Raw genomic sequence first — 69,945 nt, forward strand, 5'->3', positions numbered from 1 at the left:
TATGTAATTTATATGTACGTCTTGAATAGTTTCCTTTTCCCACTTTAGTTCTGCTTCTGATGCTCTGCAGACTTTCAGTTTTCTATTCTTAGAAATGTCATCAAGGTCAGAATAACACTTTGTACATCACCTTCCTGGTATTGCTTATTTAAAATCAAGTTCCAGGGAATGCCTTTTTTAAAAGGGACACTGTCAAAATTGAGACCCCAAAAATGCCTCCCTCCTTCCCCAACCCACATATTGACCTTCTCAGATCTCACAAGCAAAGCAAGGTCATATTGGGAAGACACTTGGCTGGCACCCTTCCTAGAATAGTGAGGTGTGCTTTACAAAGCAATGCTGCTGATGTGGTAGTTGGCACTCTTCTGTCTGAATCGACACTGAACCATTCTCCCAGCACAGTGGATGGCATTTGTTAAAGCGATGTAAAACCAACTGTGATCATTAGTCGCAATTGGATATGGTGTTCTTCTTCAGCTCCTCCCCTAACAGTTTTGTGGTGTTGATGTGTGCTTTTAAACAGCTGCTGTATATCAGATCAGAGGTGGCTGCATTTTAGTGATGGATAGCTGGATCTTCCTATGCTTGTAAAGTGTCTTTGAGATCCTTTAGGATAAAAGACATTGTATATATGTAGATATAGACCCATTGAGCTAAATTGTGAGTAGCCATGTGCAAGTTTACTGGGGGCAGGGAGAGAGGAGATAGTGCTTCCCTTCTTATGCACATGCCCAGGAGGCTCTTCTGAACCCCCCTCGCCCACATGTGCCTGATCATGTCAGGAGATACATGCCTGAAACTCCCATTGACCTCCTAGGATGATTGGGCAACAGGATTGCCTTCTATGATGAGATAACTGGCTCTGTGGATATGGGGAAAGCGGTGGACGTAATATACCTTGACTTTAGCAAAGCTTTTGATACGGTCTCCCACAGTACTCTTGCCAGCAAGTTAAAGAAGTATGGATTGGATGAATGGACTATAAGGTGGATAGAAAGCTGGCTCACCTGCTCACCCCCTGCTCACTCCATCCCCCCTCCCTCCGTCGCTCGCTCTCCCCCACCCTCACTCACTTTCACCAGGCTGGGGCAGGGGGTTGCAGTGCAGGAGGGGGTGTGGGGTGCAGGCTCTGGGAGGAAGTTTGGGTGCGGGAGGGGGTGCAGGGTCGGACTCTGGGAGGGAGTTTGGGTGTGGGATGGGGTGAGGGGTGCAGGCTCTGGGAGGGAGTTTGGATTCAGGAGGGGGTGTGGGATCTGGTATGGTGTTTGGGTGCGGGCTGTAGGCTGGGTCAGGGGGTCGGCACTTACCTGGGGCGGCTCCCGAAAGTGACCGGCACACCCCTCTGGCAGTGGCTCCTAGGCAGAGGGTCCAGGGAGTCTCTGCGCACCGCTGCCCGCAAGACCCGGCCCCGCAGCTCCCATTGGCCACAGTTCCCAGCCAATGGGAGCTGTGGAGTCAGCGCTGGGGGCGGGGGCAGTGTGCGGAGACCCCCTCCCCAGGGGCCGCAGGGACTTGCCGGCCGCTTCCAGGAGCAGTGCGGAGCGAAGGCAGGCAGGAAGTCTGCCTTAGCCCCGCTGCACTGCCAGCGGCAGCGGCGGCCAGGGGCCCCAAGGCCCTTTTAAATCGCCCGGGCCCCGGGCAATTGCCCTTTCCCCCTCCCCCCATTGGTGGGCCTGCCTCCTGAGGTCTCTTCCAACCCTAATCTTCTATGAGTCTATGATTTCAAGGACTGCCAAAGGCTAGAACCAACAGCAGTGTTCAGTGTGTAAGGGGACTGTTGCCCCCTTACTAACATTCAGTGGGGGTGTTTTGATTGGCTTGCTCCCAGTACTAAAAGGGGAAGGGTCGATGGCAGATCAGGAACCTGAGACTGACAGTCCCCAGGAACAATGGGGAGAGGCCAATGCTCCAGATCAGCCTGATTGACAGGGCGGGCAGGCTAATCAGAGGGTCAGGAGGCGAGGGAGGTCCCGTCCTCCATGTGAGCTGGAATTGCCTGGGTCAGACTGAGTGGGGCCGAGCTAAGGAGAAAGCAGGGGCCCAAGCTGAGCTGGAGAGCAGAACCGTGCCAGATCCAGAGGGGCCAGAGGCGCAGCCACAGAGCCAGAGACAAAGCCCAGGGAGAGCAGATCCTGAGCTGGGAGCAGAGCTGCAGCCCCAAGGCCAGAGCACAGCCAGGACAGAGAGGGGCCTGAGCTAAGTTGCTGGGAGCAGAGCTGCAGCCCCAAAGCCAGAGCACAGCCAGGAGAGAGCAGGGGCCTGAGCTAAGTTGCTGGGAGCAGAGCTGCAGCCCCAAAGCCAGAGTTACAGAAGCAGCCTGCAGAGCAGACCTGCCCTGGGAGCAGAGCTGCAGCAACCAGAGCCAGAGAGGCCAGAGAAGCAGCCCAGGGAGCTGGAGGCAGAGCAGCAGCAGCAGCCGTGCTGAGGCAGAGTGGAGCTGGAGCTGGGGCTGGAGCAGTCCGGAGCCGGGTGCGGTGAGCAGCTGGGGAGAGTGAGGGGGACCCTGGCAGTGGGCCCAGCGCAGGGAGATACCTCAGCCAAGAGGCCTTGCAGGCCAGACTTGGAGGGGGATCGTAACCCTGACAGGGCGGGGGCGACGCTGGGAAGAAGGGTCCTGCCACCTAGAGCCTGAGAGCGTGTGGCCACCGCCAGAGCAAGTGTCCAACCCACAGCGTCCCTGCAGCACAGCCAGGGCCTGAGAAGGAGGCCCGGGACCTACAAGGAACAGACTGTGAACTGCCCTGACGTTCCAGAGACACTGCTTGTGATATTCCCTGCCTCAGAGCAGGGTGATGTGTTTCCTTTAACCTTTTCCATTTTTCCTTATTCTTTTTTAAAAGTAATTGTTAATTAAATAACTTGTATTTGCTTTAAATTGTATAAAATGATCAGTGGGTCAGGGAGGTGCCCAGTGCAGAGAGAGTACCCCGGAGTGGGGACACCCTAGCCCCTGTCCTGGGTGACCACAGCAGGGTTGGGGGTCAAGCCCCCCAGGAATCCTGGGCCCAGCCTTGTTGGGGTTTACGAGGACTCTGCCAGACAGGAGAGTGGAAGGGGAGTCCTCAAGGGCAGGGAGGCCTCTGGGTAAAGGAAGTGGGAGCGAGGACTCGGATCCTTTCGCTAGCCCACTTCACCGGGGTAGTGCAGAAGCCAGGAAAGTTCCCCACAATAGCGGGACCATTCCCCCGCTTACAAGTGGCTAGCAGAGCTAAGAGAGCATAGTAGGGAGGACACACTGCATCCTTTTAGCTGAAAAAGGGGCAGCCTCTCTCAGCAGGGAAGTGTCGTGTGCACTAGAAATTCAGGGCCGGATTCTCCTCCCACATACACCCAGCGTAGCTCTACCAATTGTAATGGTGTTATTCCCAGTTTACATTGGTGTAAGTCAGAGGCACTCAGATTTTAAACGTAAGGTTGCTGTTACTTTAAGGGATGGAGGTTATATTTGGAGTCCTTCAGCCTTAACAAATTCCCTTTAGAAAACAAAACATGTCTTGGGCAGCCACTGAATTATTTGAATGAGAAAATTCTGCTTGTGAGGCAGAATCAATTCCAGGGCCTCGCTCCCTCAGAGTTATGATTGTTTGGCCTTCCACTCTAGGCAGTTCAGGAGGAAAAAAATATGCCTTGTCAAGCTGAAGTGCAGATTCCATCCCATTGCCTCTCAAGCCCACCACCTCCACAGCAATACGTTTCTGTAGCCTGGCAGGCAGTGACAATTACCTCCATTTGTTTGTGTGTAAAAATCACAATGGACGACAGGGCAGCCATGTGGGACATTCAATTCCTGTGTTTTCAAACTCTCCCCGATGCGCTCATTGTCTGATATTGGCAAAACTGCACAGCAATTTGTCAGCCCCGGCACCAGGAGACAAGAGGGCCCAAGCCTTTCACAGACATCCACAAATGGGATGTGCGTTCCTTTTCGTCCAGATGTTTTCTTATTTTTAGCATCATTTTGAATGGGGATATTTCATTATCAATCTTAAAAAAGAATCATTGGGAGACATCTGGCTCCCCCCCCACCCCCCACTTACCCAGTACTTTTCTTTTGTTTGTTGTCTGGAAAACACTGAATCCTTGCAAAACCAGCTTTACCACACATATCAGTGACCTATCCTGTAACACCAGATAATAGGTCCAAATTCAAGGAAGCACTTAAGCACATACTTTGAGCACGGGTGTTTTCCTGATAGGGATGCTTTCCAGTTGGATCCATAGTGAGTGACTATCTTTAAGTCTTAAGCCCTTCCCTCTTCCAACCTAAAAGTTTATATAAACTCTCTGACAAAATTTTTATGTCTCACATTAATATTTAAGAATTCTATACATTCTCAGCCATACAAGGACAGGCATTGGCAGCCAGCAGGCCTACAGCACAGCAATATCTGACATACCAAAGCAGGCATGTAAGAACAGGGAAGTGCTTATAAAACTTCCCTTATTCTATGTGAAAGCAACTTCATCATGGATTTTGCATCTCCATATACTCTCATGATTTCACAATTACAAAATATCAAGGACCTTTTAAATAGCATCTGCAAGACATGCCCAAAGCAACTGATGTTTGAAAGCCAATTATAGTGGCACTTTTTTCTATTCCCCCAGTATTTTATTTTATGTACCTATATATAAAACTCCCCTACATTACAAGAAAGTGATTAAGGTTGCAGTCAAACATTCCAAAGTTAGGAAATGACAGATTTAAGATTGCCTGTGCAACCTTAATTTGACCCCCCTTGTGCATATGCATCATGGTAAAGGCTTTAGTTACATAGCTTCACTCAGAGCACAGAATGGACAGTGCTCACTTAGGGTACATCTACACTGCAAAAAATACCCAATAGCCATGAGTGGTCAGAGCCCAGGCAAACTGACTCAGGTTCGTGGGGCTCACATTATGGGGCCCGGGTTCTGAAACCAGCAAAGGGGTCTCAGAACCTGGGATCCAGCCCAAGCAGGAATGACTACACTGCTATTTTTAGACCTGTAGCGCCAGCCCTGCGAGCCGGAGTCAGTTGACCCAGGCTCTGAGACTCGCTTCCATTGGCGGGGGAGAAAGAGTATTGCAAAGTAGTATTCAACTTTTTGTTTTCTTCTCATGTTCATGGTGTGGCCCCATGTCCTATTTACTGCACACTACTCAAACCCTGTTCAAAAGACAGAATTACTCATTTCTTCATGGCCTTTTCAATGGCACTCATCACTACAGTATCCAAGTGCTTCCCAAATAGTAATGGATTTATTTTCACAACACCCCTGTGAGATTAGGAGGTATTAGTATCCCCATTTTACAGGGAAACTGAGGCACAGAGAGATTAAGGTCAAAAATAGCCACTGATTTTGGGTTCCCAATCTGAGACACATATAACCTGATTTTTCAGCGCACTTTGAGTTATTTGCCACTTCATATGTCAAAGCTCAGCCTCCACTGACTTCAGTTGCAGCTGTGAGTGGTCAGTACTGCAGATCAGGCCCCAGGGTCTCAAGTCAGACACTCAAAAATGAGGAACACACCATTAGTGATCACCTTTGAAAAGTTTAGTTCAGGGGTTGGCAACCTTTCAGAAGTGATGTGCTGAGTCTTCATTTATTCATTCTAATTTAAGGTTTCGTGTGCCAGTAATACATTTTAACATTTTTAGAAGGTCTCTTTCTAGAAGTCTATAATATATAACTAAACTATTGTTGTATGTAAAGTAAATAAGGTTTTTACAATGTTTAAGAAGCTTCATTTAAAATTAAATTAAAATGCAGAGTCCCTGGACCAGTGGCCAGGACCCGGGCAGTGTGAGTGCCACTGAAAATCAGCTCGCGTGCCACCTTTGGCACGCGTGCCATAGGTTGCCTACCCCTGGTTTAGTTCAAGTGACTTGCCCGGCATCACACTGTGCACTTAATGAGGCAGGGGCCCGGTAGAGAAGAGAGTATGTGACCATGTAATTAAAGATTGTGTCATAATGCATACGCACAAGGGAGCCCAAATAAGGTTTTCACTATTCAGGCTTCTCAGCACTGTCCCAGTCTCCCCCAGCAGTTCCATTCTCTTCCTGCACATGTTCCCAATCTCCCAGCCAAATGATTATCAGTTCCCTTATTCCAACCCAGATCCTTGTCCCTGGTCCCCTTATACAGCCAGTCCCAGTCCCTGCCTTCCTGGCTCCTCCTCCTCCCATCTGTATCTCTCCTGCTCCCAGCTTTGGGTAAGCTAGTCCATGCACAACTTTTGCTGTGTAGACATACTCTTATTGACAATGAGGGTCTCATCCTTTGCCTTGTAGAACTCCCATTTGCTTCAGTCGGTGTTGGATCAAGTCCTAAATCACAAACATGTCCTAGCTAGTACATTGGATTACTACAATATCCTTCCTCCTGGAAGCCTGCATTCAAATACTGCTTGGGACCCATGGAGTTTGATTGCCTGTGTTATATGTGTAAACATAACAAGATCAGAACCGTGCTGCAGTCTATTTGTAGTATCAACATATAGGACAGTCTCAAGCTAGTCCCTTGAGGATATGTGTCCTTGTCACCAGCACACCATGCAAAGTGAAACAATACATCTTTTTTAGCAGATTCAATTCAGTAGAGTCCCACAGGTATTACAGGTCAGGTTCAAGGTACACTGACAGATCTGTATGCTTATGCCTTCATGGTGCAAATCCACCTCACTCTGCAGTCTTTTGGAACTATTATTTCTTACTGTCTTAACTTCAATAAGGCCATCAATTCTCCCTACATTTTGTAATTAAAAAAAAAAAAAACCAAACAGACAGAGCTAGTTGAAAAATGTTCCACAAAACATTTTTCTGTCAGAAAATGCAGTTTCATTAAAATGGAAACATTTTGTGGGAACTTGTCAATTTTGACAAAATCTTCAACAGGAAAAAGGCGAAACAATTTGTTTAGACATTTTCATTTTGTTTTCTGTTGTTTAAACATAATATATTAACTATAATTATCATAACATATTAATTATAATGATGTTATATTATTATCAAAAATGAAGCACTTCAATATTATCCAAAGGAAATATTTTGATGTTTCAGAATTTTTCAGAATTTTCATTCCACGGTAAATTCTGAAATTTTGAATTTTGACAAAACAAATTTTGAAATGTCAGAATTTCCTGCAGAATGTACATTCCAATTTCCCCCACTTTATTCACGAATAATATTGTGCCATTCTCTAATGACCCCTTTCAGATAGGGGATTATTATCACCCCTTCTTACAGATCTAGAAATTGAGGCACAGAGGGTATGTCCATACTGCAGTGTAAGACCAGCGTTCAAACTCAGGCTGAAGCCTAACCCTCCTTCCATCTACTCACAAATTGCGCTAACCTAGAGTTAGGACCCACCGGATGGAGAGTCTAAGCCTGAGGATACACCTATATGGGAAAAAAAACTTGCAGTTAAGGGTTCCAAAGCTCAGGCTCCAGCCTGAGCCCGAATCTACACAGCAATTTTTAGCCCTCACAGCCCAAGCCCCACGAGCCCAAGTCAACTAAGCCGGTCCAGCTGCAGCTGTGCCACAGGTATTTTATCCCTTTGTAGACATACCCTTAGTCAAGCCCTATTCCTTTGCAGTGTAGATGCAGTCCCACTCGACTCGTGCTCTGAGAGTCCACCAAAAGTATCCCAGAATCAGGGCCGGCTCCAGGCACCAGCGAAGGAAGCAGGTGCCTGGGGCAGCCAATAGAAAGGGGCAGCACTCCGTCCGTTATTGGGGCGGCACGTCCGGGTTTTTGGCAGCAATTCGGCGGCGGATCCTTCAGTCGCTCTCTTCTTCTTTGGCGGCACTTTGGCAGCAGATCAATCAGGTTTTTCCTTTTTTTTTTTTTTTTTTTTCTTCGCTGCTTGGGGCGGTAAAAAAGCTGGAGCCAGCCCTGCCCAGAATCCCACGGGCCAACTTTCTTTGTCCTCTGGACAGTCAAGTTTGGTGGACAGTCAAGTTTTCCCTCATTGCACCATGAAGAAAGGACTAGGGCAGACACATTTGGGGAGAGCTCTAGGAAGTATGGGATATGGGCAGTTGGACTCAGGCCCACATAATGCAGTGTAGATACTAGAGCCCCAGGTTGGGACCCAGGGTTCAACAATTCCTAACCAGAGGTTACAAATTAGTGTGGATGCTCAAGCCATAGGTTAACAAACCCAGAGTCTGCTCACTCAAGTTCTATTAACCCTGGGCTTACATTGCAGTGTAGACATACCGAGAGAGGTTGAACGTCTGACCAAAGGTCACACAGAATACGACTGGCAAAGTCAAGAACAGAATCAATATCACCTGATTCCTGTGATGTGCTTTAAGCCTACAAAGTTATCCATCCCTCAGTCCTCCCCACAACATAGGGTATAACAAGTGAGGCAAAGAACAAGTATGACAGCAGCTACAAGTAATGAATCCAAAGCTCCAGGGATAGTCATGTAATTTGAAATATCACAAGGGAGAGATACTGTAGGCCCAAACTGACCTCTAACTAATTTCCTGCCTACCGAATGTTCTTATTTCTCTTTCCAATGTCCTTGTAATACAGTATTTTTCATATTTGCTTTTTTTCCCCTCCAAAACAGCTACTTCTGCTGGGTTTTTTTCCCCTCTTTAAATAAAGTGTTGAATGCCAGCAGCTAACTCTCATTGATGACCTTTTAATAAACAATCCAGTCGGAACGTGCAAGAGTAGAGAAAGAATTTTGATAAAGAAACCGTTCTTTTCAGTCCTCTACGGGATGGTTATGAACAGCAGTAAGGAAATAAGGATTTTTTTTTTTTTTTAGATTGAAAGGAACACCCTTTCCATTGTACTGTAGCCATGTCAAGCACCGCTGAGAATTTTGCCAGTTGCTGCTCATTTAGCAATAATTTCCTTTTTTTAGGCACATCTGACATGTTCTAAGCTGGCCTGTGAGAGAGATCATTTCCTTGTTATTGGTAGATTGCAGCTTCGTTTTGACTGCAAACTGCTCATAATGACAGGCTAATTGCCATTCTGGCCTGTCGGACGAGGAAAAAAGGATGCCACAAAGGCAGCTTGGCAGGCTGCTATTTCACGCCCCAAATTATTCCTGTTCCACCATCCAGACTACTTTATGGAGACGACTTGGTGGGGAATAGAATGAATCAGATTTCTTTGGTTAGTGACTATTAGTGCAAGGCCATATGCTTTTACTTTGTTTGTGTAAAGCAAAAGGGGTTTCTGAGACTGGGGAGACAGCTGAGCTGCATGTAGCCAGGTTATTTCAGTGGCCCAATTACCAATGTTAATTTTGACGCAGCATCTCTGAAGAAACGGGGCCTTGAAATATTATTTTAAGAAGGGAATTTTATATGCTGCAAATACAGGAAAGTATTTCACTCTCAGATACGTATGGTGGGGCTTAGCCCATGGGATGTGTGCAGCGCTCCTATGGATAGCAATAGGACAGCTAAGCTTGTAGGGTGAGCATAATATCACGGGCAAGCCCAAGATGTTCTGAGTGAAGCACTTTACCCATGCTAATTTAGGCCCCAATCCTGCAAAGATTTCTGTGCATGTTTAACTTTACACAGTGTGAATAGTCCCATTACTCACCATTGGAGCTGTTTCAAAAATGGAATTTCCGTCCCAGGGCTTTGATTCGGAGTACCATGATGCATTGCCTTTCTGGAAGACTTGCTTTAGTCACATGCAAGTTATTGGGCTCCATACAGGAGTAATGGGATGACAGTCTATGACCTGTATTATGCAGGAGGTCAGACTAGATGATCTAATGGTCCCTTCTGGTCTTAAAACCTATGAACCAGTGGTATGTATCAGGGCCGCCCAGAGGATTCAGGGGGCCTGGGGCAAAGCAATTTCGGGGGCCCATTCCATAAAAAAACAGTTGCAATACTATAGAATACTATATTCTCGTGGGGGCCCCTGCAGGGCCCGTGGCCTGGGGCAAATTGCCCCATTTGCCCCCCCCCCCCCGGATGGCCCTGGAATGGAAATGCTGACAGATGAACTGTAGAGGGATTTAGGGCTCCACTACAAGAAAAGGTGCTAACAGAGGGCCTTGGATTAAACCGTGTGGTACACTTTGGGGTACATTAAAGCACTGTAGGATAGGCTCATCTGTGGCTATACACTGAGTTCGGCTGAACAGGTAGTCAAGATGATGTCTGAGCTGGTTAATACAAAGTGGTGACCTTACTGAAAACATGAATGAGATCAATGAAAAGAGCAGCACAGACAGGTCAGTCAGGAATTATGAGCTAATGTGATTTAACAAGTGCTTTAAGTCTTCATTTCAGTCTCCATCCCTGCATGGGATGAATTGATGCCTGACAAGAAGTTACCTACAATTTTGTCAAAGTCCAGCTAGTGAGCAACGGAGAGACAAATGTTTCAAGATTTTTGACAAAGGAAGCGTTGGACTGGCCTGTGATTCAGACCTGTCCTATCACATTTTCTTGTAATTGGGTTTGGACAAAGCTTGACTCTTTCTTATTCTTAATCTCATTGACATAGATTGAAAGGTGAACACCATCACAGAGTCCTCTACCTAGCATTATACTATCACACATGGGCTCTCATTCTTTGGGACAACAGGATGCAAATTTCTCTAAACTGGGTTCTGAATTTGCACTCATTGATTTCATTGGCAGTTTTACCTGAGTAAATACTGAGCGAAGACCTAGGATTTGTCCCACTCATAATATTGTACACCTAAGTCAATGAGACCATTCGCAGGCAGTCAGTCCAAAACACCAGGCCTTTATTGGGAACATAAAGCTTTATGTCAAAGAATCTCAAAGTACTTTGTTATGTTAATTATTTAAGCCTCACAACTAGACCTGGGCAGGAAATGTTTTTCTCGCCCTGTGGATATTTTCAAGAGTATGAAGCTTTTTCCGATCTTGAATAGGGATGGAAAGGCAAAATCTCAAAAATATTCACGAATCAAATTTTTTTCCATTTCAGGTCAGTCGAAACATTTCATTTCAATCATTTCAGAATGTTTCATTTTGATTTTAACCTTTATTCTTTTTTAACCTTTTCCCCCTGTCTAATTAGCTTAAATTTTGAAATGAAAAGTTATTCTGAACTGGAAAACCTGAATTTTTCACTTAGAAAATGTCAAAATGAAATATTTTTGACCTTTTTGAAATTTTTTCGAGTTGGGAAATTCATCAAACCCAGCTCAGACTTGCAAACGGTTTCAGTTTTGACGAATTCGCATTTTTGATGAAAAAATTACTTGTTGAAAAATTCCCAACCAGCTCTATTCACAATGCCCTTGTGAGACAGGTTAATATTATTTATTATTATTATTATTATTATTATTATACCCCTTCTACTGATAGGGAAAGTGAGGCATAGAATTAAGTGAACTTTCCAAGATCATACAGTAAAACACTGAGTGGAAGGGATGGGAAAAGAACACAGGAGTCATTTATCACAATCCCTGATCTAACCACAAGACCACATTGCCTCTCTTCAGAACTGCCTTTGATCTGGAGAGGTCAGTTTTAACCTGGCTCATGTTACTGTAAATTTTCTTAAGTGCTACTGCAGACAGACAGTCTAGCCACAAGGTTATCTGCAATATGTATTCAATAGATATTCTTAACTACTTTTATAGATTAGACTATAGCACAACTCAACACCCTAAATCTGTCTCTGCATTAATAAAACAGTGACAGTGAAATTCACCAGGGTATCAAAATGTTTGTATCAGAAATGCTGCTACTTCTCTTTTACAGGCACCGGTAGTTTATTTGTTTATTCTGGACTTCTAGCAGAGCATGTGACTATCACAGATTATGTATTCAAGATCCCTGAAAACTGTCTCTAGGGTGATTAAGACAAGAAAAGGCAACAGGTCGTCACTGAACGCTAAGAATTTTGTGCAGTTCAAGTGCTAAACTGCGTGTCTGCATGCCCCAAATATCCATGTCTCCAGGGATATTTCAGTTATTCTCCAAAGAGAATATCAACCAATATCATTATCAACCAAACTGTTTCCACCACCAGTAGGCATGCCAGCTAAATCAAATTCAGAGAAAGGCTGTAAAGTGGACAGAATGTGGCTGCTTGCTTCCCAGTGCGTTGTTACCTTTGCTAATAAAATAAATACTATTTTATAGCAAGTATTCTGAATGTTATTCTACTGCAGTACTTCTGGAGTTTGAAATCCCAGTTACCGCTTATTATAATCATCTGTTTGCAGGGCCGCCCAGAGGATTCAGGGGGCCTGGGGTCTTTGGCGGCAGGGGTCCTTCCGCTCCGGGTCTTCGGGGCACTTCAGCGGCAGGTCCCGGAGTGAGTGAAGGACCCGCCGCCGAATTGCTGCCGACGATCCGGAACGAAAGAAGCCCCCGCCACCGAATTGCCGCTGAAGACCCGGAGCGGAAGAAGCTCCAGGTCTTCAGCAGCGGGTCCTTCACTCGCTCCGGGGGTGTTCGGCAGCACTGAAGGACCTGCCGCCGAAGACCCGCCGAAAACTCTCGTGGTGCCCCCTGAAAAATCTCGTGGGGGCCCCTGCGGGGCCCGGGCCTGGGGCAAATTGCCCCACTTGCCCTCCCCCTCTGGGCAGCCCTGTCTGTTTGTAGGGAAAGGGGTGTTTTTAAGTATGTTTTGGTTTTAAGGGTAATGCACATTTAAATTTGCATTTGCAATAGATCAGGGCTGTGAGAGGATTTTAAATGATTTTTCTGAGCCAGAGACAATCTTGGAGACTTTATAGTCATTCTTTCTTTGTGTTTTCCAGTTGTAAAGTAAAAGACTCCTCTCTGTGAATGCCCACAGACCACTGGCTCAGCAGAGCGGCAGCTGGAGGCCACAACAGATTTTAAAAGATGAAGATAAGCAGAAGCATGTTGGAGTCTAAGGCTCTGGCTACACTGGAGAGCTTACAGCGGCGCAGCTGTACCAATGCAGCTGCACTGTTGTAAGCTCTCTAATGTAGCCGCTCTAAGCCAACAGGAGAAAGCTCTCCCATTGACGTAATTAATCCACCCCAACGAGCGGCAGTAGCTATGTCGGCGGGAGAAGCTCTGTCCACACCAGAGCTTAGGTCGGTGTAATTTATGTTGCTCAAGTAGGCGCCTCACTCACACCCCTGAAAGACATAAGTTATACCAACATAAGTGGTAGATGAGCCTAAGATGAAAGGTCTTGGAGAGGCCAGCAACACAATGGGATTCTCTGCAGGAGGTCTGGAAGGAGCTCGCAGCATGTTGGAAGGGTCTGGGGCCTGTTACATGTTGAGGGAAGATCATGGGAGTATAATGGAGCTGGACACCTGAGGGAAGAGAGATAGATCTTTATAGCTGGGTCTCCATGTGGCATGTGAAGTTGCAGGTGCAAAACTCCAGGCACTCTTACATGTGCTTACAATTGCAGTTTGTTGTAGATACTTCACCTGATTTGTGGGAGCAGAACAAACAATCCCAGAGCACTTTTTATGACCAGTAGTAGAGTTAAAATAAAAAGTTATCAGATTCTGAATACAGTTGAAGAAATTGTGATCTGCTAATGAGTATGGTGTGCCCACACTGACAGGTTAAACCCATCCAACACATTGTTTTGAATTATATGCTCATCTCGATTTTTAAAGATATAACATCCGTCCATCTCAGGATAACAGTCTTTGGAGAGATGATAAAACAGCACATGCAAAATACCTCAGGACTGTAATAATTCACTGAATATGTCCATTGTGCTGCTAAGAGTTAACACTGAATCCCAAGATGAAATGACATATCCTTTTTATAACCTTCCTTTTGATAGTCATGTACCTTTCAATCTCTGAAGATCCATATTTTCCCATTCCAGAGAGAAAGTTATTAGTGTGAAAGATGTCAAAAATAAGCAGTACTTTGCCATCTGGTCATTATTTATTAAGTGTACTGAATCTAGTAAGGATGTTACTAAACCAGCTAGCGTAATGCCCATTAAGTCTATTGATTGTTAAGAATCCATAACATGCTACTGATCTTATTAGTGATTACAGTCTTGGGACACAATACTCCACACACTTACTTCACGGCTCAGTGCTTACTGAGACCCATTGACTTCAGTTGGGATTTCCCACAGTAAGCACTACACAAAATAGTCAGTTTGTGAAGGATTCAGCCCCAAAATACAAATTCAAAGTTACTCCGTGAAGTAACCCTTAGCAGAATTTGGCCGTAGGAATTGCAATTAGTTAACGTGCTTGTAATTTTTGTATTAATGCTGATTATATGAGTGTATTGTATTACTGCCATACTGGGTTTATATTCACTGTCATTGCTTGGGTCTTGTATATCCAGTTCCTAATCCATTATGAAACAATCTTATAGACCCATACTAGCAAGTAAACTCAGCCCTGTGGCTGGTAATAATGCTAAGACAGCATTTTAAGATTTGTAAGCAAAGTAAGTGGCCCAGCCCAGTGCATTAGCTAAAGCTTCTGTTATCTCAGCAGTTCAGTGTGTCATAGCAGTCTCTGTAAATTGCTTGCTAACCAGATGCAAAACCCATGTTTTTATCTGCATAAAAAAGATATAATGCATATTTGATAAACCAATAGGGAGTAAATTACCCCTTTGGAGGAGACTAGGAATGTATTTTGTCATGCCTCATTTTAGAGCCTCGCTTTACTTTCACATTTCTAACCTCAAGTGGTGCTCCTGTTGCAGTTTAACATGATTTTCCTTGCTGTGATTCCAGCCTGCTCTATCTTCATACACAACAGCTATCTGGGTAACCCTGAGACATTCCATCTGTGTAGCAATGATATGTTTAATCATCATGCTTTATGCTTTCAAGCATAAGTATCCAAAGTATCTCATTCCTGAACTAAAAGCATCCATCTTTTACGTACTGCTGCCTTTCTATGACCTTAACGTAGCTCAGCACACCACAGGGCTACTACTGCAGGACTGTAGTCGGTGATGCATGCCAGCTGCAGTATTATTAGTGTTTGAGTCATGAGATCACTTTCAGCTAATCAGAACTGATGTGGGCTCAGAGCCTCTCGTACCCTCTGCTGATTGGGGTTCTGTAGTAGTACAGCCAGTGAAAGTACTTCCTACTGTAACTGTAGTTCAGGTCTTTAAAACAATCACTTCCCTATAGGGAAGCGCCGCCTGTGAATTTTTAATCTATTTTCTTTCCTGCTTAGCTCATACACTGTTTTCTTTCTCCAGCTCAATCCCTTACATGGTTAATCTTGAGAAAGTTCAGCCTTTGTTTAAACCCAAGCATGTCTTAAAGCATTAGCATTCATATGTCATAGGCAGTCAGATTTTCACATTCTTAACCATTCCTATCTCCTTCGCCTCATTTTCTGAGCTTGAGCTGGACATTATAATGTCATCCCTGCTGTGCTGCATTACAACACAGATGACAAGAATGGGCCAGTTATACTATACCGCTTCCAGAGTAGATTTTCTTTCACAATATTCACCCATTCCTATAACAAGCATGAGTCTCAATTTACTGTAATCTTTGGGCTCCACTCTGATCTCAGTCACACCATTGCAACTCCACTGGAAACAATGCATTGGTGTAACTGAGAGCAAGATTAGACCTTCTGTCTTCTGTTTTGCATGGGGATTGTGGAGGAAATACTGTCCACATTCTGATCTTGGTTACAATAATGTAAATCTAAAGTAACTCTATTGATTTCAAAGGAGTTACAACAGCATAACTGGGAGCAGTATATGGAAGCTGAGTTAAATGGAATTAGAGGATGACATTTTCAGGATACATTTCATAATATACAAGTGGAAATAAAAATTAATTCAAGGTAACAAGAAAGAATGCTAGTTTTTTCACTGCATGACAAAATTACTAATGTGGATTGGGTTATTTCCCCCAAAAGGTGTCAATCACCCTTTGAAATCATACTCTTTGTCTCTGATTCATCTAGAGAAGTGGCAGTGGGACTACCTGTTCTCCAGTACCTACGGGGAAAGTTAACCCTGGTCCTTGCACAGGTGACCAGGAGAAAGGATACACGGGGGGGGGGGGGGGAGGGATGAGAAACACAGCCAGTGCACACTCTGCTATGCTAGTCCTGGACTTCTCCAGATCACCAACCATGTCAAAGTGTATGTTGGTTGTGTGCTGTGAACAATTGTCGCGTAGGACTTGGAGATGCTAGGGACTTAATGGCCATGGATCTGGCACTACCAACATGCCTATGAAGGTAGCCATCCCAGGTCAGGATTGAGACACTGATTGATAAGGCAATGTGGAGGAAGCTTGTTCCACTGCTGCCAATGCTGTGCTTATTCTGCACAGTCCTCTTTATCCAAGGCTTTGAATCAGTGGCAACCACCAGAACTAAAATTATTTTTAAAAATCGCTCTCTTTGCTCAGCTACAAAAACCCTTATGAAACAAACTGGCTCCTACTTCTTTGCGGAATGCCCCCTGGAGAAAACAAGAGGGAGGACACAGCTTTGCAAGCTGTCAGGCATGCCAAGCTCACACATAGCGATTTGATTGTGCTAAAATCCCCTTTGCACGTCTCTGGACAGAGGTCACAGTGTTTGGAAAAATGAACTATTGTCTTAATGTTTTGTAACCATATGAACCCTTGTGATGCCACTGACCCACTGACAAATAACAGTGTGTCTTATTTCTCGCAGGGCTTCCAAAGCGGCTGAGGACAGGACCTTAAGGAATGTCACACAGTAGGTGCTGAGACAACTTGCACTGAACAGAACAAACCAAGATGGCAGTCCCTATTTGAAAGGAATTAAACGCATAGACTCTCATTAGGAAAAAACAATGTCAAAAAAAGGACGTAGCAAGGGCGAGAAGCCTGAGGCACTGATTGTTGCCCTGCAGGCTGCCAATGAAGAGCTCAGGACCAAGCTAACAGACATTCAAATCGAGCTGCATCAGGAGAAATCGAAGGTGAGTGAAGAGTCAGTATTAAATGACAGTATCTGCAAAGGAGAAAAAGATCTGGAAAAACAGTATAACAGAAAATCAAGGCGGGCACACATTTTTTTAACCAGAAGACAGGGCCTGATTCTTCTGTACTTACACCATGTTTATCCCGACTTCAACGGAATTACGCTCTATTTACATGGGGGTAAGTTAAAGGAGGCTCAGGCCTACAAAGAAGAACTTTGTTGACCTCAAGATCCTGGCTGCATTCCAAGTAGTTAGATTTATCCTGCCACCCTTAAATTCGGGGTTAGTTCTGTGACTACCATGTTTTTCATTTGTTATCTCTGCCTACTGTGTAGTGTTGCTGTGCATTCTCAAAGGACTTCTTTCGGCCACTCCAACGAGGGTTGCATTTCACTAGTGAGTGAAGTGCTCCATAAATATATAATGAGTGATTCTGTGCAGTGTAGGTGCACTGCATTGTAAACCCAGGTCTATGGGACCCAGGCTTGCGGACTTGGTGTTTCCTAGCCCACACCTGAACTTCCCCTCTGCATTAAAATAGCTAGACCCAGGTCTCATAATCATGCTAACGCATCCATGCAGCACTTCAGAGTCAGACCTTCTGACTGTGGTCTGCAGCTTGAGCTGCATGCACCCTGCAAACTGTCAGCGATTGAACCCAAGTCACAGTGGGACTCTGCCTCTGAGCCATCCCCGAGCAGGGTCCTAAGACCCAAGTCCTAAATGCTTGTTTACCCGAGTCAGACTAATCTGTGTATGGACAGAATGGGGGCTTGGGCTGAAACCTGAGTCAGAGCCTCAGTTTAATGTGCAGTGTAGACGCTATCTTTAGGGGGGAAGGGTCCACAAGGGGAAGGGTCCCAGAGCTCAGGCTCCAGCCTGAGCCGAACATCTACCCAGCAATTTTTGGCCCTGAAGCCCAAGCCCCACAAGGCTGAGTCAGCTGACCTGTGCTAGCCACAACCATGCTGCTGGTCTTTTATTCAGTGTAAAAACCCCAAACCCATGGCAACAAGTCTCAGAGCCGTGGTCTACAGATACTTACGGGCTCACGTTACAAGGGTAAAAATAGCAGTGTAGATTTTCCTGCTTGGCCTCTAAAACCCAGCGAGGGGGGTGGGAGTCAGAGCCTAGCTCCAGCCCAACTGGAAACAGCTACACTGCTACTTTCACCCCCGTTGCACAAGTCAGAGTCTGTAGACCCAGGCTGAGCCTCTCTGCCTCGGGTCTTCTTCTTGCCATGTGACATACCCTAAGAGGCTGGAGAGGCCCAGCATAACTTAGACAGCACTCGGGGTCTAAAGTACAGCAGCCTCCCAGGGATCTCTATGGGCCGGATCTCTTCAGTGCTGTCCCACCCTGATCAGGAGCGCCGCCAGCTTTTCTGCCGCCCTAGGCGGTGGAAGGTCCCACCCCAAAATGCCACCCCCCACAGAGGCAGTGGAAGGTCCCACCGCCGAAATACCGCCGCGGTCGCCGCCCCCCAAATTGTAGTGCCCTAGGCGACCGCCTAGGTCACCTAATGGGTTGCGCCGGCCCTGACCCCGATACATGTCTGTTGCCTCTTGCCTCAACCCAACAGCCCCCTGAGGCCTGCAGGGCATCTTCAGGAAGCAGCTTTATAGCTGACTTCTACAATGCCTGCACTGAAGGAATCCTTCCCTGGCAGAATATGGGGCTTTTAGGACTCTTCATGCCGCTCCAACTGAAAGGGACTGGAATGGGGGTGACGGATCTTACCCACAGTGTAAATTTCTAGCTGTCAATGTACACTTGCTCTGCAGAGGCGGTGCAGATCCTGCTGGTCGTGCTTGCAGAAGTAGATGGTTTCAGGTTGGCGAAAGATCATCAAGTTTTGAAGTTGCTTTGCAATGAAATGGGTTTTTCCTCATTGCATCACTTCCTGCTTTCTTATGCTCAAATAAATGTGTTAGTCTCTAAGGTGCCACAAGTACTCCTGCTTTCTTACAGGTGCTTCTAGTCGGGAGCCCATGACATTACACCTGTGCTCTGGAGTCTCCAGTGCATTGCCAGGTGTAATTCAGAGTGTTGCTTTTGTCCTATAAAGCCTTATACGGAGAGAGCTAAGTGTCCCTTGGATGCTAGTGAGATAGTGGCACTCTTTAGTTTTAACAAGATGTTCTTTATGAGCAGCAAACAACAGAAGTCCCATGTTACAGTTGTTGTTGATTTCTTATCCCCAAATATTGAGGTTATGGCCAATGCTGCCCACATGCTAGCACTCTGAATCTGCCACTGAGCCACAGTAGCAGGTTTAAAAGGGCAGCTCTTAGTGATGTGGGTTTTTTTTCCAGTTGATTGTAATTGAAGCCTGTGATGGAAATTCTTTGACTCCTTCACAAATAAGCATGGCCTCAGGCAAACAAACCTAGGCTGGGCTGCTTGTAGCTTCCAAAACTGAACAATAGCAAGTGCTTTAGTTTCCATCGGGTCTTTTATCATGAAAGGCTTTCTTATCCATATATCAAAGCTAATGGCAATCTCAGAGGCCCATCGGCCAGTTGAGTGGAAATCAGTTTCTTTAGTTGTAGCAGAAACAAGATGAAAGAACTAATAGACAGTTTGGGGTTATCTGAAGTGCTGATAATCTCTGGGGGTGTTTCTCCCCTCACCCTCTAGTGAGATTTATAGCCATTAATTGCAACCCATTTTAACATGGCAGGATTTGCAAGCAGCAAGGAAACTGACATAGTCGTTCTTTCAAATTCATCCTGCATCTCAGACTTTTACAGCAGGCTGATCTCAGAACCTGGAAAGGCACAATGGTTTTTCAAGCCTTGGCACTGATGTCTTAGCACACAGGCAGGGATTAGCTTCTCTTCTTAGGAACCATAGGCTGGCTGCCAGGAACTTGAAGGAGTAGTGAGTTTCTCTCATGCTTTCCACTTCATTTTCTCACTGACCCTCTCTGTCTTTATTTCCACTGTAACCATAGGCTAGTAGTACAGTAGCTCCACTATGGTATGCTGTTAGCTGTCAGGGAGAGCTGTGAGCACTCAGCCCCTTTGAAAATCAAAGCACTCGTATTTTGTGCCTAAATACAGAGCTTAGTGCCTAATTTTAAACACCCAAGTTTGACAACTTTGACCTGGGCTGTTGAAGAGCTTGGTGCCCTAAGAACGAAGTTGAATATGAGTCAACAATGTGATGCAGTTGTGACAAAGGCTAATACCATTCTGGGGTGTATTAACAGGAGGGTCGTATGTAAGGGATGGGAGGTAACTGTCCCACTCTGCCTGGCACTGGTGAGGCCTCAGTGGGAGTACTGTGTCCAGTTCTGGGCACCATACTTTAGGAAAGATGTTGACAAATTGGAGAGATTCCAGAGGAGAACAACAAAAATGATAAAAAGTTTAGAAAACCTGACCTGAGAGGAAAGGTTAAAAAAACTGGGCATGTTTAGCCTTGAGAAAAGAAGACTGATGGGGGGACGTGATAACAGTCTACAGATATGTTAAGGGTTGTTATAAAGAGGACTATGATCAATTGTTCTCTATGTCCACTGAAAGTAGGACAAGTAGTAATGGGCTTAATCTGCAGCAAGGGAAATTTAGGTTAGATATTAGGAAAAACTTTCTAACTCTAAGGGTAGTTAAGCTCTGAAATAGGCATCCAAGGGAGGCTGTGGAATCCCCATCAGAGGAAGTTCAAAGAACAGGTTGGACACCTGTCAGGGATGGTCTAGGTTTAGTTGGTCCTGCCTCAGTGCAGGAGGCTGGACTTGATGACACCTCGAGGTCCCTTCCAGCCCTACACTTCTATGATTCTATAACAGGGGTCGGCAATGTTTGGCACGCGGCTCGCCAGGGTAAGCACCCTAGTGGGCCGGGCCAGTTTATTTACCTGCTGACGTGGCAGGTTCGGCCGATCGCGGCCCCCACTGGCCGCGGTTTACCGTCCCGGGCCAATGGGGGTGGCGGGAAGCCACGGCCAGCACATCCCTCGCCCGCACCGCTTCCCGCCGCCCCCATTGGCCCGGGACGGCGAACCGCAGCGAGTGGGGGCCGCGATCGGCTGAACCTGTCGAGTCAGCAGGTAAATAAACTGGCCCAGCCCGCTAGGGTGCTTACCCTGGCGAGCCGCGTGCCAAATGTTGCCGACCCCTGTTCTATAAGTTGTTCACTGGATTTTTTTTTAAGAAGCCCTAAGAAACACACTACTCAGTTTTAGGATCTGACTAATACTTGTCAGGATAACTTTGGTGACCTGAAACTGAAGTGAAACTGCACTTTTAGGACTCTTTTCCCCCTTGAACATATATTTTGGTTGAGAATATATCTGAGACCACTTGGGGACAGAATGGAAGAGAAACATGTCACTTCAATGCATATTGCATACGGCATTCTCTAGCTTTAGCATATCCCATCCTTCAAATCAATGATGATTGTAAGCAGGCACCACCCGTGTCTCCTGGAGGGCTTTCAACTGAAGTAGTATTTTATTAATTATTATCATTATTATTATTGATTTTTTTTATCGTTCCTTGTCTTTCTCACTTTAAAAGGTTTGCTCACTCTCTGATTCTTTATGGTATTTTTTAAAGGAAATTGCCACAAGAGTTTTTATCATTTTTAAATCCTTCCTTTCCCTTCTTACTGTAAATAATAAGCCTGTCACGTTCAATTCTTATTGAAATCTCTTTCTTCATCAAGTTGCATTCTTTCATTGCATGTTCACGTGAGTTTGATTTGTAGGGTTGCTAACGAGCTCTAAAATGCACATGCAAGTTTGTTGGATAAGGTTAATGAAGATTATTGGGTTGCTCTATTATTGCAGGGTGGGTCATTGCATGGGCAACAGGCTTCAGTCATTTGTTTTAATGAACAGCAGTGAAGTACTTGTGTTGAGAAAAAATATGGAGGGACAAATGCTGAAGTCCTCACTGAGGAAAAACTTCTAATTAAGTTAATAAGACTTTTTGCCTGAGTAAAGACGGGATAAAGTTGAGTAAGTGCTTTTGGATGTGGCCCATATTTTATCATACTAAGGGTGCTGCAGGAATCGATGAGTATCTCAGGTGGCTTCCTGCCCTGAGTTGCAGGAGTGTATGGGTACTTCAGATGGGCATGTTTTATAACATGTTTCTGGCAGTTGATTTTCTTTTCTTCTCAACCTGTAGGTCAGCAAACTTGAAAGAGAAAAGATTCAAGAAACTAAGCGGATCAGAGAATTGGAGCAACGCAAGCAGACCGTGCAGATCACTGAACTTAAAGCCAAACTCCATGAGGAGAAAATGAAAGAGCTGCAGGCAGTGCGGGAGAACCTAATCAAACAACACGAGCAGGAAATTACTCGGACGGTTAAAGTCAGAGACAGTGAAATCCAGCGCCTCAAGTCAGCACTGTACGCTTTGCGGGATGGGAGCAGTGACAAAGTAAGGACAGCGCTGACCATTGAGGCTCGTGAAGAGGCCAGGAAACAGTTTGACTCCGAGCGCCTTAAACTTTTGCAGGAAATTACTGAACTAAAATCTGCCAAAAAGCAGGTGGACGAGGCCCTTACCAACATGATCCAGGCTGATAAGATCAAGGCGGGTGATCTTCGGAGTGAGCATCAGTCCCATCAGGAAGCCATCTCTAAGATCAAATGGGAGAGTGAAAGGGATATTCGCAGACTGGTTAGTAATCTCCCTATGCACCAAACAGCTGGGGTGACTCCTTACAGCCTTCTTGATTTGCCTCTAGTGCTGATAGGTTTCCTGTTCAGTCAGACCCAGGCAGTGCAAATTAGTTTGCAAACAGATTAAAATACTCCCAATTACCACATCTCTCTTGGAATTAGGTGAGATGAAGTTGGCGGGAGCTGCTGATGTGAGCTACTCACGGGGCTACTGGAACCCAGGAGGAAATATGCTAATGGTATATTCTGTAACAAATTGGTAGTTTGTGTGTGTATAAAGAGATACACGCACACATGCACGCACAACACACCACTGCCGCCCTTTCTGGATGGAATCAGAGCTTCTCCCTGCTATGGCCCTATACTGCTAACGGGAATTCTCTTTTAGCTCTAGTGGTAGGGGCCTGTGCTTTGGAAGCAGGAGGCTCTCACCGGACTCACTGCATAAATATTATATCTGCCATCTACAGCAGGAGACGTCAGTTGCTTCTGCGGTACCCATGGCCACTCAAAACTTCACCACAGCAGCAGGAATAGGCCCTAGATCCTCCTTCCCCGAAAACACAGGTCCCCAGCACTTGGGTTAAAGGAGAATTTCAGTGTGCAGTATAGGGCGTAAAACATGCAGATTTATAGCTTTACCAGATTAGTAGATGTAACACCTTTGCATCCCAAACATGGCTTAACTCTTTCTATTAGTCTTTCTATTTCCTCTCTGCTTGTCCACGTGCATTTCTTTTTCAAACATTCTACTTACGGGAAAGTAGAGTTCTCCTCCCAGCTTGCAGTGCAGCAGAAGTAGCTCTATCACAAAGACCACTGTAGTGATGTTCTTCTCTGCAGTGACTTTGTCTTTCTAGCAATCTGACACAAAATTAAACCACCTGCACTGCAGGTGCTGGGTGTTTTAGCTAGAAGTGGGACTGAACAAAAGCCCTCAGCTGTACATCCCTGAAATCCCAACCCAGCTCTATAAGACTCTGTCTTTGTAGACATGATCAAGATCCTGCCTTAGGGCTAGTTTGTGCCATTGAGCCATTGGACTGTGTAGGGAGCTATGCAGCCCCAAGGGACAGCTTTGGGATGGATTATGCCTCAGAAGGCACAATTCCTAGTAGAGTGCCAGGAAGTGCAAAGGGAGTGTGTGGGGATCCCTCTCCATAGTCCTGGTGCTGCCCCCCTCTACAAACCTCTCAGCCTCTTTTGGGCAAATTACACAGAGTTCTGTGACTGACTGTTCCTGGTTCTTGGCCAGTGTGTTGACAGAGGGAAAAGGCTTCATGTGCTTTCCTTCTTCTACCAGCATTGTCCCAGTAACCAATGCTAAGGCCAGGCACAGTCTGGCACCTAATAGTGGACTGAACAGAACCATTGGATCCAAACACCCCAGAACTTGGGGGGGAAATCTAGATCCAGATTTTGCTGCTGGGGCCCATCTATAATTGTTAATTCATATGCAACATAAAATCAAATTAATCTTCAGAAGCCAGCAGCATGCAATGTGAAGGTCCCAAGCAAAGAGGAAATACTGTTTTTTGCCACACTGCGGTTTCCTCCAGATATTCCAAGAGGTTTCCTACATGTTAATAAATCTCAGATTTGTATTTTCAACAATCAGAGGATTTATCGTGCTGGCTTCAGAATACTGGACCATCAATTCCCTCTATCAGTGTCCAAACCTTGTGCTGCAGAAGAAGATGGGAACAAAAAGCCATGCAACCAGTCAAATGCGCAACACTAAGCAGCACTTAGATATGCCAGCGATAGGTACTTCATTATTTCAGATAGATAGATAGATGATACTCCTCCTAACCTCTGTACTGATGAGCTTAGATCCCTAAGCCTTAGCTTAGCTGTGTACAATATCTACAGTTTTTATTATTGGCCATAAAATTATTATTATTATTACGGCTGTCAGTTATCGCAGTTAACTCACATGATTAACTCAAAAAAATTAATTGTGATTTAAAAAAATGAATTGCGATTAATCACAGTTTTAATTGCACTGTTAAACAATAGAATACCAATTGAAATGTTTTAAATATTTTGGATGTTTTTCTACATTTTCATATGCATTGTACTCTGTGTTGTAATTGAAATCAAAGTGTATATTATTTTTATTACAAATATTTGCACTGTAAAAATGATAAACAAAAGAAATCGTATTTTTCAATTTACTTCATACAAGTACTGTAGTGCAATCTCTTTGTCGTGAAAGTGCAACTTACAAATGTAGGGTTTTTTTGTTACATAACTGCACTCAAAAACAAAACAATGTAAAACTTCAGAGCCTACAAGTCCACTCAGTCCTACTTCTTGTTCAGTCAACCGCTAAGACAAACAAGTTTGTTTATATTTACAGGAGATCATGCTGCCCTCTTCTTATTTACAATGTCACCAAAAAGTGAGAACAGGCATTTGCATGGCACTTTTGTAGCTGGCATTGCAACGTGTTTACATGCCAGATATGCTAAACAATCGTATGGCCCTTCATGCTTCGGGCACCATTCCAGAGGACATGCTTCTGTGCTGATGACGCTCGTTAAAAAAAATAATGCATTAATTAAATTTGTGACTGAACTCCTTGGGGGAGAATTGTATGTCCCCTGCTCTGTTTTACCTGCCTTCTGCCATATATTTCATGTTATAGCCGTCTCGGATGATGACCCAGCACATGTTCATTTTAAGAACACTTTCACTGTAGATTTCACAAAACACAAAGAAGGTACCAATGTGAGATTTCTAACCAACCAAGGTTTAAGAACCTGAAGTGCCTTCCAAAACCTGAGAGAACGAGGTGTGGAGCATGCTTTCAGAAGTCTTAAAACACTCTGATGTGGAAACTACAGAACCCAAACCACCAAAAAAGAAAATCAACATTCTGATGGTGGGATCTGACTCAGATGATGAAAATGAACATGCATTGGTCTGCACTGCTTTGGATTGTTATTGAGCAGAACCCGTCATCAGCATGGCCGCATGTACACTGGAATGGTGGTTGAAGCATGAAGGGACATATGAATCTTTAACGCATCTAGCACGTAAATATCTTGCGATGCCAGCTAAAACAGTGCCATGCGAACACTTGTTCTCACTTTCAGGTGACGTTGTAAACAAGAAGCTGGCAGCATTATCTCCTGCAAATATAAAAAAACTTGTTTGTCTTAGTGATTGGCTGAATAAGAAGTGGGACAGAGTGGACCTGCAGGCTCTAAAATTTTACATTGTTTTATTTTTGAATGCAGTTATTTTTTGTACATAATTCAACATTTGTAAGTTCAACTTTCATGATAAAGAGATTGCACTACAGTACTTGTATTAGGTGAATTGAAAAAAATATTATTTCTTTTGTTTTTTTACAGTGCAAATACTTGTAATAAAAAATAAATATAAAGTGAGCACTGTACACTTTTTATTCTGTTGTAATTGAAATCAATATATTTGAAAATGTAGAAAACATCCAAAAATATTTAAATAAATGGTATTCTATTATCGTTCAACACTGCAATTAATTGCATGATTAATTGTGATTAATTTTTTTAATCGTGCGATTAATCACGATTAATTTTTTAATCACTAGACAGCCCTTATTTTCATTATAAATTAAATTTAATCTAAAGGGAAATTGGAATTCTAGTTGAGCTAATAATATATATTTGCAATGCCCCAAACAAGAATTTGATCCATTAGTGTCAGGATAAGAGAAGAGTTGTATTAGATATTACATGATTTCTTACTGCACATTGTGGTTATGTCTCTGTCTGCAGTTGCTACCTACCAGCTTTTCTAATACAAATGATAGTATGGAAAGATTTTAAACAGCGGAGCGGAGCAAAGTTCTCTGCTCTAGTCTTTATGATTTCATCAACAGTTATAAAAACAACACAGAAGGTCAAATTCAGTGCTGGGGCAAGTGGCTACAACTCCACTGGCTTCAAAGGAGTTTTGCCCACATGCAACAGCAACAAATTTGGCCTGGAAAGTTGAATTCACGATCTGGTAGGTAAGCACAAAAGAATAGTGATTTGAAAATTCAAATTAATTCTTTTTTCATTTTTAAATCGGTGGGCTAGACCTTAGACTGGTGTAGATCACAATATTGCCATTACCCAGTGTTCAGAAAAAATGGGAAGTCAGACCCCCGAAATCAGGAGACTGGTTTAGTAATCATGAGAGTTTCAAAATACTGAATGTTGGGTTCTTTCTGGTTGGCCTTTTGCTTTTTTGAGCCTTTATGGTACTCTTGTGTCATATTTTCAAGCTTTTCTCTGTAATCCTGAGGACTAAGATCTTCCTTTTATTTCTTAACTGGAAGCTCAAACTCTCACACAATGCCATGCCTCCAGGATGTGGGCTTTAAGATAAACAGTAAATAGCATGAGACTCTCAACAAAATTGTGAGAGTTGGCGACACTGATCAACTCAGCCCAGCCCTGGATGAATATTCTGTGAGTGATTTGGTATTTTAAGCAGAAAAAATAATCCCTTTTTAAAGCTTTTGTTTGTATAAGTGCCATGCACTAGGTCAGACTTTGATCTCATTTACGCCAGTGTAAATCCACTGTATCTCCACTGGAATCAATGGGGTTGCATCAGATTGACATGTGTGTAACAGAGATTAGAATCTGGCTAGGGTTGCCACCTGTCCGGGTTTTACCTGGACAGTCCAGGTTTTGGCTTCTGTGTCTGAGTGCCATCTGGCCCATTAATTTGAAAATATACTTTTGGGAGGATTTCAGTATGCATGAAAGGTGACAGGATCGGTAAATATCTTTGAGGCTCTGGGCAAAAGTCAGCACAGTCAGCATTCTGGTTTTGGGGAAATGACTCGTATAACTTTCACAGGTTAACATGCATTTTTTTTTCCTGGGTGTTTTACAAATTCTGAGTCACTGAATTTCCATAGGCTCAATGGCATTTAGCTGGCTCATACCTATCTTTAAAGTTTTCAGGGCTTATGTGCGGTGATCTTATTCTAAACGTTAGTTACCCCCTTCTCTTCTAGTCTTCCAATGTAACTGCCTGGACAGCAACAGTCATCCAGATTCTAGTTAAAGGGATGAGACACTTCAATATGTGCTGGATCTGCCTGGAACATTAGGCAGGAGTGATACAGCTAATGAAACTTATGGACCTTGATTCTCCATTCATTAGAATGACACTGCCAACAGGGAGCGGAGAACGAGGCCCCTAGACTGCAAGTCTACTAAATAGAGGGGAAGATCCTCAGCTGATGTAAATCAATGAAGCTGTGTCAATTTACACCGGCTGAGGATCTTACATCTGTGCAAAATGAGTATACAGACCATATCCTCAGCTGGTGTGAATCAACATAGCTCTATAGCTGGGAATCTAGCCTAATCATATTAATTTTGGTTGTTTTACACTTACTTTGAACTGGTCCTGGTGCAACACCATCAACTGTGGTCACTCTGGCTGGCGCTTCAGTCTTCCAGAGACTGTGCATGTTTGATGATGATGAAGGTGATAGACTAAACTCTTGGTCTGATTGTCAGAGGTGGTGAGCACCTGCATCTCTCATGTACATCATCAGGGAGTGAAGGACCTGGACATCTTTGAAAATCAGTCCATATTTTGTGCATAGATGTACTTCTATATCATACAGTGTATGGCCTTTGCTCATCATAGACTGACTAATCCGATGTGATAACTATTTGTTTTTTATGATGTTGAGGAAGTGTGTAATCCATGAGTTTGGTGTACTATTTAACAGCAGCTACAGCGGTGAACATAGGGTGACAGACAGCAAGTGTGAAAAATCGGCATGGGGGTGGGGGGTAATAGGTGCCTATATAAGAAAAAGACGCAAAAATCGGGACTGTCCCTATAAAATCGGGGCATCTGGTCACCCTAGGTGAACAACAACGGTAAGGTGATCTCTCCTTACTCCTGCAGTGCTGACATTCTGTGGGGCTTGTGCAGTAACATTATGCTTTTATTTCTTAATTTAGATGGATGAAATCAAGGCTAAAGACAGAATCATCTTTTCCTTGGAGAAAGAACTGGAGACCCAGACAGGCTATGTACAGAAGCTCCAGCTGCAGAAGGAGGCTCTGGATGAACAGCTCTTCTTAGTGAAGGAGGCGGAGTGTAACATGAGCAGTCCCAAACGAGAGATCCCAGGAAGAGCAGGAGATGGGTCAGAGCACTGTAGCAGTCCTGTAAGCAGGTTTAAATGTAATCCAAAATACAGACAATGGGCTTTATTTGGGTTGCAAAATTATTTTGCCCAATTCCTGCATCATTTTCATGTTGCTATAGTAGTTAAGCCTCACTCTGTGAAGTGTCTTCTAGTGGCAATTCTAATTACAGGAAATAGTTCTTGGCACAGGAAATGTCTGTTGGACTAAACTATTCAGGGCCTATTTCTTTACTTACACGTTTGTGCAAAGCAGGTATAAAAAGATAAGGCAGTTGAGAATGACAGTTTTCCTGGCTTTCCAACCTGAGGTTCTTTCTGAAATAACCCTCCTAAATAGAGTTGTTCAGAAAATAAGGAGGAGAGTGTTTCTGAGGAAAATTTCTACAAAAATGAAACATTTTTAGTTTTTGTCAAAATTTTCATCAAATTTTTTTAATTTTTAATCAAAAAACAAAACCAGAATTTTTATTCCAACAACTGAAAAATGAAAACCTTCAACTGGAAACTGTCATGAACCAAAAAAAAAATCCCATGGAAAAAATGTTCAAGGAAAGCAGGCACTTTCTGAGAAAATTTTAAATCAACAACCTAATTTTGATTCAAAAAAGTTCCAATGGAAAAATTTTAACCAGTTCTGTTCCTCAGTCTAGAAACCCCTTCCTATGAATCTCCCTCCTCAGATATATCTGCCAAAGTCCAAAGGAAGCTGCCCTCAAGGCTCAGTTTTAGACCTATCCAAGTTTCTTCCTTGCAAATGTTTATGTTTCCCTTTGCTTTGAGCAGTTAATGCTTCCTGAGCCAATGAGTTCAGACCAATGATCTGAGCTTGCACGTTATGTAGTCATCAACACCAGTGCACACTGAATGTGAACTGCTACCAACAGAATGGCATGCCATTTGCACCCATGTTGCATATGAGTCAATGACCACACAAGCTGCATTGGATAGTACAGAATGAGGTCCATGCTGTTTTAACTTTTGCCCAGCATCTAGGTACTTGTGACAGACATTGTAAATAACGTTAACCTTACAAATGGGTTTCATTTAATTAGAAAATGATGGAGTGTTCCTCTTCTTTGTGAGCATTCCAGTCCATTTGTTTCTTGTCCAATGGATAGTTTCAGAGGAGCTAGAAACTAAATGTTCTTTCTTTCAATTTACAGGATTTACGAAGAAATCAGAAGAGGATGGCAGAGCTGAATGCCACTATCCGGAAGTTGGAGGACAGGAACACACTGCTTGTAGATGAACGAAATGAACTGGTGTGTGCTCTTGTCTGTGTCAGATTGGGGAGGCGAGGAGCTGTAAGGAAAGGAAAGAAGAGGAGCCTCCAAGGGTGTTAGAGGCAGAGAAAGTTCATGCTGTGACCACCCACTACCTCTAGGGCCCAGGGCATGAGGGGGTTGGAAATGGCATTGTGATACTCAGGTAGGCTCAGCTGCCTCAAGGCCTAAGCCAAAGCCCATTGAAGGCAATAGCAAGTGGCTTGGGATGAGGCCCTTGGACATTAGTCCACCACATTCACTGCCCTCCTGGTATTTGCTGTCTCTTGTGTTTCAATTTAACACGCTACCATTCTGTGTATCATGGAATGCCTGAGAAAACACCTCATAAAGCACAACATGGTAGCTCATTACATTTAAACCCACGAGGCAACAGGGGGCAGCCAGGGCCAGCCCCAGCTGCCAAATGAATCCAGCTCCTGCATCTCCTGGCCCCACTCACCCCAGCCAAGGGGCCTCCTCAGAGGGCTCTGTGGATGATGGTTACGTTAGAATTTCTGTTGGGCTCTACGTCTCCTGCCAGTCTAGGGCTCAGGTCCACAGTTCATAGGGGTCTAAGCTTAATCTGCCACAGTTCAGAGGGTTCTTGAGGACCCTACCAGGAAATTTCACAGTAACCCTGTCAGCCAATCTGAGATGGATTTCCTGTTTCACTGGTGACATATTTTTTCTAGTTCTGCTACAGATGAACAGCCCACAATCCCTGAACTCCAGCAAGGACACTGTGTCACAATAAATAAATTGGACTCATAGGGCCGTGATTCTGATCTCACTAATTAACCATTGACTTCAATGGAGTTACACCAACATGAGATCACAGTCAAAATTGGTGGGCCTTTCTGTATTCGCTGCCTTGACCTTTTCGTATCAGGGGTTCCTGAGCGAACAACAGCATCTGGTCAGTATACTGTAAATCAAAGACTGACTGTTTTTCAACATTTTTTGGCATATAAGAATAGCCAGGTTGAGGACAGTATAAATAGCAGATCTATACAGAATGGATTACAGTGTTGCCTGATTTAGGAGGTTAATATTATTAATTTGGATAGTATGGGTTATAGACTCGCCAGTTAATCTGATCAGAAGATAATAAGGTTTCTGTCCCAGAATCAGGCTACACAGAGTATGCAAAGGACTCTCGGGGGTATGACAGGATGCTCACACTGAGGCAAATATAGTCTTAAAGACTTTTATTGAGATAAATTGAATTATAATTAAATAGTAATTAAATGGTATTATATTCTATAAAGCTTTTGATTAATATACTCACACCCTTTCTTGATGACCTGGTGATAAGAGACAAAGGACCAGCCTTGCCTCAGGTTCCTTAATTCTTCAGTGGGAGGTGCAGAGTTTAGAAGAAGCTAGAGCTAAGAACTATTGCAGCTAACTTAGGGCTTGTCTACACTACCGGCCGGATCGACGGGCAGCGATCGATCCAGTGGGGGTCGATTTATCGTGTCTAGTATAGACGCGATAAATCAACTACCGATCGCTCTAGCGTCGACTCCAGTACTCAACGAGAAGCACAAGGGGAATCGACGGGAGAGCGTCTCCCATTGACACACCGCAGTTATTCACATAGCTGAAGTTGCGTAACTTAGATCGATTTCCCCCCCCATAGTGTAGACCAGCCCTTAGAATTTTACTTAACTGACTTAAAACTTAAAATTAAACTAACAGACTAATAAACTAAGAGTTTAGAAACTTAGAGAACAAGCTCCGAAGCACAAAACTTAGAAAAACCCTCAGAAGCTTAGAAGTTTAGACACTTTTTGGCAAAGTGGGTCACCCTCTCTTATAGGGCTTGAGCACTCAGGCCCTCCTTCTATGTCCTGTGACAAAGTTCCTCCTCTATCTTGGTGGGTCCTGCGCTTATCGGCGGATTTTCTTTCCTCAGAGATTCACCATGTGGGTTGGGGAACAGGCCAGAGACCTTCCCCTCTGGAAGAACCCACAGTCCAGGTCAATTGGGAGGTTTGGGGGGAACCCGGGCCCGCCTTCTACTCCGGGTTCCAGCCCAGGGCCCTGTGGACTGCAGCTGTCTATAGTGCCTCCTGTAAAAGCTGCATGACAGCTACAACTCCCTGGGCTACTTCCCCATGGCCTCCTCCAAACACCTTCCTTATTCTCACCACAGGACCTTCCTCCTGGTGTCTGATAACGCTTGTGCTCCTCGGTCCTCCAGCAGCACACCCTCTCACTCTCAGCTCCTTGCGCCTCTTGCTCCCAGCTCCTCACACTCGCACCACAAACTGAAGTGAGCTCCTTTTTAAAACCCAGGTGCCCCGATTAGCCTGCCTTAATTGATTCTAGCAGCTTCTTCTTAATTGGCTCCAGGTGTCCTAATTAGCCTGCCTGCCTTAACTGGTTCTAGCAGGTTCCTGATTACTCTAGTGCAGCCCCTGCTCTGGTCACTCAGGGAACAGAAAACTACTCATCCAGTGACCAGTATATTTGCCCTCTACCAGACTCCTGTACCCCACTGGTCTGGGTCTGTCACAGTCCAAACTTAGTGTTCTCACCCACGGAAATGTTGGGGTACACTTACTCCATAGGCTGGTGTGTTTGTACGTATTGATGACATATACATACATATTAGTGACCTTAGATCATTCTTACATTTGTTATTTGTGTCCTCCCGGTTATTTCGGTTCTTTCCTTGTGGTGTACCTGTTTACAGAGGGTATGAACTTCGGAAAGCCCCCTATGCCAACCTGCTTCAACGCATCCTTTATCTATGTTAAAGGCCACAGCCATATGTGGACCTTATGCCTTAACTCATCACTATTTATCTGGGTGAAAGGTCCCAGATATATGTAGGCTAACTTTGCTATCTGGGTGAAAGGTCCCAGACATATGTAGACTAACTTTGCTATCTGGGTGAAAGGTCCCAGACATATGTGTGCTAACTTTGCCTTAGTTCAACATACAGAATGTGGCCTGTGGGTCCCTTGCGTTACAGCCAAACTACTTTAATATAAACCTAAAAACCTATTATAATAAAACAAACAATCAAAACCATAAGAAAATAAGAAACCTATAAGAAAAGATATATAGGCAAGCAAGCAGGCTAGCCCTAGAGGCTACAGCAGTAAATTCATTCCTTTATCAGATTGACTCTTAGAATGGGATAGGTATGCCTTTAAGGCCTTGTCTACACTTGCAAGTTGTAGCGCATTAAATCAGCCCCGGGTGCCCTAACTTCTGAGGTGTCCACACTGGCAAGGCACTTAGAGCACCCGGACCCCGCGCCTGGAGCGCTCCTGGTAATCTACCTCCATAAGAAGCATAAAGCTTTCTGCGCCCTGGCTACAGCGCCGGGGTGTCAGTGTGGATGACGTGTTGCATTACCGTGCTGTGATTGGCCTCTGGAAACGGCCTGAAGTCAAGTGGCCACTCTGGTCATTGTTTTGAATTCGGCTGCAGGCATGCGGATATCCCCTTTCAAAGCTCCGTTTCTGACATCACGCATGCTTATCTGCTCCGGGACACAAAGCAAACCATTACGGTGGAATGCTCCTGCTGAAGTGGCGGGGGTGGGGGGGGGTGACAGAGAGAGAGAGAGAGAGGCGAGGGTGGGAGGTGTCAGGTTTCCTCCTTCCCCCTGCCGCTGTCTGAACTTACAAGACAGCATGCTGACACACTCTGCCCAAAACACACTGTCTCTCCCCCCACATACACACAACACACTCCCTGTCACACTCCCCCTCCCCCCCCCCATTTGAAAAGCAGCTGGCAATCTAGTAGGATGCCCATGGAATAATGGGATTGGGAAACCTGCATCATGTGACATTGTGCCTGCCCCATTAGGCATTGCAAACCCTTTCCAAAGCACGCTGCAGCCACTTGCACACTGGGATAGTTACCACAATGCACTGCTCTCTGTGGCGTTGCAAGAGCTGCTAATGTGGACATGCTCCACAGTCACAAGGAGCACAGTGTGAACACACAGCAGCACTTTCCCTGCTGCTGTCTCCGAGGGCTGGTTTAACTCTCGGTGCTCTACATCTGCAAGTGTAGACATAGCCAAAGTGAACATCAGTGCTTTTTGACCCTCAGCATTTCTGCAGTTGTGGTAAAAGATTAAGGTTTTGAAAAGCAGAGCTGTTTCCATTACGTTCATCATGGAAGCAGTAACCATAATTAACTCAGTATGTGTTAATATAGATATCTTGTGTGCCTCTATGGTATTAATTAACTAATACTTGTAAATGATGTCTTACCAACATTTTGTCTTACCAACATTTCAGTAATACAGCAAAATGCATTACTTGTATTGATTTGATTATGTCTCTCTCTCAAAAACTTGGCTTCTAAAAGATTATACCATTAACATTCACCCTACTTTGCTCTTATGGATATCAAACTTTTAAATTACTGAAGTCTTTTTTAATGAGAAAATGCCACTTCTTTGAAAATGACTGTAAACAGACCTTAGATAATGGGCGTATTTATTAAATAATACAGTATGACTAAGTACTGTGCCATGGAAGGAAAACACCCAAAGGACAATGGAAAAGGGACAAAGGGCTTCATGCCTAAAATGTGACAACTTGAAATTCCTCCTTCCCAGCCAGAAAGGATTGTTTTGTTTTATCTTTTTAAACAGGAACCCAGTGTTATTCAGTGGAACTCATCTTGTAAGGAAGGAGGACATTTAAGTGGATAGGAATAGACATGGGAATATTAGAACATCCTACTACCTACAAAAATGCCTTATTGCTATTAAGCAATGGTTTGATTAAAATAAACCTACTGTTTTATACAAATATATACATGGTCTGTTGTCCATCAAGAGCCCAAGCTATGGATGTGATATTTACTATCAGCATGACTTGGACCATTCAAGGACCAATCCAACTCTTTCTTTTGATAAGGAAGTCAGTATGACACAGTCAACAGGTTCTATTCCCAGCTCTGCTTCTGGCCTGCTGGGTGACCTTGGACAAGTCATGTTGTCTCTCTGTGCCTCAGTTTCCCCATCTGTAAAAGGGGGATAAAGATATTGACCTCCTTTGTACAGTGCTTTGAGATCTATGGATGAAAAGTGCTATATAAGAGTTAGATGGTATTATTCTGTCAGTTCCATTTCATACTTTTGTTCAGGGCTTTGTTGGGACAATAGTCACCTGGGAAGGAGAGAGAAGGCAAGAGCCCATAGCGAAGGAAGGAAAATCCATTTTTAACCTGTCATTATTATTCATTATTACAGTTGAAACGTGTTCGAGAAGCTGAAAAACAATGCAAACCTCTCCTTGAAAGGAACAAGTGCCTCACCAAGAGAAACGATGAACTGATGCAGTCTTTGCAGCGCATGGAGGAGAAACTCAAAGCAATCACAAAAGAAAATGTAGAAATGGTTGGTATTGAACACCAAGTAAAGATCTGTATATATATATGCACTTCCACAGGCTTTGAAGTGGTCTTTCATAAATTAGATTTACAGGCCTTCACCATGAAAAACAGTTGTCCCCTCATTTCATGTCTTACTGTGAAATTTTCCTTCCATCCAAGCCTGTCTGTAATTACTTTATGGAAGGGAAAATATTAAGAGCTACATTTTCAGCCAGCTTCATGTTGGTCTTTGCGTTTGCATTTTTATGTGCACATCTGTGGCAGATAAAGAGCATCATCTGCCTCACAGAACCTCCACACGTCAGGCATTTGGGCAGCCTGGGTGCACGCATCATTTGTGGGCATAACTAGATGCACGTGGAAAAGTGGGCATACAAATGTGAGGTCTGGAGCTGTAAACTGCACCACAAATGGAAGGTCTGGAGCTGTAAATTTCACCCCAAATAGTTGTTCTATTGTGTGTGGTTGCTACACTTTTTTACATGTGGGAAAAGCTCTCTTCTTTATAAATCCATTAGCATGGAACTGCTGCAGTTTTCAAAGGGGGTATAACACTTCCCCACACTCATTTTGGTGTTGCTTTGGCATTAATAAAATGCACAAGTAATATCTATGGCAGGGGTCGGCAACGTTCGGCATGCGGCTCGCCAGGGTAAGCACCCTAGCGGGCTGGGCCAGTTTATTTACCTGCTGACGCGGCAGGTTCGGCCGATCGCAGCCCCCACTTGCCGCGGTTCGCCGTCCCGGGCCAATGGGGGCGGCGGGAAGCGGCGCGGGCCGAGGGATGTGCTGGCTGCGGCTTCCCACCGCCCCCATTAGCCCGGGACAGCGAACCGCGGCCAGTGGGGGCCGCGATCGGCCGAACCTGCCGCGTCAGCAGGTAAATAAACTGGCCCGGCCCGCTAGGGTGCTTACCCTGGCGAGCCGCGTGCCGAACGTTGCCGACCCCTGATCTATGGCTACAGCCAGGAATAGTGCAGCCGGGTGCTGAGCAGCCTTGCCCCACATAGCATTTGCTAATGTATCTCATCCCTGATTTGTGATTTCCACTGCACATTGCTTGAGCAGGCTGGTTGCTTTTCCATGTGGCTGCTGCTCCACTGGTGATTAGGATGAGACTATCAGATTCATTTTAATTTCTTCTGCAAGCAGGGATTTGACATCCACCTTAACAGAGGTTAAAGTTACAGGGTTAATCTACCCTAAGACTGTGTAACCAATCCATGTCCTGCAAACAGACAAAATTAGTGTTGACACTACAGACATTACAACACTTGTTCTACAGCTCTACAGACTTCTACCGCTTCCACTCAAAGAATTCTCCCTCGTGCTTTCTGTGCGCCAGTCACTAGAGGGCAACATCACATGTATCTAGATAGTAGGGCTGTCGATTAATCACAGTTAACTCATGCGATTAACTCAAAAAAATTAATCACAAAAAAAAATTAATTGCAATTAACCGCATTGTTAATAGAATACCAATTGAAATTTATTAAATATTTTTGGATGTTTTTCTACATTTTCAAATATATTGATTTCTATTACAACACAGAATACAAAGTGTACAGGGCTCACTTTATATTATTATTTTTATTACAAATATTTGCACTGTAAAATGATAAAACAAGAAATAGTATTTTTCAATTCACCTCATACAAGTACTGCAGTGCAATCTCTTTATCGTAAAAGTGTAACTTACAAATGTAGATTTTTTTTTGTTACATAACATCACTCAAAAGCAAAACAATGTAAAACTTTAGAGCCTATAAGTCCACTCAGTCCTACTTCTTGTTCAGCTAATCGCTAAGACAAACAAGTTTGTTTACATTTACGGGAGATACTGCTGACAGCTTCTTACTTACAATGTCACCTGAATGCGAGAACAGGCGTTCACATGGCCCTTTTTTAGCCGGTATTGCAAGGTATTTATATGCCAGATATGCTAAACATTCGTATGCCCCTTCATGCTTCAGCCACCATTCCGGAGGACATGCTTCCATGATGATGTTAATTAAAAAAATAGTGCATTAGTTAAATTTGTGACTGAACTCCTTGGGGAAGAATTATATGTCCCCTTCTCTGTTTTACCCGCATTCTGCCATATATTTCATGTTATAGCAGTCTCAGATGATGACCCAGCACATGTTGTTTGATTTACGAACATTGTCACTGCAGATTTGACAAAATGCAAAGAAGGTACCAATGTGAGATTTCTAAAAATAGCTACAGCACTGGACCCAAGTTTTAAGAATCTGAAGTGCCTTCCAAAATCTGAAAGGAACGAGGTGTGGAACATGCTTGCAGAAGTCTTAAAAGATTAACACTCAGATGCGGAAACTACAGAACCCAAACCACCAAGAAAGAAAATCAACCTTCTGCTGGTGGCATCTGACTCAAATGATGAAAACGAACATGTGTCAGTCAGCTCAGCTTTGGATCGTTATCAAACAGAACCCGTCATCAGCATGGACACATGTCTTCTGGAATGGTGGTTGAAGCATGAAGGGACATATGAATCTTTAGCGCATCTGGCACATAAATATTTGCGACGCTGGCTACAACAGTGCAATGCAAATGCCTGTTCTCACTTTCAGGTGACATTGTAAACAAGACGTGGGCAGCATTATCTCCTGCAAATTGTAACCAAACTTGTCTGAGTGATTGGCTGAAGTAGGACTGAATGGACTTGTAGGCTCTAAGTTTTACATTGTTTTATTTTTGAATGCAGTTGTTTTTGTACATAATTCTACATCTGTAAGTTCAACTTTCATGATAACGAGATTGCACTACAGTACTTGTATTAGGTGAATTGAAAAATACTATTTCTTTTGTTTTTTACCGTGCAAATATTTGTAATCCAAAATAAATATAAAGTACACTTTGTATTCTGTGTTGTAATTGAAATCAATATATTTGAAAATGTAGAAAACATCCAAAAATATTTAAATAAATGGTATTCTATTATTGTTTAACAGCGCGATTAATCACAATTAATTTTTTAATTGCTTGACAACCCTACTAGATATTCTCATGCAGAATAAATTACATCTTAACTCCCTGACATTCACTCTTTTTTACAATTAAGGGATGGTAAAGAGTAGTAATGTCATGACAATTTTGCAACTGATGCATATTTAAAAGAACATGAAAACATTGCCTGATTTTTTTATTCCAAAAGGGGGGATTTTAAAATACTGACTTTCACTTTATCTTCCTTTCTTTCTATATATATATTTTTTGTCTTCTACACAGAGAGAAAAAATGACATCACACCCTCCATTGAAGAAATTAAAATCTCTCAATGACTTAGATCAAGCTAACGAAGAGCAAGAAACTGAGTTTTTAAAGCTTCAAGTTATAGAACAACAGAACATAATTGATGAGTTAACAAGGGTATGTCTAGCCCATCAAGAATTAAAAGCAGTCATATCTAACTGGCATCTTCATCTCATAACAGACAGGATTTGTGTGGTAAAATTTTAATAAGAAGAATGCTTTATTATATCTAGGATCTGAATTTTAAAATCCAGTCTCAGAGTACAGTTTTGTGGGTGCAATTATGTGTGGGCACAGTTTGTGTCATTTTGTAGATATGTGTAATCCAGCCATCAGATGTCTAAATGACAATTAGCTGTAAGAAAAAATTAGTTGCAAGAAAGAAGAATGATGTCTTATTCAAAATCAGGTCCCCAGTGTGTTTCACAAAATGATATCCTAAAAATTTACATGATCAGTAATATAGTTCCAGGATTCAATAAAATAGAATACAGCAATCGTAACATATATACACTAGTTGCAGAATGTCTCATACAATTAGATATATGCAATATAGTACAGAATACAGATGCAGAGTTCTGTATAGGGAAGAGAGAAAAAATAAGTTTGCAGATGAGAAATAAAGTGACACAGAAAGAGAGAGGATTGTTCCAGATTTTGGAAACTGAAGAGGAAGAAGGCTTTGTACCCCCAGCGGGAAGACTGGTTTTAACTAAGAAAACAGGGGCCTCTCCCCAGTTTTAGCTTGCCGAAAGGATACATTCTTCATTGCACTGTTCACCCATTCAGTAATACTGTACATCTGAATCTTGGGTACATCAGTGAGGTTAAGAAGTGCTGATGTTAGAATCCCCTTAATTAGCCCGTGATGTGACATAGAAGCAGATGTTGTTAGACAGTCATTCACTAGTCATTTGGATACAGCTCTTAATGTTCAATGCCCCTTTCCAGGACATTTGCAAGATGATATGAACAAAATCAGATTCCAAAGAAATCTGTTGCATCTTCTAAGACATCCTACTTGGGACACCGACATGAAGTCAACAGTAACACAGCCCAATGCCTTTGTGATAGACAGATATCAACGATGCATCTGCAGACAAGGCAAATAGTATACTTCAAGTCTCATGGCCCCATCCCACTCCCCATGATGACCAAGCCCTGTACAAATTGTTTAACAGAAATGACAGCTACACTACATAAATAAATAGCTGGAGCTTCTTTTCAGATGTCATAATTTCTGGTTACCCTTTTGACCTTAAATAGCAGTGTTCTCCACAAAGAACTAGATCCTCAGCTTGTGTAAATAAGACTAACTCCATTGAAGTCAATGGAACTATGAAATATTGGATCATATAATTTCTTAACTGTATTTTCCAGGATAGGGAAAAGCTGATTCGTCGCAGGAAGCATAAAAGAAGTTCAAAGCCAATTAAGGTAAGAGGAAAACTAGGCAGTCTTACTGTAATAATGGCAGTGGGCTTTTCGGGAAAACAATCCGTGAAAACCTGAGGAAACAGATGATGTTGGGTTCCAATAAGCTCCCTTAGCAATGGAGTTCAAAGGAATCTGAATTTCTTTGGAAAAGCTTTTCAATCCTATTTTTCCTTTAAAATAATGACATAATTATTTACCACCTGCTTTTCTGTAGATACACCTCTACCTTGATATAACGCTGTCTTCAGGAGCCAAAAAATCTTACCACGTTATAGGTGAAACCACGTTATATCGAACTTGCTCTGATCCGCCGGAGTGCGCAGCCCCGCCTCCCCGGAGCACTGCTTTACCGTGTTATATCAGAATTTGTGTTATATTGGGTCACGTTATATCGGGGTAGAGGTGTACCAATTTCAGGTCCTGTTGGGATCAGATTTTTGTCCTGAGAAACTCTTCAATCTGTCTGCTGTTAATACTTATACTGCAGGGCAATCGTGAAATCCATATTCACGCAAAACTTCCATTGACTTTAATATTCTTGTGAACTGAAATCCCTGGCTCAGATCCTAAGCAGCACTCAGCTCAGAAAAGAAGAAGGGTGCAGAGGCCTTAAGTCATTTGTGGTGCTCTGATCCTCAGTCTAGTCCAGTCCAGTCCAGCCCCTGGAATAATTTAGAGCAACCCGAGGGATGAACTAATTTACGCCAGCTGCCGGTGCTTCCATCAGCTGGACTTGGGGAACCCCCAGCCATGTCTCCTGTGCCTTAGAAACTGCTAGGTTAGCTCTGTGCCACCAGAGGACTCTCAAGTGGCCAGATTCACCAGGTTAGGGCAACTTTTTTCCACCAGAGTAATGCAAGCCTGTCCTGTCATTCTGCAGAATCAGGCCCAATAAGTCCTAGGGTAAATTGAGGTACTGTCACATAACTTCATTAAGGATGAAGGTTAAGGAATGAGCCCAACATGTCCATGTTTAACTTTATTTCTAAGCAAGCAACCAGAAATTGTACTGCTCAGCAGGGTCTGGCAGTGCTCTTCATTCCAAAAAAAATACACATACACAAGGATTTCTCAGTATCTTCAGTTCATCCCTTCTGCATGACTTAAACAGTGGGGATTTACTAGAGGGCTGTAATCTGACAGCGTTAGAAGAGAAAAGTGCTGTAGTGCAAGAGTGCATCTTAAATTCTTATTTAGCCATCTGTCTGCATAACTATTCTACTGTGTGTGCCAAGCATCAAATGCTGAAATCAGTACCCTGAAATCCAAACCTGCTGGTTAAGCAGCTCTACCATCATAGGATGTGACTCACATTTTTTCTGTGATGTGTTTAATCCAGTCTAGAGGGCAGGATATTCAACCTTAACCAAAACACGTAGTGTGAACAGCATTCTCACTGAGGTAGCAGTTACCACACCAGTTTTACTTTCGTGTAACTCCACTGACTTACTCAAGATATACAGTGAGAGGAGAATCAGGTTCATCATCTCAGTTCTGCACAACAGGACATCTCTGGTATTGTGGCGTTGTCCTTGCAGACAGGACTAAAAGATGGTGGCCTTGCTCTGAACAGCTTTATATAGTAACAACATACGATTCTATTCCCTTCAAATGGGGGTGAAGGCTTCTCTCTTGGGATATTGATACTCTCTGATGCTACATTGTCTGATAGTTTTAGACTACAGGCCAGATGCTCAACTGATGTGAATGAATTAGCACAACTCCACGGACCTCAATACACCCGCTGATGATATGGACCTATGTTTGGTTCCTTTCAGAGGGATCTGGTGTTTGGAAATGCAACTCATGGCTCTTCTTTCATGTCTTATGGTTCTTTTAAAGTGTCTACCAAAGTGTTTTTGGAACAGGCTAACACTGCCCCATATACAACCCCGTGCTGTTTGCCTCCAAAAGGGGTTCAGAAACCACATGTTCTTCCTGTTTTAGAGACATATAGTCGATACTGTTTTTGGCTACGATGATGACTCCATGGACTCTGAAACCTCATCCATGGCCTCGTTCAGAACAGACAGAACACCAGCAACCCCAGACGATGACCTGGATGAGGTAAGAATTGGCTATCTCGCTATAATTGGAGCTAGATTTTGAAGAGAAATTAGTTTGCAAAACAAGCAGCCAGGGCCTCAAACACTGGGTGTACAATGGGTGCTGAGCTCTTCTGTCAATTAGGCCTCAATTTTGGATATGGAGATCTTGAAAATCTAGCCCTGAGCTCTTTGGAAATCTAGCCCCTAGAGCCTGCAAAAAGCATCACTAAATATGCAAATTATCTGTATTGTTAAGCTTAGGTTTCATTGCTTTTCAATTACTTTGTTGAAAGGTACTTGTAGCTGGTACTAGTCTGGCCAACCAGTTCATCAGTCATGTCCACCAGGCAGGAAACTGAGCCCCGAATCAGTTCCTTTGGGTAGTTCCACAAAACTTGCTTTTCCCAGTTCACCTTGAATGTCCATGGCTCAGTCCTCCCCCATCAGTTTTTCGGAGTCCATAATTCTCTCCAGGCCCTGAAAGTTCCTTAACTGAGATCCCAGCATTGTACTTCCATTAGTAATGAACCACAGACACACTCATGTACTCACACCATGAGCCTCATCAGGGACAGAACACAGGGGCTTTCTGCACTAAAGGCAGAGAACTTACCACCTAAGCTAAAGTAGAGCTCCTTTACCTGCCTGGTAGTGGAAGACAGGGGAAAATCCACTAGAGGAATCCATGATCCCATGTACAAGCAAGCCCATGCACCACAACATGAATGATGCAGTCATTCCAGAAGGCACCCACAATGGGGCACTGGTTAGTACTTCTTAGGAAAAGGTACCCAGATAGAAAAACTTCCTATCTGCTCACAGTGCTTCAAGCATTGTGCGGCAGGGTGGATTTTGGAGACAACAAATTTGTTTGAATCTGTATGTCTCATTGCTGATGCAAAAGGTAATGACAGGCCTTGAGCCAGAGTCTACTCTCACTTGCATCTGTGTCAATCTGGAATAATTCCACAGAAGTCAGTGAGCCATATTTACTACCCAGATCCCTCTGGCAACCGCAAGTCAAACTTGGTGCAGGAAGGTAGCAATATAATTTGCCGACACCTCCTGCTCTGCCAGGATGTACAGGCCAGAAAGTGGGAGGGGCTAGCTGGGAAGGAGGCAAGGCCAGAGCACCCAGCAGATGTGCTATTCAGTGTATCCCAGCCCCAGCATGATTCCAACACTGCTCCTGGACCCAAGGCAATGGCAGTCCCCCTCCAGGAGTGAATCTCTTCTCAGATTTCGCCGCCCTGTCCGCGCATAGAGTGACAAATTGTATTTTCCTGTGCCTGAATGGGAGAGTCAAACCTTCTTAGTGATGTGGAGTTACTCTGGATTGACACCAGTGTCACTGAGAAATGTGGTAGAAATCTACAAAGCCTTGTGATCCTGGTCGGTTTTCCTGACAACTTGCTAAATCTGATATAAAAGTGCCTCCAGACCCAGAATGGCCATAATCTGAAATAGACCACCACCACCACGAGTTTCTTTTAGATTAAAAATCCATATATATTTTCTAAATTCCACATCTGTACCACCACTGCAACATGCTCATTACCAATCTGTTTTGACTCAAGCACTTTGGTTGACAATACATGGTAAAGTTGGAAACCTACGTTGGCCACAACAAGCCACATTTTAGGCACTTCTCTCCTTTGCAATGCTCCTGTGTCTGCTGCTTATACAGCATGTTCTTTCTGTTCATATAGAGTTTAGCAGCAGAAGAATCAGAGCTGCGATTTCGACAGCTAACAAAGGAATACCAGGCCCTGCAGAGGGCATATGCATTACTGCAGGAGCAGACTGGAGGCATCATAGATGCTGAAAGAGAAGCCAAGGTCAGTCTTTGTCTGGAGGGGCAGGGATGTGTTTAGCTGCAACTAGAAGCCAATGCATACAAACCTCCCAAAGGAAAGATCAAAGTGGCATCTAAGACACGGTTGCTAAATGACAGTTTCACTCATTTTGCAGAACATATTTAAAGGGGCAACATTATTAAAGATGCACACAATGGACGGACCCATAATATACTATTTATCTGCTGAGCCAGGAAAAATGGATGATTCTGTACATTGGTACAGACAGTTCCCCTTTTTGTGCATCCGAGTGCAGGTTTTTGCAGGCACAAAGGACACCTGTAGGTTTTTGTGGGTTCAAACATTTCATCTTCTTTTGAACATGCGTTTGAAAGTCTTTAATAGGTGGGTGTAGTTATTCTGTTCAAAGTTGCTAATTATCCAGTTTACATTAAATCTTCCAAGACTAAAAGATTTCCCATCTGTAGTGTGGGGATAATTTATTTCTCCCACCTTTTTCCTATCTTGTCTATTTAGAAAGCAATCTCTTCAGAGGAGGGACTGCCACTTGCTGTGGTTTTGTACATTATCTAGCACAGTAGAGCGCTGATCTTGGTTGGTACTACTGTAATACAATGAATAGCAATTATAAGATTTGGGGCCTGATTCTCCACTGCCTAGGCCCTTGTGTCATGATTTATGCCAGTGCAAACCAAATGTAAAATGGGCATAAAATGCAAACAAGTCAGACTCGTAGTGTTTTACATTCACTTTGTAGGAGGCCAGACTGCTGTGCTCAGTTTCCTATGCATAGAAAATCCAAAAACAGGTATTTCTGCTTGTTACCATTTAACGGTGTAACTGACTTTAACAGGCACAGGAGCAGCTCCAAGCAGAAGTCCAGAGGTATAAAGCAAAAATAGAAGATCTGGAAACAACTTTGGCACAAAAAGGACAGGTAGATGCTTCGTAGTGGGTATTTTCTTTTGTTGTTTTGGACTGTAGCTAATCTCTGCTTCTGCTCACATATGCATGAATCCAGGCCATCAGAGGTCCTTGGTATAGTATCTTGTTTGCTTCATGAGTTTTGCAGGACAGTAGCACAACAAGCAGTTACTACTGTAGTGTAGCGATCCAGGGCTGGGTTTAGAGTTTTTAGTGCACAGATGAGGATTAGATTACAGTTGTCCTTCAAGAGACCCTGGAGAATTTTTAGTAGTGGTAGCCACTAGCAAAATAAGTGCTTTGTGATCCCACTCCAGCTCAGAGAAAAGATATCAAAGAACACACATCCTTTCTTGTCATGTTGAGAGGCAGAGACATTATTATAAACAATATTTTGCATTGCTATAACAATTTCTGGGCCTGATTTTATCCTGGTATCAAAGTCATTTTATCACCATCAAAGTCAATGGAGTTACACCAGATTTATATTGGTGTAACGGAGATCGGACTCTGGCCCTTGATTTTCAGATCTTTACAAAGCCTAATTACAGTTTATTTAAAGTCCTTTATAAATACATATTAATTAAACCTCAAAATCCCAACGTAGTTGGGGGAGAGGGGGAATCACAACTTCACCCAACATTAAAATGCAGACTTCTGGGTAGAATGTCACATTTGTTTAACACGGGGGTCCCCAACGCGGTGCCCGCGGATGCCATGGCGCCCGCGTACTGGCCAGCGGACGAGCATCCGCCGAAATGCCGCCAAGAAGCAGTGTCATCCAGGGGCATCACCGAGTTTCGGCGGCAGTTTCGGGGGCATTTCAGCAGCGACGCCTATTGACGTTGCCACTTGTCGGCAGCATTTTGGCGTATGCTTGTCCGCTGCCACGGTCCTCCGTGGCTCGTCGTCTGGCACCCGCCAGACGAAAAAGGTTGGGGACCACTGGTTTAACAGCACACAGGATGACTGCAGAACAACTGAGTACAGGAAATGAACATTGACTATATTTGAAACTGCAGTGGGAATTTAGGTTGGTAGAAGGCTGGGTGGGACAATAAGATTCCATCATGGGGCATTGTTTCTATCCTGGCTCAAAGGGAAGGAGCACCACATTCTAATGAAAAGACTTCATGGGTTCAGAAGCTTTGCTATTAATTTATAGATTAATATATTGTTATGAACATACAGCTACTATACATTCTACCTCTGTTAGGTAGAAAAAAAGCCTATCACTGTAATATCCAACACTGCACGTTTGTTAATTATGTTCAATTTCACGTGGACTCCCGGGCTAAGCACTGAAATAGGTACCCAATTATAATATAACAGTGTTACTTTACCAAACAGGATTCCCACTGGGTAGAAGATAAACAGCTTTTCATTAAGAGGAACCAGGAGCTTTTGGAAAAGGTAAGCTCTAAGGCCTCAGGTGTTAGAGGGTTTTAGGGGGTACAATATGCATACACATTATGGATGTAGAATTTGGTGCTTATGAATGTATTGAATGGTGTGGGCAGACTCTGCTATTCTATTCCTAGGTTTAGTCACACAGCTCTTCATATATAGCCCACGCTTGACATGCACAGTCCCTGCAGCAACACCGCTACTCCAAACCTGGGACAGAGACTGCCAATCATGTTACATTATGCTAAGTCTCTACGGTTGCTATCTAAGGCTGGATATTTTGATCCTGTGCTTAAAGAAGTGAAAAAACAGTGCTTCTAGAAATAAAAAGCATTCCCTCCTTGTAGCATCAGCACTCTTTACTACGGGATATAAATCGGGAAAATTTGTCAAAAGTGTCTAAGTGGCTTAGGAACCTAAGCACTCAACTTTCAATGACACATAGGCTCCTAAATCACTTAAGTGTTTTTGAAAATGTTACTTATAATCTTTTAAACTGAGATTTTCAAAAGTGGTGAATGAAGTTCCCCCTTCCCATTGAATTTCAGTGGTTTTGGGGTACATATTTCCTTTGAAACTTCCAGCCATTGCATTCTATGAGCTTTATAGAGTTTGTTTGTTTTCAAAGTTCATCTGTAAAATAAAGTTTGATCAAGGTAAAACAGCAAGTTTGGAAATATCTTCCTGTTTGGGGTTTTGCACTGTTTGAACCCTCTTAATTCTTTGAGCTGCCAATTCCTATCTTTGCGTTTTGGTTTGTTTTTGAAACAATCAGTGGTTTTGAAATGGCAGCACAAATCATGAATTCAAATATTTCTACTAGATAGAAAAACAGGAGGCAGACAACAGCCGATTGCAACAGGAGCTGCAGGATGCCAGAGACCAGAATGAACTGCTGGAGTTCCGGAATCTAGAGCTTGAAGTAAGAAATTGCAGTTTATCATTCTCGGATGAACAGTTTGAGTGTCTGACTATAGTTAGAGCAGGAGACTGAGAGTCAGGAGACATAGGTTCTAGTCAGAGGAGACACATGGCAGGGGCACGCGGGGGCACATCCCTCCACCTCCCCCCACCCCGATTTGCTGCTTGGCTTGTACTGAGCATGCTCACATAGACTGAGCCTGCTTAGTAACATCTGCTAAAGCCAGTGCCCTCACTCTGCCCACCCACTATTGGAGGTATGGTTCTAGTCTTGTCTCTACTTCTGATTCACTGTGTAACTTCAGGCTTGTCACTTGACCTCTCTGTGTCTCAGTATCCCAATCTGTAAAACGAAGATAAGGAGTTCCCCAGATAAGAGACACTATACAAATGCAAATTATTATCATTATTGTTTCACACACAGTAATGTCAAAACCAGGACAGAGCTTGTGATGTTTTGTTCTGTGCTGGTACAGTGCCTAGCACAATGGGGTCCTGGTCCTTACCTGGCACTACTGGAATACAAATAATAACTAATAAAACAACAACAACAGAGTCTGCAGGCAGAAAGTACCCAGACTAGCCAACCAAGTCCAAGCACTGCCATTTTAGAGGCACTATACCCCCACTCAGGCCATCTCCACTTGATGATCATCTCTTATTATGACTTTAACAAGAGTCACCCAAGTTTATACACTTACTGAAGGGGATACTATGAAGATGGGTAAGCCACTGAAGTTCAGGTTCAGTGTCACTCGTGGCAAGATGAGGAGGGTGACTGTCAAGGCTGTATCCCCACTTTGAACTTTAGGGTACAAGTGTGGGGGCCTGCATGAGGACTTCTAAGCTTAACTACCAGCTTAGTTCTGGTCCGCTGCCACCATTCCCTTCCCTGGGAAGCTTTGAGAAACCTTTCACCAATTCCCTGGTGAATACAGATCCAAACCCCTTGGATCTTAAAACAAGGAGAAATTGACCCTTCCCCCCCCCTCCTTCCTTTCACCAACTCCTGGTGAATACAGATCCAACTCCCTTGGATCTAAAAACAAGGAAAAATCAATCAGGTTCTTAAAAAGAAGGCTTTTAATTAAAGAAAAAGGTAAAAATCATCTCTGTAAAATCAGTATGGAAAATAACTTTACAGGGTAATCAAACTTAAAGAGCTCAGAGGACCCCCCTCTAGCCCAGGTTCAAAGTATAGCAAACAAAGATAAACACTCTAGTAAAAGGTACATTTACAAGTTGAGAAAACAAAGTAAAACTAAGACGCCTTGCCTGGCTTTTTACTTACAAGTTTGAAATATGAGAGACTTGTTTAGAAAGATGGGGAGAACCTGGATTGATGTCTGGTCCCTCTCAGTCCCAAGAGCGAACAACCCCTTAAACAAAGAGCACAAACAAAAGCCTTTCCCCCCCCCCAAGATTTGAAAGTATCTTGTCCCCTTATTGGTCCTTTGGGTCAGGTGTCAGCCAGGTTACCCGAGCTTCTTAACCCTTTACAGGTAAAAGGATTTGGAGTCTCTGGCCAGGAGGGATTTTATAGTACTGTACACAGGAGAGCTGTTACCCTTCCCTTTATAGTTATGACAGTGACTCTGAGCCTATTCTGCCCTTTCTATTAGTGTGCCTGGATCTGAGTTTAGTTGTGCTTACTCTGCTTATGGAGTCCAAAAAAAATAATCCTGCCTTGCTTTGATTTTCCAGCACTATCCCTGTTTTATTCTTCTACTGTGGTTTTCAAGTAATCGTTAGGGCTTCATTTGCTCACAAATCAGAGCTTGTAGGTACCTCAATCCTTCCCTAACTCCCACAAAGAAGAGTTGTGACAGATCCTTCCTGATAAATCTTGCAGACAGCCTCAGCTCTCAGCTGTGTTTCTGTTTGGTATAAAACTAAATTGACAAATCGCTCAATTAAATGTCCCATAAACTAAAATACGTTTGCAAGTTAAATTTGGGGCCCACTCCACTCCCTCCGATGTGTGATTGAAAGACTCATAGAAACCAGATAAGACATCTATATAAAATCTTTTTCCTCTTGGCCTGAGTCCCATAGAGCTGGACAAGTATTGCAAAATACATTCAGTGAATATTCATACAAATTATTAAATGGATCAATTTGTTGTGTTCATGCTCACTTTGAAATTACTTTCCACAAACGTTATAGTGAATGAGTTTGCAGGGAGGAATATTTGCGGGAACAGCAAATTTTAACAAAATAATGGAGTTATAAATGTGAGTATTCTCACCAGAAACCTGATTCTAGGGCTATGTCTACACAACAGCTGGGAGGGTTCTTCCCAACATGGGTAGAGAAGACATGCACCGGCTCTACTCAAACTCACTCACTACAAATAGCAACATGGCCACTGCAGAATGGAGGGTGACTCAGGCCAGCCACCTAAGTAGGTACCCAAGGGGTTCGGTGTGATTGTACTTGGGCAGCTCACCCCAGCTGCAGTCTGGGCTGCTGGGAGCACACTGCTGTTTTTAGCACGCTAGCTTGAGCACAGCGAGCGCATGTCTGTCTAGCCATGCTGGGAAGCGCTCTTCCAGCTGCCATGTAAACATACACTCATCTAATCAGGGGATAGAAACATAGCCTGGGATCACATGTCCAACCAAATTAATCAGCACAGCTTGAATTTTGAATATTTTCAGAACCTACAGAACAAGAATTATTCACCACCGTTATTTGGCAAATAATTTTGGATCACAAATAAGTCTAATGAGATAATGAGCTGCTCCCAGACAATTTGAAATCAGACAAAAGAGACAAAATCCATCAAATAAATTATTTGCTGCCAAATATTTGCCTGGGTCTAGAATCCCATACCACTTAGCACACTGCATTTTTTTCAGCCCTAGCTAAATTATAATGCAATTATTTTTTGACTTTTTTATGAGGTAAAGAATTGACACACTGCAAAGCATGATAAACCAGACAGTGAATGTGTTATTTAATCACTAGATGTTCTACATAGCTTATTCATTCTAACACATTCTCCTGTGCATTTCCAATATGTTCAAAGGAAAGAGAAAGACGGTCCCCACCATTTAATCTCCAAATCCACCCATTCTCAGATGGTGTAAGCGCTCTGCAGATCTACTGTATGAAAGAAGGTGTCAAGGTATGTTAACATTACTATAGGCAGAGCTTTCAGCTCCACCTTTAACTAAGATTGCCCAGCATTTCCCATTATGAGACCCTGTTTTCTGTTGTTTATTACTTTGCCAAACTTTAACCATGTGGCCTGAGTATTAAGTAAGAGCTTGTCTACACAGACACATCCAGGAAAATTAATTAAAGGTGTGACTTTGAAGTGGATTAGTTAAACCACATTAAATCCATCTGTGGATGCTGTTATTCAGAATTAAAGTGTCCTTAGTTTGGTTTATCTTAATTCACTTAATTCTGAATGAGGGTGTTCACACGGGGGTTTAATGTGGTTTAACTAATCCACTTCAAAGTCACACTTTTTGTCAATTTGGATTAATTTTCCTGGATGTCCCCATGTAGACAAGCCCTAAGAGTTCAAGATGGCTCAGGGGGAATAGGATCCATACCCATATTGGTAATCACTGGTTCAGAGACAGCTGAAATCAGCAGTGTCTGAAAATCGTTAATATCTCAGGGCTATTTGCTATTACAAAATGTTTTGTTGATCTCGGTCCTGTTCCCAGGGGCCAGATACCACCACCATGATTAAACATGCATCTGACACCTTTATGTTATTCTGTGTTGTAGGATGTCAGCATTCCAGACCTCATAAAGCAGTTAGACATCTTGGGTGACAATGGGGTAAGTCAGAGTCCTGGCTAGCTTTCCTGGTAGGCTGATATTTTGTAAAGTAGCACCAGTAAAATTGGAGAAAAGTATGACAGTATATTTACCATATGATTATTTGTTCAAGAGTCAGGTTATAAGGATCATTCTAATAAAGGGTCTTGTTATTTCCAGAAGTTAAGGATTTGGGGGAGCTGGGGGCATCAGGGGATTGGTAATTGGATATTGAGCCTTTAATCTCTGGGTCACCAAACTGAATATAGCTCCAGTCTAACTGTCATTGGTATTTGATAGTCATTTAGTAGCCTGTGTGAATTGAATTGGTGGTCTGAGCTGACCACACCACATCTCAATTAGCCTTATGGTGCCCCTACTAGCAACTTCAGGAGACAGACCAGGAATTAAATGGGCAAGAATATACATTATCCCATGGACCCTGAGCCTGCCAGAACATGGTGGAGGGTGTGTCAAAGGGCTTTGTAAAGAAGGGTCACAGTGCTGCTGCCTATTTAGTCCCTGCCATATAGATAAACAGACGTCAGTTCCCAGGACTGTCAAACTAGCCCCCTTTGACAGCACTAAATTCACTTTAAGAAACTGTACAGGAAATTCAAATGAAAGCAATATCAGTACCTACTCAGCTGTGGACCTCACTCATGCTGGTGTAAATCAGAAGTAACTCCACTAATTCCAATGAAGTTACACCAGTGTAAATTAACCAGTGTAACTGAGGCCAGGTCTACACTACCGTGGTAGTTCGACAGCTGGCAATCGAACTTCCGGGTTCGATTTATCGCGTCTGGTCTGGACGCGATAAATCGATCCCGGAAGCGCTCGCCGTCGACTGCGGTACTCCAGCTCGGCGAGAGGAGTACCGCGGAGTCGACGGGGAGCCTGCCTGACGCGTCTGAACCGCGGTAAGTTCGAACTAAGGTATGTCGACTTCAGCTACGTTATTCACGTAGCTGAAGTTGCGTACCTTAGTTCGAATTTGGGGGTTAGTGTAGACCAGGCCTGAGGGGAGAATCAGCTCATCCTGTTTATAAGGAGTCTAGTTTTATTCTGCATTTTACATCATATACCTTTGGATTGGCACGTCCAGTCAGTCTGCACAGGTTAGCATTATGCAGAAAGGTAGAGGTCGTCACCTTTCCCAAGGTAGGATAGGATTCTCAAAGGGTCCTTAGGGAGCTAGACACCCAGCTCCTATTGAATTTACATGAGATTTGGACACCTCACTTGGTCAGGTTCCTTTGAAGATCCTAGCTATAAATAATCAATAGACTGTACACTCTGTATTCATTGACACCTGTTAATGTGCTTGTTTGTTTGTTTGTGTAATGCTCTGTGCAAGACATGACAGAGTTCCATGCAAACTGTGGAAAGTGAGAACAGAATGTGGATTTTCTTCTAACGATATAAATATGCTTTTAGAAAACTGCTATCCCTTCCTTAGCTTGGTTTTCTTCTTTTTCACTTTACAGAATTTAAGAAATGAAGAGCAAGTGGCTATCATTCAAGCTAGCACTGTGTTATCCTTGGCAGAAAAGGTACAATTTCTGTGGTGCTTGTCTCTCAACTATTAAAGGCCTATTCTACAGTAAAAAAGGCTTGCTGGAATACTTTTGCTGGCATAGCTTATACTGCTTCCCCAAAGTCAATAAGCTATCCCAACAAATGCACTTTATTGCAGGTATAACTGCATCCATACTAGAAAAGGTGCCTGTATAGAACTGGTATAAAAGAATCACACCCTCACTGACATTACCATACCTGAAGAAGTTTCTAGTCTAGCTCTATCCTAAGCAGGGCCGACGCAACCCATTAGGCGACCTAGGCAGTTGCCTAGTGCAGTACAATTTGGGGGGCAGCGACCACGGCGGTATTTTGGCGGCGGGACCTTCCGCCGCCTCTGTGGGGGGTGGCATTTCGGGGCGGGACCTTCCGCCGCCTAGGGCGGCAGAAAAGCTGGCAGCACTCCTGATCCTAAGCTATGAATTTAGATCTGTAACAAATGCAGCTTCCACACCAAATGTAAGTAGTGACTGTAAACTTTATAGAGGAAAGTTATAGAAAGCCATCGACCATATATGGTAAAACTAGCAGTGGACTGGAAGGCTGAGATTCTCTAAGCCACCTAAGGGATATAGACACACAATTCCCATTGAAGTAAATAAGAACTGTGTGTCAAAACCTCCTACTTGGTTCTGAAAAATCTCATCTGAAATATTTCTGTTTCAACTGATTTGTTTTTGCAGCTCAGATAAAAGGGGTGACAAAGGAAAGAGTGGCATAATGCCAGCATAGCCAGCTCTTTGCCACTCAGGGGTTCCCCCTATGCCAATGGAATTTCCAAGTAGCTGTCGAAGCCATCTGTAAAGCTATTTTGTGCTATAGTAGCACAGCCTTAGTAAGGGGACTTGGCCTTCTGGTTACTGTAATCAGGCAAAATAGAGGGGAAGCATTTTGGCGGGGTCCTGTTTGTCATTGGGCACTTTAGTTGCAAGTGCTGGGGGTTACATCTCTGTGTTTTGCACCCTCTAGTGGATCCAGCAGATTGAAGGGGCTGAAGCAGCTCTACACCAGAAGATGATGGAACTGGAAAGTGACATGGTAGGCAAACGTTTTTGATATCTATCTGTAACAAACCACTGAATATATCCAAATATTTGATGTCCCAGAGAGTCAGAAAAAAATAATCTTTTGGCAAATAAAATGAATTATATCTTCTTGATCACTGGTGAATCCATAACATTGTTGTTATTAATTTGCTTTGCATTTAATAATTGTGAGAGAGTGAAGCGGGATTTTTCATGATTAAATGCTATCAATGTTCATCTCTGATCCTGTCTGTTTTCACCTTTACATGGTGCTAATTGATTATTATTATGGATATAGGGCTCAGAGTTTGCTGGGTGCTTTTCAGAAAGGCAAATAGTCATGATTCTTGCCTCACATCGCTCACAGACTAAATACATGGCATGTATCGACTGGCATGGAGAAATTTAAGTAGAAAAAAAACCCTGAATTGTAACACTATGTTGTTTAAACACACTTTAAATCGGGGTAATCAATTGTTTTTTGTAAAGGTCCAAATTTCTTGGTCAAGGTATAGACAAGGTCCAGACTCCAGAGAAAATAATAAAAAATAATGACAATAATAATAAAAATATTTTGAGGTCTGTTCAAAAGCATCTGGCAACCCAGATTTGGCCCATGGTCTGCCTCTTGACTACTCCTGCTTTAAATCCTTAATATTTTAAAGGCAAGGCGCTCATAGCTGAATTGTGCTCAGTATAACTTCAGCAAGGTCAGGATTTGGCTTCTCTCTTAGGGTACGTCTATACTTACCCGCTGGTTCGGCGGCAAGCAATCGATCTTCTGGGATCGATTTATCGCGTCTTGTCTAGACGCGATAAATCGATCCCGGAAGTGCTCGCCGTCGACACCGGTAATCCTGCTCCGCGAGAGGAGTAGGCGGAGTCGATGGGGGAGCCTGCCTGCCGCGTGTGGACCCGCGGTAAGTACCTTTAAGTTCGAACTAAGATACTTTGACTTCAGCTACGTTATTCACGTAGCTGAAGTTGCGTATCTTAGTTCGAACTGGGGGCTTAGTGTGGACCAGCCCTTAGTCTCCTTAACTGGAGAAAGTAATATACCTAAAAGATTAACAAGTTTACATGGACTGTAAAGTAATCATAATCAATAGCGTAGCTAGCGGGGTGCAGAGGAAGCAGCCGCTTCCCCTCAGCACACTTTGCAAAAGCGGTGCCTTTGCAAAAGCGGCCGGAGGAGTGGGGGGGGAGGGGGGCGCAGCCGGAGAAGGGGGGGGGGCGCAGGCTGGCTGTGGCCCGGCAGCCGTGGCCAGAGGAGCGAGGGGCGGGCGCAGGCTGGCGGCAGGCCAGCAGCCACGGCCGGAGGAGCGAGGTGGGGGCACAGGCTGGCAGCGGGCTGGCAGCCGCGGCCGGAGGAGCAGGAGGGCGGCGCAGGCTGGCTGTGGCCCGGCAGCCGCGGCTGGAGGAGCGAGGGGGGCACACAGGCTGGTGACGGGCCGGCAGCCGTGGCCGGAGGAGCGAGGAGGGGGGCGCAGGCTGGCGATAGGCCAGCAGCCGCGGCCGGAGGAGCAAGGGGGTCACAGCATGGCGGCCGGGCAGCCGCAGCCGGAGGAGCCATGGGGGGGGGAGGGGCGGGGCGGCCGGAGGAGCCAGCCAAGCAGGGGGGCGTGGAGCGGCCAGAGGAGGAGCCGGGGGGCGTGGCCAGAGGAGGAGCCAAGGGGGGCGCCTTTTTTAGGTTTGCTCCCCCTCCACTTAAAGGCTGGCTACGCCACTCATCATAATGGTTCAAATTCTGGAGTTACTCCAGTATAGACCAGAGCACATTTGTACTCTATTACCTTACCAAAGCAAACATAATTGTTTTTCCTTCAGACTTTGCTAGATATTAATCTGATATTAACAACCATGCAAGGTCTCCATTACTGACAGATCTCATAAATTCCTGCTCCCATCAGACATCTGTGGTTGATCAAATAATACTTTCCATGGCATGTTAACTAACAATTCATTTTTTCTGTCAAAATTATTATTCATTGTAGGAGCAGTTTTGCAAAATAAAAGGTTATTTGGAGGAAGAATTAGACTACAGGAAGCAAGCTCTTGACCAAGCATATATGGTATGTACAAGGAAAATGCTACAGCACACGCCATAACAGGACATAGATTCATATTGGTTCAGGGGGAGTGAGGGTTTTGCACATCCTTCCTAACTTTTTCACATCTGCCTTTCTCCATGCTGCTAAACCACCATCTTGCAGTCTGCACAGCCTCAACATGGTACTTGGCCTCTTCACATCATGAGAAGCCGGATACTCTAAAGTAGAAACTCTTAGGAGTTAACAGTAGATGTCATTCATTAGAGTCACCTTGCCCAGTTGGAGTCTTGCAGACAACCAGAACTAGACATGTGCAGGAATATTTAAATATCTCCTTTAGTGAATGTCATAGTGCAGAAGTGGCCAAACCGCGGCTCTTTTACAGTTAAAATGCAGTTCACGTAGCCCCCCCATTCCCCCTCCTTTCCTCCCTACCAGACTGGGGGGGGGAGCTCAGGAGCTCTGCTTTGCAGTGGGATGGTGGGGTAGGGGCTTCTGCCCAGTGGAGAGGGGGTCTCAGGGCTTCAGCAGGAGCAGGGCTGAAGCCCTGAGCCCTGGTAGGTGCGCCTAGCTCTCGAACTTCTGAAGATTGTCATATGCAGCTTGGAGGGTCAGTAAGTCTGGCCACCCCTGTCATAGTGAGAAGATAGTATACCACAAATTGAACTGATTTTATTGGAAAATACCAGCCCAGCAAAATCTGTTGTATACAGGGCTTATACCTGCTGAGCGCAGCTTTGGAGCGTTTCGTGTATAAGAGCAAAGGATAAAGTGTTGAGCAGAGAATGCAGGGCTACCCAACCCTGCATTAATGAACATGTTCATGTATTAGCAAGACTAAGACTTGAGAGAGAAATGTGTATCCTGGCATGCTGATCTTTCACCCATATTCCTTTTTAACAGAGATGGTCAAAACAATTCACAATGTAAATGTCAATGAAATTTTCCTCAGTATTTTGATTTGTGATTTTAGAAAAAAACTGGTGAAAATGCTCATGAAAATTCCATCCCAGTTTTGACCAGCACCGTAGCTGTTTGAAACATTTCACAATTATGAATTTCAATGAAAACGTCATTGAAAAAAATGGACATTTTTTGCCAAAACATTGAAACATTTTTGACCAGCTCTTCTTTTCAATCTTGCACACACTTATACCTAGGAAGGTTCTTCTATGTATGTAGACGCCTGAATCTACGACCAGAAAAAAATCCCAGCTATATTTGGTACAATGTTCCATCTCTAACCAACTTTTGGTGTTCCATCAACTAGAGAATCCAGGAGCTTGAAGCTACCTTGTACAATGCTTTGCAGCAAGAAACGGTGATAAAGTTTGGGGAACTGCTAAGTGAAAAGCAACAGGAGGAGCTGAGGACAGCCGTAGAAAAGTTAAGACGGCAGATGCTGAGGAAAAGCAGAGAATACGACTGCCAGATTCTTCAGGAGAGGATGGAGCTGCTACAGCAGGCACATCAGGTAGTGCACAAGGACCAAGATCTTAGAACAAATACATCCATGCTATTTTGCTGTGTAAGAATGCAGATTATGGTCCAATGTTTCTCCCTAGCTTATGAGAGATCCTGGTTCAGTTGGCCTGGTTTTCACTGCTGAGTTGTCTAGGGCATATAAATACCTGCACTATGCATACAAATGCCGGTTTCACTCTCTTCTTTGTGGAGGCTGTGGGAATATTTTGCCTTTTAAGGTTCAAAACCTAACAACTCTCTCTTCCTATTTCCTGTTTCATGAATCCAGCCTCGTAGCACAATCCTCAAATATAAGTTATTGGGCTCAATGCAGGAGTGACTGGATGAAATTCTCTGTCCTCTGTTATGAAGAAGGTCAGACTGATGATCTAATGGCCCCTTCTGGCCTTAAAATCAAAAGCGTTCTTAAAGAGTATCCTACGATACGTAACAGTATCAGTGTCAGCTACGAACAGTCAGGGCCGGCTCCAGGCACCAGCAGAGCAAGCACGTGCCTGGGGCAGCACATGCTAAGGGGCGGCATTCCGTCCATTCTTGGGGCGGCAGAATCCGGTCAGCTTTTTTTTTTTTTTGCGCTTCGGCAGTTCGGGCGGCGGCAGTCCAAGCGGTTTTTTTTTGTTTGGGTTTTTTTTGGCTTGGGGCAGCAAAAATGGTAGAGCCGGCCCTGCGAACAGTGCACAGATAAGACCGACTTGCATAAATGCTGGAACTAGGGGCCACACTCCCTGGTTGAAGTGGTTTCCATTATATACAGGGGTTACAGTTTGATTCCATGGCTCTCAGCCCCCCCCACTATCAAAATTGTTCCAGCACTTTGATGACTTTCTTCAAATAGGTGGTGAAAGGGATTTTCTTTCTAATCTCCTCCCCTCCCAAAGTGGGCAGTTGCTAATTGATCTCTCTGGGACATAATCATTGCATTTAACCCCTTTCATTTTCAGAGATCACTGTGCACTGCTGTGGGCATGGCAAATCAAGGGGGGGCGGAGGAGGAATAGTGAGTGACAAAGGATTTCATGCCAATACAGAACTGGCTGGATTCCTTAGTTGTTCATTTCCAGGATCTTTAAAATTCATCCCAAGTGGGTGATTTGTTCAGCTGAGCAAAACAGTTAACATTTTCTCTTCTGTGCATTCAGAGTCTGGAGTTGGTTTGTTTGCTTTATATTTCTAGAGGATCCGAGATTTAGAAGATAAAACTGATGTCCAGAAGAGACAGATCAAGGACCTAGAGGAAAAGGTGGGTTGTTTTACATATTTTAAAAGAATCAGATCAGCTTTATTGGGTCTGAGACAATTTTTTTAGACTAAAAATCAAAAAAGTATTTGCTGACCTAACTGGACTATGTTAGTGTCTCTCTTTCCACTTCATTTTCTTTCCATTTTATGTCTTTCATTATAGCCAGACAATCTCAGATCTGTTTTTCCCCTTCCTGCAAACTCTCTATTCCCTTAAGGCAGTGTTTCCCAAACTTGGGACGCCGCTTGTGCAGGGAAAGCCCCTGGCAGGCCGGGCCGGGTTGTTTACCTGCCGCGTCCGCAGGTCCGGCCGATCGCAGGTCCTAGTGGCCTCGGTTCACTGCTCCAGGCCAATGGGAGCTGCTGGAAGCGGCAGCCAGTATGTCCCTCGGCCCGCGCCGCTTCCAGCAGCTCCCATTGGCCTGGAGCGGTGAACCAGTGGGAGCCGCAATCGGCCGGACCTGCGGACGCGGCAGGTAAACAACCCGGCCTGGCCCGCCAGGGGCTTTCCCTGCACAAGCGGCGTCCCAAGTTTGGGAAACACTGCCTTAAGGAAACAATACTTTTATATTAAATTATAAACATCTTATTTAAAATATGATTATGTGGCAAACAATGTTGAGGCAAATGCTGAGATCCTTACTCGGTTATTACCCAAGTCTCTTGATATGCAGGCAAAACTCCCATTGAAATCAAGGTGAATTTTGCCAACGTTAAGAATTGAATGAAACGGAGTTAAGATTTCCAGATTGTGCCCCTTGTTCGTACAAGTTTAGGGCCAGATTCTGATACCATTACCCACGTTGAAATCAGTGGGGACTGGAGTAAGATAGAACACAATGTGACTAAGGTTACCAGAATCCTGCCCCCTAACTGAACTGTGGCATCAATAGAAATTGAAGATTTTTTGCTTATTGACTTTGTATATACGTTCCTGAAATGAAACACAGTGGGCCTAATCACGGGTTCACTGCAGTCAATCCAATTGAGACCCAAAATGCACTAAGCAGCCAACTAATTCAAAAGTTGCTAAATGGCTAGAAGATGATCCCACCTCCTGTGCCTGATGATGAAATAAAGTCTGTTGTGGATCTGAATGCTCATTTTTGTCTTCACAACTTCCTTTAAACTATGTCTAGAGGAACATGACCAATTTACTTAACAAGCAAAACAAAGCATAATAAATAATAAATCTCAGGGGCATTGAAACTGTGACAGTAGCCAATTCTTCACCAAAAACCATTTAGTATAACAGTAATCCGATTAATAATGGAATAAACATATATTTTAACCCCTTAGCTAAACAAACTCTTCTTTTTCCACTTTGCTGCCAAAGTTTCGGTGATGTTCAATAGAAATCAAGGGCATGAGCCCGAGTATATAATACATTCATTCACAGGCAGAAAATGGATCAGAAATTGGGAGTTTATTACATTGTAACCTTTGATTTGAAAAACAAAACAAAACAAAACTTGTGACATGGTTCAATGGAGAACTGTGATGGAAGACATTGGATGGCCACATTTTCAAAGGGGGCTTCAAACCACAAACATTCCCATCCCACTAGAAGAGCAAGGATCATGATGGAAGAGATCCAAGGGTCAGTTATTAATAGTTCAGTATGAGGGATATGTCTGATTAAGGTCAGTGTTACATCATGTATCCACGATCTTAGCATGTTTACTAGTATGGATAGTGGGCGCCATTTTAGAAACCAGGTGCCAGATGCTCTGTTGGTATAAATCAGCACCAGTTTGTGACTTCAGTGACGCTACATTGATTTAAAGCAGCAGAAGATCTGGCCCAGTGTTGCCATGTGGTGTTGGGTGCATTCATTTTGCTGATGAGTTAAAAAAAAATGATACAGTCTAGTTTTTTCACACCAGGAAGAGGGGTTGGTATTTGCAGACACAACTGGAAAACATGTTTTCTGCATGCATAATTATTTCGGATCTCATATTAAACTGAGTTTATCATTGTCATATGAATTGCAAAGAGAACTAGCTCTGATCCTTAAGACACTACAGCAATATTTTTTTTTACATAATCTTCTTTTTTCTTCTGCAGTTTCTGTTTCTATTCTTGTTCTTCTCTCTTGCCTTTATTCTTTGGCCTTGATGTCAATGTGCCTCTGGAAAGGTAAGGCTGCTTCATATATTTCCATGAAACTAGTGTTTGTCCCATAGATTCTTATTAAATGAAGGCCAGATCCTCAGTTGGTATAAGTCAATCTGGGTACACTGACTTCAGTGGCATTATGTCAGTTTACGCTAGCTGAGGGTCTGCCTTGAGTTTTTAAACTTAACAGTCTTCAGATCACGGAAGGAAGAATGGCAGTCTTGTGGTTAAGGTACAGGACTATCAAGCAGCTATCACGTTTGGTTGCTCTCCATGTCTTTGTTGCCTCCAGTCTGGATTAATGCAATGCACTGTTCAGAGCACCACCTGAAGAAATTCAAAGTGGGGCTGCACAGGGAACACATTTCACCAGTTCTCCATTTCACACTGGCTTACACAGTTCATTTCAGCTGCAATTCAAGGTGTTGGTTATAACTTATAAGCCCTTTATGGTTTAAGCAGCTGAGATCAACTGAGACGCTCAAGACAATAGTCCTTATGGCCTGTTCCTGCAATTCCTTGCTCTTGTGAGGAGTGCTAACACACAAGGAGCCACATTGACTGGGATTCCCTTACCGTTGGCCAGACAGAGCCCAAACTGGGTGATCTTCAGGGCACATCCCAATCCGCAGCATGTTTTTTGATAGGTCTATATCCCTGGCTCTTCCAAACAGTTGACTGTCCCATTTTGGAGTTACCAACATTTTAAATATATTTCCTGGCTCTGGCAAACAGCTTTTAGGGGATTGCATTGTGGTATCCCAGCCACTGACTGGAAGTTCCTGACGCAAAACTTCTGAAAGATGATCCAGCACAGCAGCTGGGACGTATTTTGAGGTTATTCACAGTCAAGCTGGAAGGTCATGTCGAGTGGGGTCCTTCAGGGATCAGTTCTGGGTCCAGTTCTGTTCAATATCTTCATCAATGATTTAGATAATGGCATAGAGAGTACACTTATAAAGTTTGAAGACAATACCAAGCTGGGAGGAGTTGCAAGTGCTTTGGAGGATAGGATTAAAATTCAAAATGATCTGGATAAACTGGAGAAATGATCTGAAGTAAATAGGATGAAATTCAATAAGGACAAATACAAAGTACTCCACTAAGAAGGAACAATCAGTTGCACACATGCAAATTGGGGGAATGACTCCCTAGGAAGGAGTACTGTGGAAAGGGATCTGGGGGTCATTGTGAATCACAAGCTAAATATGAAAAAGCAACAGAGGGTCCTGTGGCACCTTTAAGACTAACAGAAGTATTGGGAGCATAAGCTTTCGTGGGTAAGAACCTCACTTCTTCAGATGCAAGCTAAATATGAGTCAACAGTGTAACACTATTGCAAAAAAAAGCAAATATTCTGGGATGCATTATCAGGAGTGTTGTAAGCAAGACACGGGAAGTAATTCTTCTGCTCTACTCTGCGCTGATTAGGTCTCAACCGGAGTATCAATACTCCAGATGTGGACAAATTGGAGGAAGTCCAGGGATGAGCAACAAAAATTATTAAAAGGTCTAGAAAACATGACCTATGAGGGAAGATTGAAAAAATTGGGTTTGTTTAGTCTGGAGAAGAAAAGACTGAGAGGGAACATGATAACAGTTTTCAAGTACATACAAGGTTGTTATGAGGAGGATGGAGAAAAATTGTTCTTGTTAACCTCTGAGGATAGGACAAGAAGCAATGGGCTTAAATTGCAGCAAGGGCGGTTTAGGTTGGACATTAGGAAAAACTTCCTAACTGTCAGGATAGTTAAGCACTGGAATAAATTGCCTAGGTAGGTTGTGGAGTCTCTGTCACTGGAGATTTTTAAGAGCAAGTTAGACCTTGGGGGTACACAGCAGTCTTCTAGGGGATACATCAACTCAGCTAGATATTTGCCTAGTTTTACAACAGGCTACATAAAAAGCACTAGCAAAGTCAGTGCAAACTAAAATTTCATACTGACAATGACTCGTTTATACTGCTCTATATACTATCTTTGCCAATCTTGCAGTGTGGTGCACCTAGCGTGCTGTGCAAATTGCATTTTGCATCAGCGTTAGCACTGATCAGGGAATGTACTTTGTGCCAGCAAAATTTTCAATAAAAATCAAAAAGTTTTCATTTGCATTGAAATATTTGTTCAAAAGTTTTCAGGTTTATGAAGAAAAAAAATCCACAAAATTAAAAAAAAAATCCAAAAATGTTAAGCCAAAATTTTTCATTTTTTCAACAAAAACCCCCAAATGTCATCAAAATGGCTGACAGAAATTTCAACATGACCAAAAAAAAAAAGCCATTTTTTCATTGAAAAAACATTTAGAGCTGGTTAAAAAATTTCATTTCAATTAGCACAGGAAAATTCCAGCTCCCAGTTTAGACGGATTAATGAAAATTTCATGAGAATTTATACATGTTATTAGAGTGCCAGAGAGAAAGGGAGGGGGGATTTTCTGGTATAGAAATAGGACGGAAGAGCCACAGAATTAGAGTTTCACAGAAAGGCTTTTCAGAAGCCGTAGGTGTAAGCCAACATCTTTAGAAATACACATTCCCTAAATTAGAAAACTGCCTACAGTTTCTAAATGAGATTCCTGACTCCTTATTGTCTGAGAGCCTATGGAAATCTTTTAAACATGCCCTTTAACACTGAGTGGCTGCCTGCCAGAAGAAACTCTTCAGAGAGTATTTGTATGCCTGGGTTACATGGTGACTTTCAAATTACAGTCTCCTAATTATTTCCACAACATATTGAAAGTCAGTCTAAATTCCTGCTCCCAGACATGTCACCTCCTCCCTCTGCTTTAGAGGAGGAGATGAAAGCACAGTCACATGGGAAGGAAAAATCAGAAGCAAAGTTGAGTACATTGTAACCACCATATTCGGTAATTGCATTTATGCCAGAGTGACCTATATGGAGAGCTCGTCCATCCAGATAATGTCTGGCTAGAGAAAGCTGATGAGGGTGCTTCAGGTTGGAGCTTCTCATTAGCAGTCCAGTAAAGACCATGCAGAAGATTATCATTTCTGTTCCTTTGCACACAGTCGTCCTTCAACAAGTGACTCATCTCAGATTTCTAGGACATAATGGAATGTTTGCCAATTGCTGGACTCAGACTTGAATTCTCAGCTGTACTGAACTCACAGAGCCAGGGGACAGTCAAGGGTGACTCTAAACCATTTTTATGCTTCTCCCAATCTAATGGATTGGCTGGAATTATAGTGGGCACCCCATGTAAATCAGAGCAGCGTTAAGGCCAATCTAATTTACATTGGCTGAAACAATTACCTAGGAACCATTCCACTGGATCAGGATCCACCCATCTCTATCCCAACACATCTCTTCCCACACCCTTTGGCTGATGTTACAACATGGCCAAATTCAGCTCTTATTTACACTGGTGTAAATGAACAGTCACGTCACTGAAATAATCAGAGTTACTTTCTGTATAACACCAGTGTAACTACAGCAGAATTTTGCCCAGTGGAGTTACTCCTCATTTACAAGGCTGTGATATCAGAATCAGGCTTACATTTCCCTGCCTTAGGGAACCATAAAAGTCTAGGCAGTCATTCAGGCCCAGATGCTCAAAGGTAGGCGCTAGATTGTCTAATATGATTAGATATCTATGCTCACGTCTTCCTCTGTTGCTCCTCTCCATGCCTAAGTGTAGTTATGGGAGCTGTGTCCAGGTGGCAAAATCTGGCATTTCTAGGATATCCCATCAGATAGCTAAAGTCCCATCCAAAGAAGAGACTCATTCGTTTGTTGTTTTTCATGCAGAAAATTAGGATCTCATACCCATGCCCTGCCTGCTTGCCTTCCTATGAGCAGGGAGAGGGATTTAGATCAGCAGGAAGGAGGGGGAAATGAACTTTACAGCTCAATCTGGGTCGAGAACAGAAAATCTGCCATGACAATGGAAAAATTACAAAAGTACAGGGGAATGTCAATGCAGAACATACTGAAAGGGCTTCTTCCAATTCTGTCTAAATCCCAGGGGTGCAATTTGCACCAACTCAGTCTACCTCCCCCACCCTGATGTGCTCATTCCTTACTGCGAGCAGGGAAGATAGCACATGAACATTTTGGGAGAGGTAGCCCTCTCATAGGTAGCCCTGTGAGAGGCATTGGCAGACAACTCTGCATTATCATTGGATGGTAGCATCACTATAGTTGAGACTAGCATACTATTTAACAGCTGGTTTTCAAAGTGCTCTAACATCCACATGCACACCCAGATTGCCTTGAAATTTGCATTGCCTCATCAGGTCTTAGGGTAGGGTTAGTGGTGCAAATTTGGGGTCATTTGAGTAAGGGGTCCCAAAGTAGTGTCCTAAAAAAATCATATGATATCATCATTTTATGGTTCTTATAATTTGGTGGGGGGAGCACATGAAGCAAAAGGATCAATGTCTTTGCCAATTGCCATAGTACTCCTGGATGCCACTTTTCTTAGATGCTGTAATTTTTAGACTTTAAATAGGTCCATTTGTAAAACTTCCTTGACGTGTAGCTGGAGACCCATTTTATGTTCAAAAAGAGTACGTTTTTCCATACCTCTCTTTACAGTTTATCATCTCTTCTTCCCTTAAGCAGCTGGGGGCATACATAGCTGAAATTTCAGATGAGGATTCATGACCTCCTAGGGTCAGTACAGCTATCACAGCTGTTGCTTTCAGGAACGATGGGGACAGGGTTACAAAGAAGGAAATAAAGTGCTTGAATGGGAGAAAAACTGTAGAATCCATCTGTGCAAAACTCTCGGGAGTCTGTTGATATGAGATTCCCTTAGTTGAGAGGGTTTGGGAGGGAAAGGTGTGTATGTGCAAGGACATTCGGTTTGCATGGATTTTGCACCCTGTGAATTTCACTCTGTTTCAGAATTTAAATGGACCTGAAACCCCAAAGCAAAACTCAGAAGAAAAATGCCAAGTTTTTCCTGGTTTTAAGCAAAAGTCCCTTATCCTTCCCAATCAGTAATAAGCAGGGTGGATGGACTCAAAACTAAACCCCAAACTTGGTCCTGGTTCATCCAAAACACAGTCCGAGTTCGCTTCAAAGTTTCATGAACAAAGGGCTTGGGGGTTGTCCTTAAACCAGGAGAGTTCCACCTGCTTTCATGTCTCTCTCCTTGTGGAAGTTTTAGACAGCTCTGGTAGAGCAACCTGGCTTAAGCCCTGCTCCACTAAAATCAATTGCAACATTCCCATTGACTTCTAGGGTATAGAAGTTGGGTTCTAAATCCTTGCCTTTGGTAGCAGAGGGATATATCTTGCTGTGTTGAGGAATACCATGTGTTAGATTCTTGACTAAATCCTTTCCAGCAACGGAAAATCTCCAAAACCCTGTGCGTGGGCGGGAGGGAGGGAGTGATGGACAGATAGATGCAATCTCTCCATTTAGCTAATACAGATGTTTTTCTTTTCTATTTTGTAGAGTGCCAGACTACACAGATAAGTCCTTAGAAAGGCAAATGCTTCCAAACCCATGAAGAAGAGAACATTGTTTACACCGATTTAAAAATACAACAACAACCTGTAGCCAAGACTACAACCACCATGTATTTTAAAGCCATTATTCAAGATTTGTTACTTGACAGTTCCTGTCTAAAGATACAATATATGCTGCATTTAATGAAGTTCTATATGTCAAACTAAGAAAAAAGGAGGGGGGAGAAACAAACTGTGAACATATTAAAAAAAAATTTAAACAGAATCAGCAGATGAAGTACAAATGGGCCTTGGGCATGGAACCAAAGTTACAACAGAACAATCTATCCCTGCTGTGCAGGGGGATATTAAATGTAACAATGACACCCCATGGAAAAAAATAAATATTAAAGGGACAGAGCAGGAGAAACGTTTTTCAAAACTGTGAGGGGATATTGACAATAAAATATTCAATTTGAATCATCCGGCTTCCTTACTACAGGGACTCTCTCTCTCTCTTTTTGGTTTTAAACTCAGGAACAATGACAGCTGCAATGTGAACAAAAGGAAAAACATACTCTGTTTTGTTTCATGATGGGCGGAACTGGGCATCGTGTCGTACGTGGTGGGGATGTTAACATGCCACCAGCTAGGAGGGCAGACGAAGGGAAGAATGTGGGTGACGGACCTGATGAGGATTTCTGACAATGCTGTAGCCTTATCTTTCTTATTGATCCATCCATAAAGAACAACACGTACATTGTTAGATACTTTTCATACATTTTAAAGACTGACACACTGAAGAAAGGACCACACTTGATTTCACAATTACTTCTAACGTATCTAGGATCACTGGAATGGGGCTGAAGAAAGAAATAATGTGTCGGGGGGGAGGGGAAGAATGCCTATGTTATCTGATCCCACAGAACATTGATTTCCAAGCTTGTCTAAAATTGTATGCTAATGAACATGTGAAACAGTAATGAATATTTCGGTTTTGTTTGTCAAAGTGATTTTGTCAGCAGGCTCCCTGACAAATGGTGCATGAACCAAAAATAGGTAATAGCTGGGCAAAAGCATCTTTACTAGACACAGTACAAATGTATCACTTGTCATTTGTCACAATTAAGGACCGGTAGAAGCAGTTTGCCTTTCAATGCAACACTTATCTCCCTGTTACAATGCACAGGACCTGATCTTACCCCTAGGGAATGTCTACACTGCACACTCTTTACAGCGGTGTGCAGAGTACATACACTGCATGGCCCCCTAGCACAGTGTCAATAGCAGTGTAAGTGAGGCATTGCTTAGGGAGTAAAGATTTGCCAGAACTTTAGAGTACGTATCCTACACGGCTTTCTACACACCCAGGCAGTGTTTCCCCATTTACACTGCTATTTTTAGCAATGTAGTGTCCTGCTGCAGAGTCTTTCCCTGCTGCAGGCAGGAAAGGCTCTGGCAGGGGAGAGGCAGCGGGGACAGGCTCCTGCAGCTCCCTGTGGTGGGGAGAAGCTCCGGCAGCAGAGAGCTGTTGGAGCCTTTCCCCACCCCAGAGAAAAACTCTGGCAGCAGGAGAAGGCTCATGCAGGAGGAGGCATCAGGGAAAGGCTAGCTAACTGTAGTGTGGATGCAGTCTGCTTTGCACGGAGGCATATAACTACATGGACCCCACACACTGCCCCAGTGAGTGCGCCGTGTAGACATATCTGCTTACCTGAATAAGGCTCTTACTCACACATGTAGTCCTATTCATATGGCCAAACCTTGAGAAGTGCTGAACACCTGCAACTCACATGGAGAGTTAAATTCACCCCTGACGTGACGTGGGGTGGGGTAGAAAGGCAGCATTATCTAATGGCTGGGGCACTGGAATGGGAATCAGAAATGTTGAGTTCTATTCCCCACTCTACCACTGACCTGCAATGTGACTTGGACAACTAATGTCATGCCTCTGTTTCCATTCCCCTTTGTTTATCTTGTCTATTTCAATTGGAAGAAATATCTCTTATTATGTTTTTGTACAGTGCCAACATAGTGGGGCCTTGATCTTGGCTGGAGACTCCACATACTACAGTAATAAAAAAAATAGTAAGGGCCAGCACACAATCTGTGCAGTACTTAAGCCCTCAAAATAGGTCTTAAATTGGACTTAAATAATATCTACTTCTTATACAGTGCTTTGCATCAGTAGATCTCTAAGTACTTTTCAAAGGAGGGGAGTATCATTATCATCCCCATTTTACAAATGGGGAAACTGAGGCACAGATAGGGTGACTTGCCCCAGGTCATCCAGTGGGCCAGTAGCAGAGTTGGGAAATCCAGAGTCCCAGTCCAGTGTTCTATCCACTTGGCCATGTTGCATAGGTCTTGTGGGCTTCTGCAACATGTGAATTTCATAGAGAATTTCAGGTACTTGGCATCTCCCAGGGTCTACCCCGCTGGGGCTGCTCACATGTGTAAGCACTATTCATTCGAGTAATTGCGGTATTGTATTCCATTCTACGACAGGGGGCTCATTTGTTTCCTGCATGCCAGTTTGGAAGCTATTTGTGAATGGCTTTTTCTCCTTAAAATAATTTAAATTACAAAACAACCTCATCTTTTTAAGATTCTGTTTTAGCAAAGGAGTCCACTGAACTCTGCATCAGGAATATGTTTGTTACAGGCCAGTAGATGGACATGCTGAAAAAATGCAATGTCACTGCATGTTCTTTGTTCAGAGGAAACCCCGCAGTAGAAGAGTATATGCAGCAGGTACCATATGTGCTTTCCAGAGGTGCTGCTAGCAATATAGTATTGCAGCTCCGGAGCCAGAACCATTGAGAGTCTCCCACGCAATTATGCCCTGTTTGTATTCTTGAACAACCTTTACAAAATCTTCTCTCTGATTCTGTTTCCTCTGTTCTGTGGCAACACAAGTTAATTTCATACCCATTTATCAAACAGGTTATGTCTGCACTGCAATTAAAAACCTGCCGCTGCCCCATGCCAGCTGACTCAGGCTCGTGGGGCTGAGGCTAACGGGTTCTTTAATTGCAGTGTAGACGTTCGGGCTTGGGCTGGAGCCCAGGCTCTAAAACTCTGCAAGGTCAGAGGGTCCCAGAACTGGGCTGCAGACAAAGCTCAAACATCTACACTGCAGTTAAACAGTCCCTTAGCCCAAGTCAGCTGGCATAGGCCAGCTGCATGTGTCTAACTGCACTGTAGAACTACCCACAGTGTCCTGTGAAATCTCAGGCCAGGCACTACTGCCAACAGAAATAATAGGCTTCAGTTAAAGATGGCAAATTATGGACTGGACCCATCAGCCCTCATTCAGGTGAGTAGTGCCAGTAAAGTCAATGGGCCTGCTCACATGAGTCAGAGCTACCAGATCCTGCTCTGTATTTTGTGATGTTGCATTACCTCATGATAACCCGTGGCCTCGGTTTTCTACAAAATGATTTTTTGTCTTACCCAAGACCATTTGGTTTCTGTCAGTCAAAGCAAGGGTTTGTAAAGCAGAGAAAAAGTCAGGTTTCAGAATAAACCTTTGACTTCTCTATTTAGAACTTCTGAAATACACTGCACTTCCCAATGAGTCTTTGGCTCCCTTCTGCACTCAGAAATGCATCTTGCTTCGGTTCTTGTCTCTGATTGGTATGTCTCATCCCTGACAATTGTATTGGCAGAGTTGACAGGTACCCCATCGGTCATTCATTCTCCTCTTTGTCTTTATAAAAGAACTTATGCAAGCCTTGGCGGGTGATAAATTTGAAGCTCCATAAATAGAGCATTTTTTAAAAAACTATTTAAATGGCACTTGCACACTCAAATCAAGAAGATAGATATCTAACAGCAAGACCAAGCAAGGTGCTGAGTGCTCCTAGCTCCTGTACTGGAGATGCTGAGCATCCTTATAAAAAGTTACTGCAGATTACTACAGTAATAGTTACTGCAGTATCACTATTGTATGCTATAGCATTTGGACCATTACTGCACCATGCTGTGGTACTTCTTTTTTTGTAAGGGCCCGTTGCAGGATTAAGCCCTAAACACCCAATTCTGCATGTGTTATTGCCAGGTGCAAATTTGTTTTATAGTATATGCAAGCT

At 43.5% G+C, this 69,945-nt stretch overlaps 1 protein-coding gene across 2 annotated transcripts; it reads left to right on the forward strand.

Moving 5' to 3' along the window:
• Positions 1 to 16,753: 16,753 nt before the first annotated feature.
• JAKMIP2 (janus kinase and microtubule interacting protein 2) lies at positions 16,754 to 60,438 on the forward strand. 2 transcript variants are annotated; one of them, XM_065408972.1, is made up of 20 exons: positions 16,754 to 16,882; positions 22,026 to 22,523; positions 28,498 to 28,707; positions 29,852 to 29,950; positions 35,187 to 35,333; positions 38,582 to 38,722; positions 39,986 to 40,042; positions 41,990 to 42,109; positions 43,800 to 43,928; positions 44,761 to 44,844; positions 46,182 to 46,244; positions 47,062 to 47,160; positions 50,191 to 50,289; positions 50,907 to 50,960; positions 52,430 to 52,495; positions 53,490 to 53,558; positions 55,540 to 55,617; positions 56,867 to 57,070; positions 58,256 to 58,321; positions 60,388 to 60,438. In XM_065408972.1, exons 1-20 carry the CDS (start codon positions 16,754 to 16,756, stop codon positions 60,436 to 60,438), a joined length of 2,463 nt encoding a protein of 820 aa, XP_065265044.1. The 2 variants fall into 2 exon arrangements, with proteins under 2 accessions (XP_065265044.1, XP_065265045.1); XM_065408973.1 differs by lacking the exon at positions 46,182 to 46,244.
• The last annotated feature ends 9,507 nt before the right edge of the window (positions 60,439 to 69,945 follow it).

Source organism: Emys orbicularis, chromosome 8 (genome assembly GCF_028017835.1).
Source record: "Emys orbicularis isolate rEmyOrb1 chromosome 8, rEmyOrb1.hap1, whole genome shotgun sequence".
Classification (NCBI taxonomy): domain Eukaryota; kingdom Metazoa; phylum Chordata; order Testudines; family Emydidae; genus Emys; species Emys orbicularis.

Excerpts from the sequence above, each read along its gene's own strand:
- JAKMIP2 (XM_065408972.1), top strand. The coding sequence starts at position 16,754 with ATGTCAAAAAAAGGACGTAGCAAGGGCGAGAAGCCTGAGGCACTGATT. Across the intron at positions 22,524-28,497 it reads AAAGGGATATTCGCAGACTG|ATGGATGAAATCAAGGCTAA; the intron begins GTTAGTAATCTC and ends TTCTTAATTTAG. Across the intron at positions 57,071-58,255 it reads TGCTACAGCAGGCACATCAG|AGGATCCGAGATTTAGAAGA; the intron begins GTAGTGCACAAG and ends TTATATTTCTAG.